The 72,089-nt window shown below is 33.4% G+C and overlaps 2 protein-coding genes and 1 long non-coding RNA gene across 4 annotated transcripts; 2 read left to right on the top strand and 1 right to left on the bottom strand.

Annotated features, from left to right (window-relative positions):
- The first annotated feature begins 39,819 nt into the window (after positions 1–39,819).
- On the top strand, positions 39,820–45,703 carry LOC107923325 (probable L-gulonolactone oxidase 6). Of its 2 annotated transcripts, none has more exons than XM_016853532.2 (4): positions 39,820–40,702; positions 42,438–42,693; positions 42,836–42,937; positions 44,787–45,703. In XM_016853532.2, the coding sequence occupies exons 1-4, from the start codon at positions 40,010–40,012 to the stop codon at positions 45,503–45,505; spliced, it is 1,770 nt and encodes a 589-aa protein (XP_016709021.1). In that variant the 5' UTR covers positions 39,820–40,009; the 3' UTR covers positions 45,506–45,703. The 2 variants fall into 2 exon arrangements, with proteins under 2 accessions (XP_016709021.1, XP_016709029.1); XM_016853540.2 differs by having other exon boundaries at positions 39,854–40,702; positions 44,802–45,703.
- A 2,235-nt stretch (positions 45,704–47,938) lies between these two features.
- LOC107923319 (uncharacterized) lies at positions 47,939–53,034 on the top strand. The gene is made up of 2 exons (XR_001691568.2): positions 47,939–48,670; positions 52,742–53,034. It is a non-coding gene; the product is annotated as an uncharacterized lncRNA (long non-coding RNA).
- LOC107923308 (50S ribosomal protein L9) lies at positions 49,471–52,397 on the bottom strand. The gene is made up of 5 exons (XM_016853516.2): positions 52,113–52,397; positions 51,879–52,013; positions 50,803–50,907; positions 50,164–50,268; positions 49,471–49,839 (listed from the first exon to the last, which is right to left on the bottom strand). The coding sequence occupies exons 1-5, from the start codon at positions 52,257–52,259 to the stop codon at positions 49,675–49,677; spliced, it is 657 nt and encodes a 218-aa protein (XP_016709005.2). The 5' UTR covers positions 52,260–52,397; the 3' UTR covers positions 49,471–49,674.
- Positions 53,035–72,089: the final 19,055 nt, after the last annotated feature.

Raw genomic sequence — 72,089 nt, 5'->3', positions numbered from 1 at the left:
AACAGGGGAACCCAAATTCATTCTGACCTTTCCTCACAAAATTTATTATATCTCATGATTTACAATTCAATTGCTTACACCATTTCTTCTATGAGAAAGTAGACTCAATAAGCTTTAATTCCATATTTTTCTTATCTTCTAATTTGATTCAAAATTTATGGTGATTTTTCAAAGTTAGCCTACTGTTGCTGTCCAAAACTGCTTTAATGTAAGATGTTTATTACCATTTTTCCCCTAAGCTTTTAATAAATGATAATTTCGTCCCTACTCAATTAGCCTCTCAATTGAGCTGATTTTTCTCAATTAACACTTAATTATATCACTTTAAACTACTTTATAGCCTTTGCGAATCAGAATTTCAGCACTAGATTTTGATTCCAAACATTTTCACAATTAGGTTCTAAAAATCAATTCCTATTGAAATTACCTAATAAAATCATCTCATAAACAAATTAAAGCTTCAATTTCATGCTATTTCATCATGAACTTACAGAAATCAACCATGGTGACTTTCAATTTCATCCATGAAATCAAAAACTAATGAATTTAATAGTAGGACCTAGTTGTAAAAGTCTTAAAAACACAAAAATTATAAGAGAAAGGCAAGGATTAACTCATTTGGTGCAAAAATTATGGAATATCAGCTTAAAGAACCCCTTCTATGGCATTTTGGCTGATGAGAATGAAGAAAAATGAAGAGAAATCTAGATATTTCCTATTTAGTCCGATCTTTATTTAGTTAATTATGCAATATTCCAATTTTACCCTTAAATCATCAATTTTCCTGAAGATTTCATGCTCTTGCTGTCCAATCCAAATAAATTTTGGGTCTAATTTCCTTTTAAATCCTTTCTCATTAGACACTTAAGCTATTTAATCATTCTAGCAACTTTTACACATTTTTTAATTTAGTCATTTTCATTTAATTGATTACCCAAACATTAAAATTTTCTAACGAAATTTTAATACCACATCACTAACATTTCATAAATATTTATTAAAATATTTCCTACTTGATTTTATGAGATCGAGATCTTGATACATTGTTTTTACCCAATTTCTTTAATAATTTCTTTTTCTAACTAACCATTATATCGGTAAAATTTTTCTATTGATATTTTCATACGATTTTTCTATCATATCAATATTCAAGAAAAAATATTAAAATAAATTTCTCTTTAAATAGGATTTGTGGTTACGAAACCACTGTTTCGATAACCTTGAATTTAGGCCATTATAGATACGACATTTCCTATTAATAGGGATAACATGCAACCAAACTTCTTTTGCTATCAAGCAATCTTGAAGTACATGAAGAGTATCCTCTATTTCGTAACTGCAAACAGGACAAGACTATTGTGACCAATTCCTCACCTAGTACGCTTCAGATTAGTCAGAAGCCTTTGCTTAAAAGCTAGCCAAAAGAAAATTTTAACTTTCTATGGTCCCTGATTTTTCCAGCTATTCTTCTAGAATACATCCCTAAAACTCCAAGAATTCTCCTCGAGAGACCAAAAGGTGCTGTAAACCAAAAAGGACCCTGAAGCTCTGCGTGTCCAAATAATTTTGTTCGAACCTGAACAGGGGGAATACAAACTATTTGCTTAATCACTCCCTCAAACAATCAAACGCGAAACAAATCAAGGTTCCAACTTCCATTTGGCATAACCATTTCACTAATAGTTCAATCCAAATCAAGGTTGACATGAGTAGGAATTTTTGATATCAAACTGCCTATAGTTAGGATCCAAGAATCTTTCCAACAATGAATGCTAGTGTCATTACCTACTGACCATGCTAAATTATAGTGAAATAAGGGCTATACCTTAGACAGAGACTTCCAAAGACACCTACCAATGGATTCAAGAAGCTATACTCTCATGCTATACTTCCCTCGAAAAACTCAAACCTATAAGACACTATCTTTAATCATCAAATTAAACCTAATCTTCATAAGAAATAAGGTGTTTTGGTCTTGCAAATGACGAAACCCAAGGCCATCATGAGGTCGTGGTTGACTAATAGAGTCCCACCCGATAAGAGTAATCTTCTTCTGACCTCCAAAACAACCCCAAATAAACTGACAGACCATCTGTTCAATCTCTACATAGACTTCCTTAGGAATTGACATCGACTACATGAAATAATTTGGAATTGAAAGAAGAACGAATTGAGCTAACGTGACTCTACCAGCGATGGATAACTTTCTTGCTTCCCAACTTTGAAGTTTATGTCCCACCTTTTCCACCATAAAATTTAAGGTACTATTAGTGGCCCTGTCATGAAGAAAAAACACCCCCAAATAAAATCCAAGATTTTGGACTTATTGAAAACCAAGCAACTCACTAATCTGGGAACATAATTTCCTTCTAACCCCTTTAGAAAATAAGATATTACTTTTCTGATCATTAATTTTATGTCCAGGATACTTATAGAAACCTTGCAAGACATTTTTTAATAGCCAGGCTTGCCCCAAATCTGCTTTACAAAAAATAACCAGATTGTCCGCAAAGAAAAGATAATATAGATTGGATCCTGATCGAGATAGGCAAATAGGATGCCATTTACCACAATCTATATTCGAACGAATATTATAACCCAACCATTCCATGCATAAAACAAAGAGGTAATGTGATAAGAGACACCTCTATCTGATTCCTTTAACAGGTTTGAACTTCTAAGTAGGAATTCCATTCCAAAGAACTTACATGGTAGAAGAAGATATAGCAGACATTATTACCTTTCGAAGGAAGTCCAGAATGCTAACAACATACAGTGAAATGTCGATAAACTCCTACCCCACACTGTCATAAGCTTTCTCCAAATCAATTTTGGTGGCCATCCAATTTCGACCAATTCGCTTCCTTTTCATATAATGGATTACTTCCTGTGAAATGATTATATTATTTGAAATACTATGCCCAACAATAAAATCAGCCTGTTCTTGATAAATGAAGCTAGGGAAAACCAATTTGAAATGATTCGTAATTACTTCTATTACTAAATTGTACATAACAAAACATAAGTTAATGGGGTAAAATTACATGAAGCTCACATGATTATTAGTCTTAGGAATGAGAACAATCATAGTATTATTCAATTCCAAATTAATGTCATTGCCTGCAAACACCCTTTGTACCCATTCAAAAATAGCTTTGCCTAGGATATCCCACTTACTCTGAAAAAAGAGGGCATGAAAACCATCACTTCCCGAAGCATTCAATGGAGCCATATCAAATAAGGCCTTCTTGATCTCATCCTCCAAAACCTATCTGCCTAAGAAATTAATATCTAAAGAACTAAGGCGTGGGAAAACACTAGAAGGAAGGCCATTCATTGTCTTTAAAAATTCCCCATAAAGTTTTTAGAAAAAACCAACCGCCTCTGCACGAAGAACATTCTGATCAAAACTCCACTCCTTATTATCAAGTCATAGAGCAGTAATGCGATTAAAGTTCCTTCTTTGGATTTCACAGTTATGAAAGTATTTTGTATTACGATCCCTCAAATTAAGCCAATCACACTTGGCCTTTTGTTTCCAAAATAGCTCCTTATGGTTAAGAACACTTTCCAACTCCCTTTGAATATCAATCTCAAGCTGAGCTAGACGAATAGAACTAGAGTGTTCTAGAGCTCATTGAATATTTGAAAGCGACTTAATTAGTTGTTTTTTTCTAAGTGCCTATAAAACCATAGATGAACCTGTTCCCTTCATTAACGCATGAGGTAAAATAAGATAAAGAATCAACCATATTACTTGAAAAGTTACACTTTTCTTTGACAAGATTGTGGAAGTCAAAGTGCTTCGTCCATCCAGCTAAGAAGTTAAAGGGTCTACCTCTATGAGAACTAATCTCCGATTTCATAGAAAGAAGAATAGGCCTATGATCAGATTTAATCCACGGTAGATAGAAAACTAGGCAATTCAAAAAAATTGGTTTTCCCCCGATTTCATAGCTAGCTGAAGGGTCTACCTCTATGACAATTTTGGTTTCCCTCCAATTATCTCTGGTTTGATTCAATCATTGATCTAAACAATTATTTTAGAAAATTAATCAATAGTAAACATTTTTATATCATTATAGGATATGCATGAACCTATTTAATTTCATTTTTTGAATATCCCTTAATTTGTGTATTTTATTCAATTTAGTCCCTGAAATAACAATATCTTTCAAATTTGAGCTTTGGTTTCAAAATCAATCTCAATCACATCTATTATAGATCCTCTACTATCTATTATTACCAAATTTTCACATCAATTTCACATTTTATTCATTTTAATTCTTTTTGTACAAAAGTAACAATTTAAACATTATAACCTAGTCTTTTTTCACGTCTAAACTTAAAATCTATCAATTTAACACCAATTTATTTAAGAAATCAATAATGGAAAATTTCAAAAACTCTAAAATTTTTACAAGTTGGTACATAGGCTACCTAAATCAAGCTCCCATGAACTTAGAAACATAAAAATTATAAGAAAATGACTTAATTGAACTCACCAATTGATTGCCAGAAGCTTGAAATCCTTAGGGACAATTTCTTAGTTTCTTTTCTTGAACACTTGGGTGTGAAAAGATGGAGAAGATGAACCTTCTCATTCTTTCCACTTAAATCATATTTCTATACATTTTATATTTATAATTAATTTAATTAAAATTAAAATAATAATCATGCTTAAAACATTTCACGTATCGTCCACTAATCTCTTCAAGTTAGTTTATTTTTCAAATTACACCTTGGGTTAATTTCCATTTAAGTCCTTAATCTTTTAAGCAATTAAAAATCAATAGCGACAAGACTTTTAGAATTTAGTCCCTGTACTTTAATTAAGCAATTAATAGACAAAATTGAAGGACTAAACTTTAATATTCTAGTATACTAACTCCATAAATATTTTAATTTAATATTTATGGACCTGATTTACGGAAATGATATTCTGAAACTGTTTTTTTTTACACCACTAAAAATCAAGCTGTTACAGAATAAAAAAAAAGTTACTTTTTAAGTAACAACTAAAGTAGCGGTAAAATTTGTAAACCATAACTTCTTTTGGCAATTGAAAATCAACCCAAATCCCATTAGATTGTAGTATTTTTGTTTTAAAAAACTCGGAACAAATACAATCATCGTAATATTGATAAAAGGATCGATTTTGGAATAGACAAAAAATCATGTTAGTGGTCAGGATTTGTTTTACATATTGTTCAGTAATATATTTGTTTTCTTATCTTCATTTTTTTTTGTTTTTTAGTTCAAAATAATATTTGGGTTATTTAATTGGAGTTCTATTCTATTATTTGAAATAAAAAAAAATTCTAACAAAAAGTAACATATTGACACCCTACAGTTGAGCCACATTTCCTGATAAAGTACCATATTGATAAAAGATTTTCAAAATAGATATACCGTATTACAAGATATGATAAAATACAGGAAGTAAATATGGAATTATCATTTTTTAGGTTTTCCTTTCTTCCCTCTTAATTTCACATGCCAAATTATAAAAGAAGAAAAAAGAAGACTAGCCGTCAAACATATCTGTATCCAAATTATTAGTACAGTGGCACATTCAACTTTATATAAACAATGGCACTTTCAATACAAACCCATTATCAATATTATTTCGTTTCCAATTTATTAGTACAATGTTCAATGTAATGACACTAATAACGAAACAACCACTTCCCTTAATTATTCTCAAGTCGAACGTAATTTTATTAAATTTTTTGGTAGTAGCCATAATACTGATTATTAAACAAAAGCCTGCCCATGTCTTCGGCTTAATGGGCTATTTAATTTTAAAATTGTTGGGCTATGTTTCGTTGAAGTAAAGTCCAATAAGATGGGTCTCATTTTTCCAGCTCATAGCCTAGGCCCTAGAGTAAATCATAAATCAAGAGTTCATTTAAAATTCATATTTAATTTGATAAAAAATATTTTATTAATTATTTTTTATTTTTACTTGCAAATTAATTCAATATTTTCCCTGGATATGTCTAGAAAAAATTATTTTATTAATTATTTACTTTTAATGCTTTTAAATGATAATCCAACAAGGGAAACAAAGTTAGCAAAATGTTTTATTAATTATTTTTATTTTTATTTTAAATGATATATTTAAAGTGTAGATTCACACATCTATTGATGATGTCAGTATATTTTTTTATTTAAATGATGCAAAAAAATTACTTAAATATGTATATCAAAAAGTCATTTTACGAAATAATTAACACTTTTAAGTGTCGAGGTCTTTTTAAAAACCTTAATAGAATTTTTTTTAAAATAGTCCCTTAAAACAAAAAGAAACGAAAAAAAAATTAATTTAAACTAATATCAACACCTATGAGTGTTGAGGTCTATTTAAAAGCCTTTTATCATATCTAATCTTAAAGTAATTAATTTTTTTTAAAAAAAAGGAGAATTTTAAAAATTCAAAGGGATCTCGCTACTATGAATATTGAGGTTCAGCCTTAAACTCTAATATAATTTTAACCCTAAAACCTATAAATGTCTTGCATTTACCCTTGCTAGTGTTTTAGTTGCCATCGAATTTCTTGCTCTTCCTAGTTAGCTTCTTAAATGCCATGTCTTCAATTGCAATTGGGGATGCAATTTGTAGTGCTATATTCTTCTTTGCTTTACTTTTGTTTTTCCTTGTCTTATCAATACTAATCTCGAAGGTTTGTAACAAATCAATGAGTTCATCAATCCTTATTGTATCAATGTCTTTTGTCTTCTTTATATCCATCACCTTGATCGCGAATTGTTCTAGCAAAGACCTAAACACTTTTTTAACCATCTTAACATTGAAACACTCTTCTCTAAGAGCAAATGTCTAATTTTTTAAATTACATAATGTTACATAGAACTCAAAAAAAGAAAAAAAAAAGAAAGATTCATCTTCTAACATTCTCAAGGTCTCAAACTTCATTGTTATCATCTATAGTTGGGACTGCTTGATAGTATTGGTTTGATGGCTGTCGATTCCACAAATATAAACCTACACCTAGTTTGCAAATTAAAGCAGTATAGGGAGTAGGGTCGATCCCATAGAGACTGGAATTACTTAAAATTGTTGTTTCTTGACCAGATTAGTGTCTGGGCAGTTGTCGTGCCCGCAACGTTTTAAGGGGGAAATAAAATATGAAACCTGAAATAAACACAAGAAAAAGTAAAAAGTAAAAAGTAAAAGATGAAATAAAAATAAAAAGATGAAATAAAAATAAATAACAAAATAATTTAAAGGAAAATCAATAAAACTTAGCTGAGCCTTAAGCACGGGTTTTCCCATCTTTGACCCGTTCCTCGAAATTAAGTGAACTTCTCTTTTTCGATAAGCTAGTTATAGCTGCCAAGGACGCCTCGGACACCAACTCTTCCTTGTGTAAATTAGTTATGGAACGTCTTATAACTAACCCTTACCTATCGAACAACCTACGAAACGTTCGTGATTTAGAACTCCGGCAGCTTTGTGTTCTAGAAGAGCCTAGCTCGAACCAATGCCCTCAAACGTTGAGACATTTAAATCCGATTACTACTTCCCTTGACGGAACCAAACAGCAATCCCCACTTGGCACGCCAATGTGTTCACAGAAGACCAATTAGACAATCGATCCTTTCGGAATTCCAACTGTACGTCTAGCCACACTAACTCAAACGACGTCTTTTTTGACTTAGTATTGACTTGACTTTGTGAGTTGATGAAGTCATACTCTTAATCCGGAGAAATAATAAATATCGAAGTTGGGAGTTAAATAGCTCGGGTTCGTAACTCACGGGTATTTTGACGGGATTAACACCGGCTTAAAGCTGAAAGGGGTTTAGTGTGGCATGAATTTAATCATGCTTGAAGGTTATGGAAATGATAGAAATTATATGAAAAAGGTAGTGGAAATGGATAGGAAAAATATTTGCAAAGAGAATTAGACAAATTTTGTAAAAAGAAGACAAAATAATCTAATGCTCAATTGAATTAAGAAAAAGAAAACAAAGTGGATAATGGAATTCCAAAATGAAATAGGAATGTAAAGACAATTGATTAATGGATGATTTCCTAAGAACTAAAACCTCCTATTTATATAGATAGGGTTTACTAAAAATAGCTTAAGAAAATTAATATAAAATCTAAAATAATAATAATTAAAAATAAATAAAATTAAAATAAACTTAAAATAGAATTTCCTATTTTTGGCTTTTTACAAAGTCAAATTTATGACTAGTCCTTAGCTTGCTCCATCTTTTCGCTTTGGCCCATTCCAATGATTTTCTTCTAATTTGGCCCCTTTTCAGCTTGCTTTTGATCAATTGCATCCCTGACAAGAATTAAATCATAAAAATACTTAATTAGCAGGATTCAGTTCATCAATAAACCAAATTAAGCATAAAAAGTATGCAATTTGACATGTTTATCAAATCCCCCTACTTAGCTCATGCTTGCCCTCAAGCATGTTGTTCTTTCAAACATTAGAATCAATTCCACAATTTATTAAAAATCGAGCCCCTTTTCCATATCCTCAATCAATGTAAACAACATAGGCAAAAAGAAATAAATGTTCAAAATATACATTTTAATCAACAAGTGTCATAAAATTGAAATATGTCAACTAAACAATTTCGCTAAATTGAGATTGAATCCCATAATTTGCACGACATTATTAATTAACTATGCATCAGAAAATTAATAGACAAGATCAAAACTTTTTACGCGAACTAGGATGACAACCCAAGCACCCTATCCCGGTTACTCAGTTCAAACAGTCTTTATTTATTATGTATTATTTTTTTTCTCTTTTTATTTTATTTTATGGGGTGTCTAGCTAGCGGAATGTTTGTAAGTTATCGACTTGTCACTCGAACCTTTTTACGCGAGACAAGATGACAACCCAAGCACCCTACCCCGGTTACTCAATTCGGTCACGTTTTCGAAACTTCATTCATAGCCTGAACCTTTATTAATTTATTTATGCACAAGCAAACATATTTTATTCAATCAATCAATTCATGCGAAAAAAATTCTAGCTACATATACCAATTTTAAAACCTAAATGTCGACCAATCTATAGACTTAAACATTTAATTCGAAATTTTCCCAATTGCTTAAATCGACTAAGTATGAGGTTTTAAGGCTCAAATGTTGAATAAATTATCGAAAGAATTCATCGTAAGATTGAACACATGCAGAAGAGAAAGACATGCAGCAAAAATTAACATATCAATCCAACCCCCCACTTAAACTATGCTTTTCCTCAAGCATGTAAAATAAAGTCAGCAGCTCAAAATAAATTAAAAATGAAAAAGTTTAGAACACTCCCCGTGTATTTTAATGAAATCATTGGTGTTGAGCGTCGCGACTTTGCAGGATATTGAGGATGGTGGTGACTTGTGTTTCCATTGTTTCAAGTCTAGCTTCGATTCGACTTAAACGGGCCTCCACAGTCAAAGAGTGTTCCTCTTGCTCTCTTGTATTAGTGTGTGGATGTTTGCGAAAAACTCTATTTTCCCGAGCAGCCCGTGTACCTGGAGGAACAAAATAACACGAAGTAGGGGTGCCGGCAAGCAATCCCATAGAATCCAAACAATGTTTATCTAGGTGGTCTATACAATATGCACATGTGAAGGTTACGAAATCAATTTCAGACTCAAAAAGTCGAGAGGCTAAATTTGAAATGAATGATCCAAGTATAAGTGGAAGGTTGTAACTCAAAACGGCATGAAAATTTCGTGCAAACCAATATCCTAAATTAACTTTAATACCCGAATGCATGCACCACAAAAAGAACAGTTCAGTCTTAGTCAAAGCAGCTGATGCGTCATTTCTACCTGAAAAACAAAATGCTAAAAATCGGTGTATGTATTTTAAAGCAGGCTCATGCACCCATAAATCTTTTGTGGTCTTTGGATTATAAAGTTGGTCAGAATTAGTTAAAAAACGATAAACATGCTGAGCATCGAAGTCATTGGGAACATCTAAAAGAGTAGAATGATAGGCATCGGATTGAATGTCATTAGGGTCGATGAAACCCATGGCAATGTTAAATTTTGAAACAGACATCCGAAAGTCTTTACCAAGCAAACGAAAGCACACTATATTTTGTGTTTCAACAGTATGCAATGCATTTATATTGAAGCTAAATGTGGTATAAAACTCATATACTAATTCATAATATGCATCACAAGTAATATTAGCAAATAGAGTCCAACCAATAGCATCAAAATAATGGAGCACTGCATCATGAATATCTAGAAGTTCAAGAGTAGGGAAATCGATTTGCTTACAGACCGGAAGCGAGCGTTGTCGGATGGCGTTGTATCGTGTTTGCTGTTCGGATGTCGAAAACTCTAAAAATCCTTGCAAACAACTATCGGCAGGAATAACATTTGCTCGACTGCGTCTGTTGCCTTGATTTGCTCGGGGTGGTCTAACGTGCTTGTTAGGCGAGTGGGGGATTTCGTTCAGCAGCTTCGGTACTGCTGTGTGGGGGCGTCGATGGCTCACGTGTCGACCGTCGATGACTTCGGGTTTGGGTTGAGAGACTTGTTCAACAACGGTTAGTGTAGGCTCGACATGGACGTTAGAAGTTTCGACTTTCTCTGGACTGCCTGAAGTGCTTGTGTCGACCGGGGTTAGACTTCGTCGTCGGCAGGCTCTTGGTTCCGCGGCTGTTCGTCTTGGAGGAGGTGGAGGAGGGTCGTCGTCGGCTAACTCAACGACAGGAGGTGCGGAGAAACGGTGTCGATGTCGATTAAGTGAAATCGGGATATTGTCTGCCGCTTGGTTCTGAGTTCGAACCATGGTCCCGGGGTTATTTCCAAAATTAGATGTTTCAGATGGCCTCGACAGTGACGAGATACGGCGGCGCACGGCGGCAGTAACGGCAGCGACGGTGGCGGTGAGGATGAGTGATGCGTTTTCGGTCAACTCTTGAATGGTGATGGTGGGGGTGTTAATGTTGGCCTCGGTTAATATGGTGTTTGGGGTTTGGGTGTTTGTTAAGTTTGGTTTTAAGTGTTTTTGGTGATGGAGAAAAGGAGGCAAAATAAATAAAATGGAGAAGTGATAGCGTGGTGAAGGTTAAGGTCGTTTAAGGTGCGACGGTGGAGCAGAGGTTTTCCGGCAGTGCTTCGGTGGTAAATAGGGTCGTCGAACGGTGGTGTTGGGTTGGGGTGTTGGCTACGAAAAAGAAAAAGGAAGTGGGGGTGGTGTGTTGGTGCTTTCGACGGCGGTGGGTGGTGGAATCGGTGAAGGTGTGGCGTGCGACGGCTAAGGGGGACGACGGTGGTGATAGACGATGGGCGGTGTGACGGCGGTGGCGGTGTAGCTTGCTTGGGTTAGGGTTTCTTTTGGTATTTGGAAAGGATGAAGATGAAGAAGATGAGAAGATTTGGGAATTTAGGGATTTTGGGTGTTTGAATTTATTTTTGTTTAATTTTTATTTTGGGATACTAGTTATGGTAATTGGGTTAGGTGTAGGTTGGGCCAACTTTGGGTATTGGGTTTAGATTTATGTGGGTTTAAAGGAAATGGGTAGTTTGGTATTTGGGTTTGGGTTTGGGTTATTTTAGCTTTTGGGTAAATGGGTTAGGATTTGGGTATTGGGTTTGATTTTGGGTTTTGGTATATGTGGGTAAATGGGTTTGGGTAGGAATTTTAGTGGATGATGGGTTTTTTTCACATTAGCAAGTCGTGCCCACGCCACCTTCATTACTCGTCTTTTGAAAATTAGTTACTTCCACAGTATTCCTGAAAATATCAAATTAAATAAGAATTTATTTATTTACATCCTAATTTACTTAAACTAAAAATTTAAATAAATGAAATTAAATTTGGGTTGCCTCCCAAAAAGCGCTTTTGTTTAACGTCGTTAGCTCGACGACCTGTTATTCAGACTTTTGGCTCATCGAGAACAATCTCCTCAACTGTGTGTGTTTGAAAATTCTCGAAAAAGGGTTTTAGTCATTGACCATTCACTTTAAATCGCTTTCGTGTCTCTCCACTTTGAACTTCCACTGCACCATTCACAAATAAATTAGTAACAATAAACGGTCCAATCCATTTGGATCGAAGCTTACCAGCCAAAATCTTTAAGGTAGAGTCGTATAGGAGCACTTTTTGTCCTATTGAGAACTGCTTCCTGGTGATAAACTTGTCATGAAATGCCTTCATCTTTTCTTTATAAACTCGAGCATTTTCATATGCATCGTTTCTAATTTCCTTGAGTTCCTAGATGTCTAACTTCCGAGACTTCCCTGCAGACTCCATTTCTATATTACACTGCTTAACTGCCCAAAAAGCCTTATGCTCTAACTCGACCGGGAGGTGGCACGGTTTACCGAAAACGAGTCCGTAAGGTGACATGCCTATTGGTCCCTTGTAAGCTGTCCTATAGGCCCAAAGTGTGTCATTCAGTCTCAAACTCCAATCCTTCCTGTTAGGTTTAACCGTCTTTTCCAGAATAGACTTGAACTCTCGATTTGACACTTCGGCTTGCCCGTTTGTTTGTGGATGGTAAGTAGTGGCAATTCGTTGAGTCACTCCATATTTCTCCATTAATGCACTTACGAGTTTATTACAAAAATGTGTTTCTCTGTCACTGATTAATGCTCGGGGAGTGCCATACCTGGAAAAAATAGAACTTTTAAGAAAGTCAACTATGGTCTTAGCATTATCATTGTGAGTGGCCTTTGCTTCTATCCATTTAGAGACATAATCAACAGCTAAGAGTATATAAAAATTACCGAAAGAAGAAACGAAGGGACCCATAAAGTCGATGCCCCATACATCAAAAATTTCACAAATATGAATAGGAGTAAGAGGCATCTCATTTCGACGACTAAGGTTGCCAACTCTTTGGCATTTTTCACAAGCTTTGCAGAAATAAAAGGCATCACGAAATATGTTGGGCCAAAATAATCCACATTCTAGAATTTTGTGTGCAGTGCGTTTAGGTCCAAAATGCCCTCCGCATGCATAAGAATGACAAAAAGTTAAGATAGATTGTACCTCTGTTTCTGCTACACAACGTCGTATTACCTGATCCGAGCAATGCTTCCAAAGGTAAGGATCGTCCCAAATGTAATATCGTGCATCCTTTCTTATCTTATCTTTTTTAGACCTTGGCAAATCTGAAGGAATAGTACCTATGACGAGGTAATTTACTATGTCTGCATACCAAGGATGCACTACCTTCGCTGAAAACAGGTTTTCATCTGGGAAGTTGTCCTTCAATGATGTGTCGTCTACTGGAATCGATAATCGACTCAGATGGTCAGCTACTAGGTTTTCGCTTCCCTTCTTATCCCAAATTTCAAAATCAAACTTTTGTAGGAGTAGAACCCACCTGATTAGTCGAGGTTTTGCCTCCTTCTTCCCTATTAAATATTTCAAAGCTGCATGATCAGAAAAGATAATTACCTTAGTTCCCAATAGGTAAGATCTAAATTTATCTAAAGCAAACACAACAACTAATAATTCTTTCTCAGTCGTTGTGTAATTGCTTTGGGCAGCATCCAAAATCTTCGAAGCATAGTAGATAACATGAGGCTTTTTCCCTATTCTTTGGCCAAGAACAGCTCCCACACTTTGGTCGCTCGCATCACACATGATTTCGAACGGGAAGTTCCAATTTGGTGGCTGCACTATGGGAGCGGAGACCAATTTCTGCTTCAGCACATCAAACGCGTCTTTACAAGTCTGGTCAAATTGTTTGTAGAATCCTGCATGGCTGAGAAACGAACGAACTTCCCTCACTGATGAGGGGTAAGGTAACGAGTTAATAATGTCCATTTTTTCCTTATCGACCTCGATTCCTTTCGAGGAAACTATATGACCCAAAATTAATCCTTTGTCAACCATGAAATGGCATTTCTCATAATTTAAAACAAGATTAAATTCTAGGCATCTTTTTAATATCTTAGCAAGATTATTGAGACATTCGTTAAAAGAGTTACCGTATACCGTGAAGTCATCCATAAAGACTTCGATGATTTTCTCGACGTAATCAGAGAATATGCTCACCATGCATCTTTGGAAGGTGGCCGGAGCATTGCAGAGTCCAAATGGCATTCGTCTATATGCAAATGTTCTGAAGGGACACGTGAAAGTCATTTTGTCTTGATCCTCCGGAGCCACTGGAATCTGGAAAAATCCTGAGTACCCATCGAGACAACAATAATGGGACTTACTGGCTAATCACTCGAGCATTTGATCGATGAAGGGGAGTGGAAAATGGTCTTTTCGGGTAGCTGCATTCAACTTCCTGTAATCGATGCAAACCCTCTATCCATTCTGTACTCGTGCAGGGACCAGCTCACCTAATTGGTTTTTCACTACTGTCACGCCAGTTTTCTTGGGTACGACATGAACTGGGTTAACCCAATTACTGTCGGAAATCGGATATATCATTCCAGCATCTAACAGTTTTTGGATCTCCTTCTTTACTACCTCCATCATGGGTGGATTAAGGCGTCGTTGAGCATCCCTCTTTGGTTTCGTGTTGTCTTCAATGGAAATTTTGTGCATACAGGTGGATGGACTTAGCCCTTTTTATGTCGGCTATCGTCTAACCAATAGCTTCCTTATAATCTCTCAAAACTCGAACTAGACTTTCCTCCTCGTCTTTGGTTCACTTGTTTGACACTATTACCGGTAATGTGTTTTTCTCTCCCAAAAAGACATACTTAAGATGGTCCGGTAATGCTTTAAGCTCCAAGATCGGTGGCTATAAAACCGAGGGTAACATTTTAGTTTGGGAAGGTAATAGTTCAAATTGGTTACCTCGGTTTGTCAACAAAGGTTGCATATCCAAGTGATTGACGATTTTTTGCAACGGATCTTCAATGACTGCGAATTCCTCGAGATGATGTAAAACTTCCATGTCAATGTTTCTGAAAAGGACAGTTTCCAACTCATCAAAGTCATGATATTCAGAATAAGACTGAGTTAAACAATCTAAAATATCAATGCTAGAAATATTCAATAGTGAGTTAGGATGACCCATAGCCTCGTAGACATTGAATTTCACAATTTCGCCATCAAACTCCATGGTCAGCGTCCCACTTCGAACATCTATTTTTGCACTTGCGGTACTTAGAAACGGCCTTCCAAGCAAAATGTCAGACGAATTAGTTGAATTATCATCTTCCATACTAATAATGTAGAAATCTGCAGGGAAAACTAATTCGTTAACTTTAACAAGGACGTATTCAAGCAGCCCTTCGGGATAGACGACTAACCTGTCCGCCAACTGGATTATTACTCCTGTCTCTTTTAAAGGACCCGCGTTAATCAACTTATAAATAGAATAAGGCATAACATTAATAGAAGCCCCTAAATCACACATGACTTTCTTAATGCCTACATTACCTATCTCACAGGAAATAGCAAACATACCTTGGTCCTTGTATTTGGGCGGAACTTTTTTTTGCAGTACTGCGGAGACATTTTCTCCTACATTTACTCTTTCGTTACCTATTAACCTCCTTTTGCTAGTACACAATTCCTTGAGGAATTTTGCATAACATGGGATCTGTTTGATAGCGTCGAGTAAAGGAATATTTACCTCTACCTTCCTGAATGTCTCGAGGATTTCTTTTTCCTCATTCTCTTTCTTATCCCTTGCAAGCCTCCCTAGAAAAGGAGGTGGCATTACAACTGGTCTTTGAATTTCTGACTCTGGCCTAGTTGTTGGATTGGAGATCTGCTTTTCCTGTTCCTTTTCTTGCCTATGACTTTTAGTTGGTACTGTTTCTAGAACCTTTCCACTACGAAGAGTGATTGTACTGGCATTCTGCCGAGGGTTCGGCTCTGTCTGGGAAGGTAATTTACCTTGAGACTCTAAGTGATTAACTACCATCGAGAGTTTACTAACTTGATTAGTTAACTCTTGTATTGATGCATCTGTCCTCTGTTGATATTTTGCAGCATCGGCGGTAAGTCTTTCCACAACAGCTTCTAGAGATGTGCTCGACTTGTGTTGTTGTTGTGGTTGCAGAGGTCTCGGTTGGTATGGTGGATTATATCGGGGATTAGCTTCATAATTCAGGTTGGGATGATCCTTCCATCCAGGATTGTAGGTGTTGGAGAAAGGATCATAACGTTTTTGCGGAGGTCCTGGAAAACCTCCGACAGCATCTACATGTGCTGTTGAATTATCGTTAAGGATTGGGCACAAATCCGTCGAGTGTTCAGACGTAGTACAAATTCCACATAATGGGGTCAAACTCTTCTTTTCTGTAAGCAAAGATTGAACAACATTCGTAAGTTTATCCAATTTATCTTTTAAAGTTGAAACATTTACCCCATTAACCCGCCTTGTCGGTTCCGAATTTGGCCGATATTGTTGAGAATTTGCCGCCATGGTGGATATTAGCTCTCTTGCCCTTTGAGGGGTCATATTGACAATCGCTCCTCCGCTAGCAGCGTCGATCATCTTGATTTCCATAGGGAGAAAACCCTCGTAGAAATATTGAAGAAGTGATTGTTCGGTCAATCCATGTTGAGGATAACTCGTACACAGTTTTTTGTACCGCTCTCAGTAGTCATAGAGCGATTCACTCCCCAATTGGCGAACTCCCACTATGTCCCTCCTAAGCTCAGCTTCTCGTGACGCTGGGAAGAACCTGTCAAGAAATACATGAGATAAGTCATCCCATGTTGTGATAGAACCGGGAGGTAAGTAAAATAACCATTCTTTTGCTGTATCAACTAAAGAAAAAGGAAAGGCCCGAAGTTTGATATCATCTTCGGGTACTCCCTGGGGTTTCATGCTTGAGCAGACCATGTGGAATTCTCTCAAGTGAGTGTGTGGATTTTCGTTCTTCAGGCCTCGAAAAGTGGGCAAAAGGTGAATCAAGCCTGACTTCAATTCGAAAGGGGTTCCTCCGGTTGGATAGTTGATGCATAACAGTGTTTGCTCGTTGGGAGCAGCGGCTAGTTGACGAATGGTTCAGTTTGCCATCCTTTCTGATTCACCGAGGTTGCCTTTTGTTTCAAAGAGTGGTTCGGTCTCAGGTTCAACCTCTTCGACTCGTTTCCCACGTTGAATTGCCTCTGTACGAATTACTTCGCTCAACTTTTCAATGTCAGATTCTAGGATTCCTTGTCCTAGCTCAACTTCTGATTTACTTGCACGTTTAAGAGCTTCTGTCTTTTTTCGTCGTGCTCGCGCTGATTTCTCGATCTCTGGGTCATATTCGAGATCTCCGGATGAAGATCTGGTCATGAAGACAATTTAAACAATTGTAAGTGTTGCCAGTCCCCGGCAACGGCGCCAAAACTGATGGCTGTCGATTCCACTAATATAAACCTACACCTAGTTTGCAAATTAAAGCAGTATAGGGAGTAGGGTCGATCCCACAGAGACTGGAATTACTTAAAATTGTTGTTTCTTGACCAGATTAGTGTCTGGGCAGTTGTCGTGCCCGCGACGTTTTAGGGGGGGAAATAAAATATAAAACATGAAATAAACACAAGAAAACGTAAAAAGTAAAAAGTAAAAGATGAAATAAAAATAAATAACAAAATAATTTAAAGGAAAATCAATAAAACTTAGCTCAGCCTTAAGCACGGGTTTTCCCGTCTTTGACCCGTTCCTCAAAATTAAGTGAACTCCTCTTTTTCGATAAGCTAGTTATAGCTACCAAGGACGCCTCGGACACCAACTCTTCCTTGTGTAAATTAGTTATGGAACGTCCTATAACTAACCCTTACCGATCGAACAACCTACGAAACATTTGTGATTTAGAACTCCGGCAGCTTTGCGTTCTAGAAGAGCCTAGCTCGAACCAATGCCCTCAAACGTTGAGACATTTAAATCCGATTACTACTTCCCTTGACGGAACCAAACAGCAATCCCCACTTGGCACGCCAATGTGTTCACTGAAGACCAATTAGACAATCGATCCTTTCGGAATTCCAACTGTACGTCTAGCCACACTAACTCAAACAACATCTTTTTTGACTTAGTATTTACTTGACTTTGTGAGTTGACGAAGTCATACTCTTAATCCGGAGAAATAATAAATATCGAAGTTGGGAGTTAAATAGCTCGAGTTCGTAACTCACGGGTATTTTGACGGGATTAACACCGACTTAAAGCTAAAATGGGTTTAGTGTGGCATGAATTTAATCATGCTTGAAGGTTATGGAAATGATAGAAATTATATGAAAAAGGTAGTGGAAATGGATAGGAAAAATATTTGCAAAGAGAATTAGACAAATTTTGTAAAAAGAAGACAAAATAATCTAATGCTCAATTGAATTAAGAAAAAGAAAACAAAGTGGATAATGGAATTCCAAAATGAAATAGGAATGTAAAGACAATTGATTAATGGATGATTTCCTAAGAACTAAAACCCCTTATTTATATAGATAGGGTTTACTAAAAATAGCTTAAGAAAATTAATATAAAATCCAAAATAATAATAATTAAAAATAAATAAAATTAAAATAAACTTAAAATAGAATTTCCTATTTTTGGCTTTTTACAAAGTCAAATTTATGACTAGTCCTTGGCTTGCTCCATCTTTTCGCTTTGGCCCATTCCAATGATTTTCTTCTAATTTGGCCCCTTTTCAGCTTGCTTTTGATCAATTGCATCCCTAACAAGAATTAAATCATAAAAACACTTAATTAGCAGGATTCAGTTCATCAATAAACCAAATTAAGCATAAAAAATATGCAATTTGACATGTTTATCATGGTTCCTTCATGAACAATCTTAGAGACAGTCCACACTTAGTGCATTTAGAGATTTGTCAAAACTCTTGAGAGTCCACTCCATTAAAAGTTGAGTTGAGGGCCTCAGAGTTTGCATTTGATAGCTTGTCCTCATCACTAGTCCTTGTGACTTCAGGTTTTGGAGTTTTCACACCATCTACATTTGCTATTGGAGGCTCCCAACCAATCAAAATAGAACGACAAGCTCTCTCATCCGTGAACTTGATGGAGACCCTCATTCTTGATTTCTGGTAGGCATAATTCGTGTTATCCAATATGAGAGGGTCTCAAGATTGATATACTTCCCATCTCTTTAGCAAATTAACAACATGATCTTTATTTAGGTTGTCAAGTAGCTAGCTCTAATATCAATTGAAAGTTTTTTTAATTTTGCCTTCTAGTTGTAATTATCCTTATTAACTAATAAAGTAAAAGTATAAGATGGATATAGAAGTTGGTTACATCATTTGAAAACTTCTTTCGTCTGTAAGACCTTGCCCAAAGAGCAATCTACAAAAATACGTAATATAAGATGTGGTTTAAGTTTAACTCACTCACCAAATTACAACCTCACTCTTATACGTTAATTAGATCACTCTCCCACTAAAGCTTTCTCCTTGAAAACTTAATTACAAACTGAATAAAAAGAACAACTTGTTAATTGTTAACAACAATTTTGCACCAAAATAAGTACATTACAATGAATAAGATAAGTTCTTGCAATCTCGTGCCAGTTACAATGACAAGTCTTCTCTTAAATAGACATGTATTAACCTATCAATTTTTCAATCAATTTGAAATTCAATCTCATTGAATTTAGCTTGATTAAATCTTTAGTATGGAATAAAATAGATGAGACCCTCTAGTATAATTTTCTAAAGAAGCTAGATCTTTTCAGCTAAAAAAACTTGATCATATTGAAAGCCTTCAATACTTATTTATTAGACTTAATTTTATTCATGTTTTATTTCAATGAATAATTATTAAAAATCCTCAAAGATATGCTTTAAAAATTCATATACAAGCTAAGTTGCAACTGAATTGCATTTAAAATGTGTAATTGACACTAACAACCTGGACACTGTAACGTGGTTTGGGCAAGTGTACATAGTTGTTCAAGTAATAAGTAAAAATGAGTTATTGTCTCCACAGGGATTGTGTATGTTAATCTATTATTTGTAAAATTATAAATTCACAATTTGGTATAAAAACATAATAATTTGAATGGTGGTGTTAAGACTAAGTGAAATTAACTACTAGATGCAGAGAGTAATCCTTAATGCAATTTTAACCTAGATGCAAATTATCTAAATGAATGAACAAATAACTTTAGCAACAAAAGCAATCAACATTAAATGTGTAACACCCCAAACTTGGCCTAGATGTTATGGCTGAATCTGGGGATGCCACATGATAGCATGTTGAAACTAGGTTGTTACAATAAAACCGTTTTCATCTGTTTATTATTGTTGATTCCAAAATCACTTACCTATTTAATCAATTGTTTAAAACAAAATTCGTTGCAGAAGCTTTAAAAATCATTTAATCCATCCATCTTAAAAAAAACTCATTTGTCTTAAAGAAAACCGCTTGTTTGTTGAGTTTGTGCAGTTATTAAATCCACGAAAACAGTCTAAAATCTAAAATAAAAGCAAACAGTCCCAAAAGTCCAATTTACATAAAAAATAACCCAGAAAATAATTAAGAAATAAATATCAAAACTGAAATTAAATCGGTTTAAAAATACGTCCAGCCACCGTCGAGTTCTTCGTTGCACCGATCCATCAAGTCTAGGGATTACCTGTGTACACTAAACAGAGAGGGGCGAGTTTACGTAAACTCAGTGTGTAATCCCATAGAAAACAAACAACAATAAACACAGTGCACAGACAAATACAATTTTGGGCCTAAGCCCCTTTCGGTGCCAGTAACCATTTGGGCCTTAGCCCATCTCAGTACAGTATCAAATATGCAGTAGGGCCTTAGCCCGTCACAATATCAGTAGCAGTCATGCAATATTCAGTAACAAAGTCCTACCCAACCAGCCTCTACACACCATCTTCGTCTAACCCTACACTCCATGTGGGGATTAAATAGACCCACCCATCCCTACACTCCAGATAGTACCGAATATGGCACAAAATAGTAATTTGCAGCCGAGTTGCCAGTATATTAGGCTTAAAATCCTTTCAGTACACTTCCTCCAAATAATATCAACCCAACCCCATACAATGCAACATACAAATCATGTCATGCTATCTCATGATATCAATTCATATAACCAGTTCAGTAGACATGCATACTATCATCATGCTCAATATATATAAATCAAACAGTCAGTCCATACAATTAAGGGTTTAAGTGATGCTTACCGACCCTACAGTAGGTTCACAGTCGACTAGGGTGACCTTGCAACCTTAACAGTCATTTCAGTAAAAATGGGCTCATATGCCCATGTGGTCCAAATTTTCCTTGTCCGTGTGGATCACACGTCTTGGCCCAAAATCTCACACGCCTGTGTGACCCACACAGCCCAAATCAGTCTAGCTCGTATATCACACACGGCTTGCCTGGCCATTACACGGCTGTGTCATACGCGCACAGCCTGGCCTCGTCGAATACACGCCCATGTCAGGGCACACGGCCTACGACACGGGCAACCACACCCCCGTGTGGCATCGACAGTGGGGTTTTTGACTTTTGCTAAAACCCCATCTTCTACGTAATCGGGTACACACTTGGTATTGATTCAAAGCTAAAGCAACCCTAATCACTCCAGAACCTATAAATCGATATTCCAATGCCCAAAATCAGTGTTAAAACAAAACTTAAACGAAAATTTATTGAGATGCCAGACCCAACGCCTTCAAAAACCTCACCTTCAATCGAGTAACAGCATTTCTACACCGTTTTATCGCTGATCGAAAGCTCAAGCCCTTTTACCTTTTCCAAAATTAAAACTAGACCCATCAATCAATGCCTTAAATCAAAATAGCTTCAATTACTACACTTACTGAAATTCACCGACTCGTAGAGTAAGAAAAATCGAAGACTAGAAAACCAGAATTGGAAGGTAAAATGGCAGCAAGATTTCAATGCAGAAGAACAAAAGAAAAACGAGAACAGAAAGAGAAAAGGAGGAAAGGGAAATTCGACGTTAGAAATTTGGAAAAGGAAGAGGAGGCTGAATTTTAAAAAAAACGTTAGAATGATCTATGATCTAACCCTAACTGATCACTCCAAAATCCCTTATTTTTCTCCCTCAACTCCTACTACACATCAAACTCAACACTACAGTATTTTACTTCCCTTCAAACTCCTACACGGCACCCATAGCAAACATAATGTTCTTGCACAGACTCGAACACAAGACCTCCTTCACACCAACACTCCACTTATCCATCAGACCAGCAAGCCCATCCTGATATAAACTTACCAACAATTACCTAAAAGCCTACTGGCCAAAGATAGGGCTTTATTCATAAAAATTACCGAAATTTGCCCAAGTCATAGCTTGAACTTGGGACCTCCCACACACACCCAGAACACTTAACCACTGAAGTAGATACACAGTTGTGCCACACATTTGCAAAAATAAAAATTTAAATTTTGGGGCATTACAAAATGGGTTAGGATAATTATATTAATCAATTCAATTTACTTTATCATGCTTAAATATGTTTAGAAATACTTCCATGGAAACTTGATCTTTCATGAGTTTTGAAACCAAATTGAGTCCTCTCAGATCTTTTACTTAGTGAAATATGCATTTTATTATTTCCACCTAAAAATTGAAAGAATTTACATAGCCATCAAGAGAGAAAGATAGCAAGGAGATGATGGGGAGCAAGAATATCAATTTGGATTCAAGAAATAGAAGCTGGAGGAGAGAGAAAAATCAAGTTAAAGATTGAAGTCAATAAGAAAAGGTAAGTACATCAAGATTTCAATATGTTTTTAAGTTTGTTATTATTAACAAAGCATGGAAATAATGTTATAGTAGAGTTTTCTTACATAAGGTCCTATGTTCTTGATATGTTAGTGAAGAAAAAATAAGAGAAAGTGATGAGAAATGGTGTAGAAAAAGAAAATAAGGGTGTTATAACATGGTAATTAATATCTTGCACTAAAACAGTTATGGACAGCAGCAGTAGTCTAACTTTGAAAAATCACCAAAAATTGTAGAAATCTAATTATAGGATGAATAAAATATGAGATTAAATCTTATTGAGTCTAGTTTCTTATAGAATAAACGGTGTAAGTAATGGATTTTTAAATCATGAAATATAATGAATTTTGTGAGACAAGGTCAGAATGAATTCGGGTTCTCCTATTCTGACTTTGGAAAATTATCAAAAATTGGATAGAAATAATTAGGGGCTTAAATTTATATGTTTAGAATATTGAATGAGTATATTTTCAATAGAAATAAACGTGAATACCATTCAAATTATGTACGAGGAGATAATTAATTTTTAGTAAAGAAGGGTCAGAACTGTTAGACAACAGAACATGTGTAACTTTAAAGAATAAACTGTACTTATTGGCTAAACCAAAAATTCTGAAAATTTTATGGCAAGAAGATATATGAGTCTAGTTTCAGGGAAAATTTTTGGATCTTAATTTGGAGCTCTATAGCTCCAGATATAAATAATTTAGTTACTATGACACAGAAAATGCAAATATCACCTCCAAATGCTACCTAAATGGTCAAACGCATACATGAGACAATGTCCTTAGAACTTAGCATGAAATTTCATTTCAATTCCAACCATTTGGTACCAAAACTCAATTTCACAACAAATGCATTCATATAACAACTATACACACAATTCACAAGACCATATATACATATATACATTTCAAAATATATGTCTAAATACAAGCCAATTCATATGGCCAAAATTCATCAAGACATAAAGGCTACATTAGCCAAAAGACCTATACATGCCATATAACCAAAATAGACAAAGTTCAAAAGTACCAAAACAACGGCTGAATAGTGTGATGGGATCTCCAACAACTTCCAATCCGAGCAAGCTTTGAAATCACTATAAAAGACAGAAAAGTAAATAGAGTAAGCTATTAAGCTTAGTAAGTTTGTATGGCTAATAAGTACAACTTACCATTCATTCACAATTTAAAGAAGCATAAGTAAACATAGGTAAGTTTCAATCAATCCAAAGGTTAGCACATAATCATAACCTTGTTAGTTATGTATAGATAATGTTACCTACAAGTGTGTTATATACATTAAGGATGTGGAATGGAGAGGAGGAGGAGGAAAACATATATGAATATTCATTTAGCATGGCTAATTTGCATATTTTAGGCTCAGGGACTAAATTGAATAAAAGTAAAACTTTATGGGCAATTTTGTAAAAATGTCAGAAATGACCAAATTGCATGAAATGGATTATTTTATTATTTAAATTAAAAAATTGAATAAAATTATTAATTAGTTCAAGATAGGGGGAAAACATGTTTTAGGGATTAAATTGAAAAGTGTTGAAATTATGAAAAATTCTGATATTTTATAGAATTCATGGACTGTTATCAATATGTATGAGAATAATAGCTGAAAATAAGGATTAAATTGCAAGAATTTTATTTTCCTGACCCTAAGGATGAAATCGTCATTAATTAAAAAATTAGGAGCAAAATGGTAATTTTGCCTAGAGCATTAATTAAATGCATTAGAATATAAAATGAATGAAAATGATGATCAAATTTATTTATAAAGATCCGGACGACTCAAATATGAGACTTGATCGTGGAAAAAAAAAGATATCGGATTAATGAAATTATAAACACAAACAAGCAATGAGGTAAGTTGGTGTAACTTGAATTGTATTTTAAATACTTGAAATATGTGGTTATGTGATGAAAATATGATTTGAATGTTCAATTAATGATATTTGATGAAATATTGATAATACTCAATATAAATTGAAAATAAATCCCGGTTGAATGAAAGGAAAATTCGATGGATCTCTGAAAAGGAATTGATGTTAAAAAGGATCTAGCCCGGACGGGTGATCCTATTCTGATATAGCCCTCCCGAAGAATACGTGTAAAATGGATTTAGCCCGAACGGGTAATCCAAATTAGGGTCTGAATTTAGCCTGGACTGGTAATTCAGATCCAAGCTCATTAGAGTAATTGTCGTTGCAGGGGATTTAGCCTGGACTGGTAATCCCGACAATACTCTATGAGTTTATATTACAGGGGATTTAGCCTGGACTGGTAATCCCACTGTAAGGATGAGGTTCGCGGGAGTGTGCTCTCTGAAATGAAATGTGTAAGACCATGGTTGAAAGATACCATGGCAGCCTGATATGAAATGTGTAACACCATGGTTGAAAGATACCATAGCAACCTGATATGAAATGTGTAAGACCATGGTTGAAAGATACCATGGCAACCTGATATGAAATGTGTAAGACCATGGTTGAAAGATACCATGACAACCTGATATGAAATGTGTAAGACCATGTAGTTGAAAGACACTATGGCATCATGTCAAAGATAAATAAGACCGTGGATGGGAGACGCTATAACATCTGTTGAACAATTGATATTCAGGTAATATGTATCAGATGACGAATGGTTATATGAAATAATTATGAAGATAGATAAACGAAATAAGTATAAGTACATGGAATATAATTTATGTTAAGTTTGATATAAGCTATTACCGAAATAAATATATATAAAATATATGGAAATGATGGAGCATGAAATACTGATATAATGAAATGAATGATATATGCTTATGAAGAAACGGTAAGAGAATGATATGTTTCATGACATGTACATATATGATTATCTTTGATATGTTGATACAAGGAAATTATGTAAGTAAAGACAATTATTAAACTCAAGTGTGACATGTCGAGAAAATAAGTATATCAATGTTGAATTTATATGAAATATGTGCAAGTATACTAACAATGATGTGGCTTGACGCTTAGACAAAGGTCAAGCTATTGATTGAATGGTAGCATGTTTAATTATAAGAAGCATTGAAATGGTAAGTACTTAGATGAAAATAAAATTTAAGATTTTGCGAAATTTTTTATGATCCCGATTTAATTCAGGTTGGTTTTTAATGTATGTTTGGGGCTTCGAGGGCCCAATAAAGAGACGTTATGATTATTTTCAAAATATGAATAATAAATGACTCAGAATTATCTAAAAATATTCAGTAAACTCCGGTAATACCTCGTACCTATTCTGGCAATGGATACGGGTAGGGGTGTTACACATAGGGTGGATGATTTCAACAACAAATTTGTTAGGTTGATTTTTGATTATTTTCCAACTGTAAGGACTTTTAATTAAATACCCTAAAGCTTGCTATTGGCCAGCCATCTACTTGTGCCAAAACTAGGCTGTAATTCCCACTTGTTGGACGGTTTCCTAGTCCAATAAATAATTAGACATGACCATCTTTTATTACATCTTTTACTGGATCAAATTATCAACCTCATGGCCTAGTTTGCATGGTATTGCCGCCCACATGAATTGATTTGTGCATCTCCATGTTCTTTTCATATTAATCACATCTTCAATTGTCCTCCTACATAGTGAAAATTCGCATATTAATAGATTAACATGAAATAATATAAAATATGTACAAAAATCATGTAATTAAGCATAATTTCACATACTTTATAAATTCATACCCGATATTACTAATTAAGTAAAATTCACTTATTTTAATAACAATTACTCAAGATAAACATATTTATTAAGTAAAAAGATGATAAAACTATATAGAAAAAACCTATATAATTTCGAGTTTACATACACTAACTTTCTAATCAATTTAAGATCCAAATTTGACTCTAAAAAGTTTATTATAAATTTAATTATTATATTTAATTTTATATAAATTTAATAATATTAATATTTTTACAATTTTAAAATAAATATCTAATTTTAAAATTTCTTAAAAATTTCAATAAATGCGTTGGCTAACTCTAAATTACACTCCACATACTGTTTCTTGACAGGTACCTTGGCTCCAACCCCAATTGTATTTTAAATTATCTTCTAATAGTAGCTTAACCATTAAAAAGGTAAAAGAAAACAAAAAACCAAGTAGGTAAATGTTACTTTCTCTTCGACATATTTCTAGGAATGCTATTAGCAGGTTAATGCTTATCAAGTTTAAATTATACTTAAGAATAGGAGTCTAACATTGGAGATGGCATCATTAAGAGAAGTTTTACAAATCTTAAATATGAATTATAAAAATAAAAAATTTATATAATCTTACTTTGTTTATAATAACCCAACGTTTGAAAGTGTCAAATGATTCCATTGCTTACGTTTTTGTTAATTTAAGCGGTAGAAATACTATAAAGGCTCCTTTACTAAAAGTTGTATTGCATTATACTCCTTATGTTACAAAAATAAGTAAATAAATCTTTATAAGCTGGATTAAGGAGTAAATTGATCGTTTTTATTAAAAATTTTATTCTATTTCCATTGTTAAAAATTAATCCTTATACCTCAGCATGAGGTACACGTGATACATCATATGTTATTTCTTGGTTATTCCGTCAACTAAGCTAGTTTTAAACAGTACATATAGATGAAATTTTCAACAAAAAGGACCAATTTACTCTTTAATCTAAGAGACTAATTCACTCATTTATTAAATAGAAATAATAAAATACAATCTGACCCTTAATGTTAAAATACTTTTTCTTGATTTAAACTCAAAATTCAACCATCATTCTTTTTTTAACCATAAAAAAAAAAGAATATTTGAATTTAGAATCCTTAGATAGATTGCTTCTTTTGACCAAGTGTTGTTACATTTAATTAATAAACCTTTAAAGGAAATTTTCAATAAGCCAAAATGCTATTGATTCCAAATAATAAAAAAAAAAGGACGTGCACACCATCCCTTAATAATGCCATGTTTAGAATTGGTCCTACATTTTGATCAATCTGCTACAAATACACATGAAAGAGAAAAAAAAAAAGAGCATGAAAAAGTTAATTAAGAGTATTAATTCAGATTAACCTTTAATAAACCTTTACGCCTGTCTTTTTTTTTTTATCATTTACTATCTTCAGACAATCATTCATGGAAACCAAACTCGACAATGATACTATTATTGCGTTAGCCACCTAATGGTATAATGTGTCTACATCTATCTGTAAACTTTCCTTCTATATGAGTACATGAGAAGCATCTCAAATATGTTTACTATATTTTAGTGACAACATAGGGATTTTTGGCCTTTTCTTAAGTTTTTAGTTACCACATAACCGCAGGTTGGTTGTTGGACTAGGATTAAAATAAGGGTAAATTACACCATTATTTAAAATCTTTAATTTAAGTCATTAAATTATTAAAATTGATGTTATATGACTTTCTCTATTCACATTGTCTATACCAATCAAAAGCTCTCTTTTCATTCTCTTCTACAGTTTAGTTTTCTTTTCATTAAATAACTTTAGACATTACGAATATGCGAACTAAAATTCAATCAACTTTTGCCTTCGATCTTCAACACTATCCTACATATTGACTTGAATCTAAAATATATTCTTCTGCTCGTTGATGTGTACTAATTCATCATACTGATCGCTGAATCGTCATCATTTGGAGCTTGTTGGTGGAACCTTTTTTTTTTAAAAAAAAGCACTTAACAACTTAATGACTTGAATAAAAACTTTTGAATAGTTCAATGACTTAAATGAAAACTTTTGAATAATTAAGCGACCAAATTTTAAATTTGTTTAGTTAAGAGACCAAAAGGAAAATTTACCCATAATATAGAGAGCAATGGTGTAGTTTATCCTAGAAAAAAGGTGACATGGCATAAATTGATAGCAAGCATAATTTTATGTTTCTTACTAAGTGTTGGGTTTAATGATAAAGCACACTATATTTTTAAGAGGAACATTTGAGTTTGAATTTTGAAAATAATGTTATTAAGAATGATAATTACAAATCTCAAAAAATTGAATCTATATTAATCATAAAATAGATACGAAGGTAGTTTGAATGGGTCGAAAAAATTTTATGTTACTCACAAAAGGAGGTATGTCCCTTTTGCAATTTTACCATGTGTTTTAAATTTCTTTGCTTTACAGGTATTCCAATCGGCTCTGGTGTGAGGTGTTTGAATTCTGCAGATAAAACCAAGGGTGTGCAGCTGAAGTGAAGATCTGTCATGGGCCATCAACAACATACGTGGCAGACTTTATTATGCTTCATATAGAAGGAAATGGTAAGTGGGTAAGTGGTGAAGTTGTTGAGATTCGATTTAAGAAATTATTTAAAACTGAAATAAGAAACAATGAATACGAGGGATTCTTTATACCGTTTGAAATTAATCCTATGTTTACGAGGCATCGTTCGGATCTTTACGGTAAAAAAAATATGATTTTAAGCTCAATTTCATTTACTCTTACAATAAAAAAAATCCTATCTACTTAAAATTTAGTATAAATTGCTAAAACAATTTGATTACAAATGTTCCTCTCAATGATTAGATTTGTGATCTTTGAATTCCGCGTACCATAATGTAAAACATGTAGGTTGTTATCCAAGTAAGTCCAGCTATTACGATTGGATTAAATCACTAAAGTTTCAATTTATATGAAATTTATATTATATATCAAGTTATTCATTAAGTTGACGTCACGAGTTAATCAGACATCAATTTAATTATATTATTAAAGTCAGTGACAGGGCATAGTGGAGACCTGGGGGGTCGTGGCCCCCTAAAATGGTAAAATTTTAATTTCGGTCTTTTATAATTTATAAAATTTTAAATTAATAATGGTAAAATTACATTTTAGCCCTCAAAATAATAAAAATTTGATTTAATTTTTTAAAATTTATAAATATATAAGTTATTAAAAAGATGAAATTTTATTTTTACTATTATAAAAATATAAAATTTAATTTTGACCCCCGCAAAAAAAAAAAAATTCAAGCTCTGCTACTGACTAGAGTTTCGAGCTATACTATATATTAAGACCCATACTTGGTGTCACATGACTAAAATACCATTATTTAACAAAGTAAGTTATAAAAAAAATAAAATAATATGTACACATAGAATTTAAACCTGAAAAATTATAATTTTTAACATATTTGTTTTTTATTTTAACTAAAATCTTATTTATTTTTATATTAACCTTTTATAAATATAATTGTTATATATTTTATTTTTCACCTACATTTGTTATAATCTAGTATATAAAATATTAGCTATGATTATTTACGTTTGTCGTTACTATTTGGTTGATAATATAAATGATTAATTTAAGTCGAAATATATATAAAAAATGAATGGATATGTTAAAATTTGATTTAAAATTTTTTAAAAAAATTCTCAAAAGATTGTTTTCCTTGTGGATTTTGTTTTAAATATATTGTTGAGGATTTTTTTTAGTTTAAAATTAAATTATCAAATATTTATTTTTTATAGGTATAATAATTTATTTGGTCCTCCAATTTTATACAAAAATCATTTTAGTTTTTTATCTAATTTTTCACATTTTTTAGCTCTTACACTTACATTTTTTTATCAAACCACCCCAAAATGAATGAAAAAGTTAATGTTTTTTTAAACTTTGTTAATATTGCATACATATGGATTGCCACACGGATGACATGTTAGCATTTAATTATTTTTTAAAATTTAAAAATTATAAAAACTATTTTTAAATTAAAAATCATTAAAATTATTAAAAAATTATAAAATATATTTTTAATATTTTTTAAATTAAAAAATAATTAAATATTGATGTGTCATCTACATGGCAATCCATTTGTATGTCACATTAGCAGAGTTAACAAACTTAACTTTGTCATTCATTTTTGAGTGATTTGACAAAAAATACAAGTTTAACAGCTAGAAGAGACGAAAAATTAAATATATGGCTAAAATGACTTCTTTTTTTTTTTAAGTTGGAGGGCCAAAAATGTCACTATGCCTCCTTTTATTCCTATAGTTTGATTAAGTTGGTAACTCAATTGTAAAACTATGAAAAATCTATTATTTTTACAAAGCAACAAATATTATTTTGAGAGTATTTTTATCTTTTCATATTTTTATATATAAAAAATTATATACATATAATAGAGTTTGAATCTAAAATATTATAGTAATTCGAAGTAATATTCAATTTTTAATAAATTTCTTAGTTAAATTTTTTGCTGCAATCTAGCAAATAATAATTGAGATAATTGTGATGGTTGTGATCCATATCCTCTTCCAATTACATGTGTTCATCTCTTTATCTTTTATTGTTAGCCAATGAGTCTATTTGCAACTAAGCATATATCCTCTTCCAATTGCAAGAATTGGGACAAGATTTAGATTCCATTGAAGCAATGTAGAAGAATATGTTAATGTGATCAAGCACGCTTCGCTTCATTGTTTCTCTCCCTCTTTGTAAGCAAAGTTCTTAAGTGGAAATAGAGGTGTTTGGTAATAAGGATCATACGCGCTATTGTTTTCATTAGTGACTGACACTTATATGATCGGTGATGATTCCTCCTCTTTTGGGTTTGGAGTTTTTCTCTGATGATGATGGTTTTCTTTATCATTTTGTTTGACATCATGTTACTTAGGGCACTTTACACCATGCTTCTGTCTCCTCATCAGTTCAAATCGCAGATATTTTCACAAAAACTCATATTCCAACCAGATTTCAAGACTTAGTTTCTAAACTCAAGCTACGGTCCACAGCAAAACCTCGAGTTTGAGGAGGGATATTAATGTGATATATTGTATATTTAATTAATTCATATCACATCATATCATATCTTTTCTTATTTTTATATCTAGTTTCTATTATAAATAGACTATGTAACCCAATGAGAATTAAGATGTAATATTTTTTTTTCACAAAGAAATTCATATTTCTTTTTCTTAAGTTTGTAATAGAATAATTGAAGTGGGTTTGTATTTTCTTGTGTTAAGAAAATCAACATTATAATATATGTCGCGTATCATTTTTCTATTGATCAAGACTATCACGTCAATAAAAAATAACAATATAGAAAAAAAGTATGATATTAATAGACAAAATGAAAGTAAAGTATATACAAGTACTATATTAAAATTAAGGGCGATATATGCGGTATCCCCAAAAAGAGTTAAAAAGAAAATGATTATATAAACATGGTTGATGAGTAGTTTGCGTCAGTCTAAAGAAAGATGGAGGTATACTTAAAATGGCAAAATTCAGCAAGCTGTTTCTCAAAGCATTCAAATAGGTGTTGTGTATGAAATAGGTGCATCCCACCTCACATTTTGTTTTGATTCTTTTCACTCTACTCACATTATAATTAAAAAGTTAACTCTTTATAATTTTTAAAAATCTGAAAAAAATATATTTATTTAGTAATCATGTAATAATAAAAATAGATAAATCTTTTAACAAAAATGACCAGCTTACTTTTTAATTTATTATACATGAATTAATTTACCCATTTTTTTAATAAAAAAACAAAATATAATCTAACTCTTTATATAAGAACATGCATGGTATTTTTATGGAAGGATAATAAGAAACTTTGAATTCATAAAAGGAATATTAAAATACTTAGATCATAAAAGAAAATAAGGTATAATGACTTATTTCGTCCTCCAACTTTACAACAAAAAAATTATTTTAGTCCTCCATTTAAAATTTCTCCTCTTTTAGCTCTTAAATTCGCGTAATTTATCAAATCACTCCAAAATGAATAGAAAAGCTAATGTTTGTTAACTATATTGACATGGCATATACGTGGATTGCAATTTGAACACTATGTTGAAAATTAATTAATTTTTTAAAATTTTAAAAATTCAAAAAAATATTTAAAGTATTAAAAAGTAGTTTTTTATGCTTTTAAATTTTTTTAAAATTAATTAATTGCTAACGTGATATACATGTGGATGCCATGTCAAAAAGTTAACATTTTCATATATTTTGAGGTGATTTAACAAACAATGTAAGTTTAAATACTAAAAGAGATAAAAATTAAAAGAAAAATTAAAATAATTTTTTTTATAAAGTTGAAACTAAATAAATTTTTATGTAAAAAAATAATAGAAAAAACCTGAAAACTAAAATATTGAAGAAGAATGTCAGTCCAACCCACCATTAATGCTCCACGAAAAGGCACAATCGAGGATTTTGTATTAAACAATTTTGGTATAACAACCCCATAATCACTGCACTTGAAATTCTTTTGATGTGGCTGTTGCAAATTACAGTTGCCCACTTAGTGAAAATCTATGGGTTTTTTGCGGAAGCATGAAACCATGTAGGCCACAGCGTCGACCACATGGTACCGCACTCATCGGCATTTGGATTTATTGGCCCTATGGTCAAATGTAAATAAATCTTAAAACCTCACCACAGTTTCATTAGCTTCTTGAAAATTGCTCCACCATTTTATCAACTCTTCATTACATGCTTCCACAAAAAGGCTGCAAAAGAGTGCATGTCTACATTGAAAAACAATATGATCCACCAATATATTTAAATTTTAAGGTCAATTGCATGTGGCATCTCAAATTTAGAATGCGATTATGTTAATCTCATTGTTAATTTAAAAGTTAATTGTCGGCTTAGGTATGAAATACGTGACTCAAATTTTAAATTTGTGTATAGTTATTATATACATAACGAGTTAAAATAGTGGGTAATTTACTAAAAAAATGCCCATTTTTAAAATTATTTATGAAAATGGGTTAATTTTTTGATTATTTATCGGAAAGGTCCGAATTCCCCGAAAGCACGTCCACGTCAGCGTTTTGCTCTGCTCCAACGGTCACTTGACCGTTTGACCTCCAGCGGTAAAAAAATATATATATAAAAGGCCCCCTTTCATTTTTTCACACGAAAGTCCTCTCATAATTCTCTCTAAATTCTCTCAAATTTCTCTCATATTTTCTCAAAGCTTTCTTTAATTTTTGCAAAAAAGCTCTGTTTAAAAATTTTTTTGAATTAGTTTTTTTTAAATTAAAAAATATTCGATCATGTTAGCAATGGCCGGAGAATTAATTCGTCTCGATAATAAACACATCTCCATCGATCAAGTGACAATAATTTTTCAATACTATTTAATGTTTTTTCATTTATGCAATTTTAATTAATTTTTATTTTATAATTTTTTATAACAATCTGTATATCGGGTGTTGCAATGCTATATCCATAATATGTCTGGTCCTCCATCGGCGTTGATAGAGAATTACCTGCAGGACGCGGGTTTTTGGCACGTGGCCACGATAGGCCGGGGGTGCAAGTTGGACCAGAAACTAATCAATGCGTTGATAGAGAGGTGGAGACCCGAGACGCACACTTTCCATCTTTCATGCGGAGAGTATACTATCACTCTAAAAGACGTGCAATTGCAATTGGGATTGCTGATAGATAGGTATGCAGTCACCGGGTCCGCTCAATCTGCTGATTGGGGAGCCGTATGCTACGAGCTTTTGGGTGCTATTTCGGATAATATTAACGGAGGTCGGATCGAGATGGGCTGGTTACGAGACACATTCCCGGAGCCGGATAATGATTTGACTGATCTAGAAAGAATACAATATGCTCGAGCATACATTCTTGAGATAATTGGAGGTTATCTAATGCCGGACTTGTCACGAAATCGCGTACATCTGAGATGACTGCTGAAACTCGTTGATTTTAGAGCAGTTGGTGAATTTAGTTGGGGATCTGCCGTGTTAGCAACATTGTATCGAGAGATGTGTGGGGCGACGCGACCGAATAAAACCAAAATTGGAGGTTGCCTATCACTACTGCAATCATGGGCACGGTTTCGCTTTCTATTTTTTATGTCCTCGGGTGAACCATCCATATACATTCCCATTGATAACGATGTAAATTTTATATTATATTTTACAATTATTACGTAGATTTATAATATAATTGTATGCTAAAAATTTATTTAATTAGGTGGAACCATTCGATGAGTTATGTTGGAATACCTACCTCTCTTGAAGATATACGGCTTCTATTAGACCAACGGTCAGAAGCACAAGTATTAAACAAAATATATATACATAATAAAATAGTCGTTTCGTATTTAGTATTTAGTATTATGTATATAACTAATATTTTTATCGTGTTCATATAGCTTCAATGGACACCATACGAGGATCCGGCAATTCGGGCAGTAATTCCTGATGAATTTTTTCAAAACTCGAACATTTGGCATGTGAAGGTCCCATTGGTCAACTATGCTATCGTGGAGATGCACCAGTCAGATAGAGTATTGCAACAATTTGGATTTTGACAATCGATTCCCGTGGAACTTGAGGTGCTCGATGATGAGCACAAAGTCGACTTACGGTTATTGAATATGGATTGGCCGAGATACTGGTCAGAATATATCAAAATGTGGAAAAATCAGTATAATTATGTACCTACTCGGGAACCGATAATCGTTTCTGAGTTAGCGTGCGTGCTGGAATACATGCCATGGTTTAAGATCTATGGCAAGCTATATTTACTGTTGGAAAAGGAGAGGCGACAGCAAATTCGTATCCAAAGGAAACAACGAGGCCTTTTGAATTCAAGAAAAAAGGATGACGATGGGGCCCATCAATAGCGCCCACACAATTACTGGGCCCATCAACAGCGCCCACACAGTCACCAGACCCAACATTTCAACAGCAACACCCATATCACAGTCTTGTCAGATTATGCTAGGTGCGTATCCTAACCATTATATGTATCCTAACTCTTATATATTTCCTTTTCCCAGTCCTATGACAGGTTGGAATGTATGGTCCGGTTCATCTCTGTTTTCGATTACTCCGAGTCAATCACCAATCAATAGGTCATCGTCACATGAGGGATCGCACGAGGCGCCGTCAAGGAACTATTCTTTTTACCAATCCCCACCGCCTTATGGGATTCAAACACCTTCGCCATAGGTGATACAAACACCTCTGCATTCATTATTCTATCAAGGTGGGTCATCTTCCCAACACTCACAACCAGATCTCCTACCGAAGGAACCACAATCCCCGCTGGAGCAACCACAATCCCCACCGAAGCTGAACCAAGGAGGAATCTAGTACGTAACCGACGACGACCCCCATGTGGCACTGATTCCGACCGGCACCAACATCGATTTTTTTAATATATTTGTACAAAGTTTTTTTATATTGTTTCATTTAATAAAATAAAAGTTGTTTTTAATATTTTAATTGTAATTTACTTTTTATAATTTTAATAAAATAAATGTTCTTTTGAGTAAGGCAATATTTTTTTATATTTTTAATAAAATATAAATAATGCAACATTATTTTATTACAACAACTATCAACTAATCCGATTTGGATATGATCGAGTTGTATGGCCTGGGTTCCTACACCATCCGCACAACTTCTATTGGTTTGTTGCTTCTTGGATATCCATATTATTACGTATTCTATTCGAGGAAGGTCGACCCTTTGGTTTGCGACGCAATTCTCTATCTAGTAATAGCTTAAACGGAGCAAGCGATACAGACGGTCACTTACGTTCATCTGGGACTGGTGGGAATACGTGTCTCCACACGTTGTACATATATTCTATTTTGTACACTTCATCGACATAGCTTATGAGATCCAGATGGAGATTCTGACAAGCTATAATTACATGAGCGCATGGATAACGTAGTTCGTCAAACGTCCCCTGGTCGCAAGTCCTATTTCTCAATTGCACACGATATTGCCCGCTAATAATACCTTGGTTTGGTCTGTCAAACTCCGTTACACGAAACCATAGGTTGTCATGATCATGACATACTGTGTGCATGGTGTTGGCCCGTGCCTTCGCTATGTTAATTTATTGCAATACCTTCGCGCACCATACATGACCTCCCTGCATTTGGCCTTTATAACTCACAACGCGCTTTGAAAATAGTGTCGTTAAATGAAAATATGTCTCTTGCATAACCGATGTTATTGGCAAATGACGCGTTCCTTTTAGAACAGAATTTATACATTTAGCCAGGTTTGAGGTCATATGACCATATCATAGGCCACCGTTGTATGCTTGTGTCCACTGTTCGAAAGGTATGTTACAGAGGTAATCTACGTATTCTTCGTTAACTGAACGTAAAACCGCTAACATCTCATGAAAACGGTCCTTACTTATCACATACCCTGCCAATATAAGTTGATAACAAAAATTACATACCACTCTTCCATTCATAATAAATTGAATATTACAAATGAAATTATATTAATAGAGATTAAATACCCATGTTGACCACTTGCCGTCGTTCAGTTGTAGATCGATATTACCTATAGTAGTTAGACGCAACGTGCATTAGGCAATACCGATGGTGTGTGCAATGCCATTAGCTTCCCTGTCGCTCAATTGCGGCTAGTATTCCAGTGCCCCGATCTGATATAACGCAGATATTAGGTTGGGGCTAGACATGCCTCCTTAACCTAAAAAGAAAGAAATCCCAATCATCAGCTGACTCCCCCGGTGTTATTGCAAATGCGATTGGAAGGATTCTCCTATTGCCATCCTGTACCATAACTAACAATAGCCGATGGGTATATCTACCATACATAAAGGTACCGTCAATTTGCACCAATGGCTTGCAATATAGAAATGCATCCCGGCATTGCTTAAAGTTTTAGAATAGACGCTTGAACACTTGGCATCCACAGAGCAATCGGTCGTTGCAGTACGCAGGTGTCGTTTCAAGGCTGTTATGCAACCTGAGACATATCTCTCCAGCACCTGACACCACTGCCACACTTCATTATATGAAGCATCCCACTTATCATACATTTTTTCCAACGCCTTTCTGCTTAGCTATCCAAACCTTGCGATAAGAGGGCGTGTACCTCAATTGGCTACGAATATTGGCAATTAAGACCGGCACTAAAGTCTTGAGATCCCCCTTCACCGTCGGTAGTATTAAGCTAGCTAACATATCTGAATCCATCTTGGGATGATCTTGTGAAACACCTGTCAACGAAGTACGTTAAATAATGCAACATTATGTAATAATAGTATTATTCAAAAACCCTAAACACCTAGTGATACTGTACTGCCGACACATGTATGTGGACATTAGTACTTTTTTATCTCCCACAAGCTTGTCCTTTTGCTCAACGAGGCCATGATTTTCCATGAACATGTACTGTCTTGCACTGTACACTTGGCCTCAAACTTATCGGATTTGGATTTAACCACATTGTAGTTAACCCCGTCCATGATGCTATGTTGTTTCAATGCACCAAGAAAACTATCCTTATTGGAAAACTCCCTACCAACTTCAAATTCAACCGAATCCAATAACGAACTTGTACTGTCATGCATTCTGTGTGGTAGATCTAGAAATTCCAACGCATTATCTTGAGATAGATCGACATTATGCATTAGGGATGGAGGAGAGTACGCCTTGAATCGCGGATCTTCTTCTTCATCTGAACCCCCTTCAACATCTTCAGGTATGGTTGGAACAGGCTCTGGTTCAGAAAATAATGCAACTTCTGCACTATCGAGGCCGGGCTTTTGAAGTGGATCCACGTGGGAGCTTTTTACGTAATTTTACTGACAGTGCATCCTGCTTGAAGCTTTTTGGACAATATTTGTTCAAAAACGTCTTCTCAAAATTACTTTTTCAGATACTACTGTAGCAAAAAAGCATCCACGTGGGAGTTTTTTTCAGTAATTTTGTTGATAGTGCATCCTGCTTGAAGTGTTTTGGATACTATTTGTTCAGAAACTTCTTCTCAAAATTATTTTTTCAGATACTATTCTAGCAAAAGAGCGTCCATGTGGGAACTTTTTTCAATAATTTTGCTTACAGTGCATCATGCTTGAAGCATTTTGGACACTATTTGTTTAGAAATGTCTTCTCAAAATTATTTTTTCAGATACTACTGTAGCAAAAGAGCGTCAACGTGGGAGTTTTTTTTAGTAATTTTGCTGATAGTGCATCCTAATTTAATTAATTAATCCTAAAAACCCTAAACCCTAATTTAATTAATTTTTTAAATTAATAGTTAATTTAATTAATTAACCCTAAACCCTAATTTAATTAACCCTAAAACCTTAAACACAATAAAACCCTAACTCTTAAAACCCTAACCCTAAAACCCTAAATCAAGCACAAAAAACTCTAACCCTAAAAAAGGGGCAAAACGTGTCCCTGGGGGAGCATTTTGCCGACACGTCCCCTGACTTTGCGCTTACATGAACGCATTTTCGGGGAATTCAGACCTTTCTGATAAATAATAAAAAATTGGCCCATTTCCATAAATAATTTTAGAAATGAGCTTTTTTAGTAAATTACCCTAAAATAGTTGTTAAATTTAGAAATTTTTTAAAGCGGCAGAAATGAATTATAAAAATTTTGAAATATCTTTGTTTTTTTGGGTCAGTACTAAAAAGGGTATTTTCTATATATATATTTTGGGTATTCACCTCTGCTAGTGTCACACGTGTTTAAAATTTGACGGGGTGATTTCAATACATTCTATATAAACTTTACTGATTCAATTTAGAATATTTTAGAGTTTGAGATGTAAGGTGAAATTAACCTTAAAAAATGTATATGACGATCAAAGAAAGAGAGGAAAGGACAGTAGTTTCTCTGTTTTGTGATGCATGTAAACAAGTGAATACAGCAAAGAAATCTCTTCAAATTAACTCCTTTTCCCTATTTGGTTGTTTTCTAAGTACGATGATAGATGGGAAAATGAGATATCATATGAACTGGTCTATTTGGTGTGTTTGATTTCGACTATTCAAATGTGATTTATGTTAATTGATTTTTTACTCCAAAATAATAATAGCCGTCCTACATACTACTTTTAGTTTCATCCCCAGCTATGAGGTTGGAGCATGTGCAGCCAATGGATTTGTTTTACAATCTAAATAATTTCACTTGTGCGTAACTTGACACAAAAGAGGGCAAAAAGTAGAAAATGAAACGCAACAAATTACAGGGACTGCAAATTCCATTGAAACACACACCTTATCATTAACTTAAAAAAAATATCAAGAAATAATAAAATAAATATTAATTTTTGTAGGGTTTATGATTATTTTTTCAAATAAGAACTGTTGCTCCATAAAATGCCATTAAGAAAAAGGCAATTAAGTAACGTTTTCAATAGTCCTTAACTTGGAAGCATTTTTGAAAACATACTTGAGTTTATTGCGAGAAGCCCCTTCTACGCTAAACAAAGTGTGAATTTGCGGGTAAATACGAAATATTTTAGAGTGGAAAAATCAATCGATTATAAAGCCTCTGTCTATTAGTTTCCATCAACCATGCCAGCTATACCAATGTTGTTTTCAAACAAGTTCAATGTGCTTCTCCTATGGAAATGCCTCTGTCTGTTAGTTGTTTTAGTGGGTTGCAATCCCCCAGGGGAGCCCGTCAAATGTTCCACCAAAGATTCCAACTGCACCGTCACAAACTCTTACGGCATGTTCCCCGACCGAGCCATTTGCAGAGCGGGGAACGTGGCTTACCCAACGTCAGAACAAGAGCTGGTTTCGATCGTATCGGCGGCAACTAAATCCAAAAGGAAAATGAAAGTGGTGACACATTTCTCTCACAGCATTCCCAAGTTGGTCTGTCCCGACGGCCAAGATGGGTTGCTTGTTAGCACCAAGAACCTTAACCGTGTATTGAAAACCAACACGGAGGCAATGACGATGACTGTGGAGAGCGGTGTGACGTTGAGGCAACTGATTACTGAAGCAGCTAAGGCTGGTTTCGCATTGCCTTACGCACCGTATTGGTGGGGATTGACCATTGGTGGCCTTTTAGGTACAGGCGCTCATGGGAGCTCCTTGTGGGGGAAAGGGAGTTCAGTTCATGATTATGTTGTGGAGATGAGAATTGTAAGCCCTGCAAAAGCTGAAGATGGATATGCTAAGGTGTGGGTGTTGAATGAGAGAGACAAAGATCTCGATGCAGCTAAGGTTTCGCTTGGAGTTCTTGGGGTAATCTCACAGGTAACTCTCACTGTCTTTCAGCTCCTCTTTCTCCATTTTTTTATGGATCCTTAAGTGTTTATGGCCATTATTCTCCTTGGGATGACATGAATTGATAGTTTGATCATATGATTAAACTATATTCTACGGATGAGAGCTGGAAATTCAGGATCCAAGAAACCATCCACCATAGCTGTCACTTATAGTTCTTGGCCAAAATGGTAGTGGGCAAATCTATGAGGGTGGGGTTGCCGGGCGAGACGGTCCCCCTTACTTTTCTATAAGGAATAATTTTACTATTATCTTATGAGTAAACTGATTACATTATATTCTTACTTTACATTGTATTCTTAAGATATATAATTAATAATTATTAAACAAAAATAATTATTTAAAAATTAAGAACAACTTGAATAATTGTAAAAGGGGATTGATTTTTTTGAGAGAAGTTTTCAAATGTCATCTTTGAAGACACCATGCCTGCTTCTATTGAGAATTGTGTACGGCTCACTGAGGTGGACTTACGGTCACCCACAAAGAAGCGACGTGTGCGTCTTGCCCTTAGTGGGATTCGATCCCCTATCCCAATCACAGCTCTTTGCGTGTAGGGGGTGGAAAAAGAGGCCAGACCCTCTCCAAGAGATAATATATTTCATATTAAGGGAGCAGGTCAATGTTCCCGAAGATGACTCTTTAAAAATTTCTCCCAAAAAAATTACCCTAATAATAATATAAAATAATTTTAGGTGAATACAATTTGGGTCCCAAATCATTGAATGATTACCTACATATATGAGATTTTTTTTTATATTCATTCAATGATACTCTCCTAACTTTTCTTTTTCAAATTTAATGGTTCATTTCTTTCTTTCTTTTTTCCCTTTTATTTTTCTTAACGAATAAGCTATTAAAAAAATAAAATCAAGTATTTTTATGGAAATATTAATGAACTGAAATAAATATGTTAATAATATATAAACAAAAAAAAAACCCTACTAGCATAGAAAGGCGTTGGGAACAAATTAAAACAATAAAAGCTAAATGTCAAAAAGAAAAAGAAAAACGACATATTTAAAAAAAGAATTATGACATGAGTGATTTTTTAAAATAAAATATTTATAATGTGTTTTATTTATAATTATATGTGATCTAATATAAGAAAAATATAAAAAGTAATTTAAATTATGATACTTAAATATTATTCAGTAAACTGAAATTTTATTTGATATATTATTTACATAATAGTTTAATTTTAAATAGAAACTTGTTGATATACATATCAATGGAGGTCAATATGGAGAAGAGAATAATGTTCTCTTCCAAAAAGCAGAGTCAATCCCTCCTTTCTTTCGATGTTTGTAAAATCTTATTATATAATAAGGGACGACCTTAGATCAGATTTTGGGTCGAATAATTTTATTTATAATTATACAACAAAAGCTTAAGTTTGGTGGAATCTAAGGTGCTAGATTGTTTAATTCAGTATAGTTGCATATAAATGCTATGTTTATGTATTGTTATTCCTATAGTCAACACGTTTCTCTGGCGGACAATCTTTGTTTGCAAAAGCATTCATGGCTTATTATTATTATTATTTAAATTATATGACATTTTTAGTATTAAAAAAATTGTGTTAAAAATGTCAGATAATCCAATTTAATTTAAGTCATTTGTGAGTGTTATCATGAACAGCAATTATCACAGGACTATCAATGATACATGCATATTTATGTATACTTATTTGATTGCTTTATAGGTGACATTCAAACTTCAACCTCTTTTCAAAAGATCCATTACTTATGTAAGAAAGGATGATACAGATTTGGGAGATGAAGCTGTGACTTTCGGCAAACTCCATGAATTTGCAGACATATTTTGGTACCCCAGTCAACGAAAGGCGATCTATAGAATCGATGATCGGGTCCCCATTAATGTATCCGGGAATGGTGTTTATAATTTCACTCCATTTCGCTCCACTCTTTCGCTTGTTTTGGCTCTTGTTCGATCTTCAGGTTAGTATCCACTATTACTGTTATTTTCATTTTCATTGCAAGTTTATTAGAGGAGATGAATTACACGTTGCATGAACATCGAAATAACATTTTAGCTTAGCTATTTATTTATTTACTAATATGAATTTGTTTAATGAATTAGAGGAAACTCAAGAATCCTCAGGAGATGCTGAAGGGAAGTGCCTCAATGCAAAGCTAATGACGTCTACACTTCAGTCGTCTGCTTATGGCTTAACAAACAACGGTATATCCCTCTAGTCCGTGAAATAATTGGTTAAATTATGATTTTGACTCCTCTACAATTTAAAATTTAGTCCTTATACATTAATTTTATTTTTACGTAATTTAATCTCTATGTTTTTATAAATTTATTACCTAATTATGAGATGAATTCTTCTTAAAAGTATCAATTCCAACCCATTACATAGATCGAAATGATTAATGGTAGAAATGAAGCCAAATTTTTTGTGTTAAAAGCGAAATTGAGATAAAACTATAAAAATTTGAAGTAAAATAAAACAATTAGCTTAATGGTATTATAAGGTCCAACTTTAAAAAAAAATAATAATTAACTTCTTCTGAACTTTTCACACTCGATTAAGCCATTGAACAAATAAAATTGGCCAAATGGGTTTTTGACTGACATTAATTGTTAGTATTTAATGGCAATGTAGACTTGAGTACCAAAAAATGCCAAGTCAACGCTGTTGACTGATGTGGCAATGCCACGTAATCTTCGATTGCTGACATATTAGTGCCATATCAGCAAAAAGTAAAAATATTTTAAATTTATTTTTTAAAATAAGTACACAATGAATCTAGACAAATGGTTGCCTAGGTTTATTTGAATTTGGATATCCATTTATCCAAATACATTCTAGAATTATGAAAAGCACAAAAAGAATTATAAAATTTATAAAAAAAATTATTAAAAATTAATTAAAAATCATAAAAATTATAATATTTATAAAAAAATAATTTATTATTTTTATATTTTAAATAAGAAAAAGAACATCAACAACTCATATGATATAATCAAAATTAACAATTGTTATATTTTTGTCTCTCATTTTTCAATTAGTACAAGTTATATTAGTAAAATAATTTAATAAAAAAAGAAAAATAAATTTTATAAAAATTTACTAAAGAGAATTTATTTTCTTATACAATTTTATGGTTTTTAATTAATTTCTAACAATTTTATAATTTTTTAAACTTTTTGTGGTTTTTAATAAAATTTTATGGCTTTTAATTAATTTCTAATAATTATTATAAAATTTAATGTTGTTTTTATCATTTTATTTTATTTTTTATAATTCTAGAATGAATTTAGACAAATGGTTATAACAACCATTTCTCTAGATTCTTTGTGTACTTACTTCAAAAATATATTTATTTTTTACTGAAGTGGCACTGCCATATCAACAATAGGTAATGATGTGGCAATGCCACATTAGCAATTGATGGTGACATGAAATTGCCACATTAGCAATCGATGGTAATGTGACGTTTGTTAGTGGCCACGTCAGCGTTGTCGTTAAATACTAACAGTCAACATAAGTCAAATGGTTTATTTGATCAGTTTTGTTAGTTTAGAGGCTCAATTAGATATCAAAAAAGTTCGAAGGGACTTAATTGAATTTTTTTTGAAAAATCCGAAGGCTTATTTTACCAAAAAGCCAAAAAAATAAATTTATTAGATAAACCTAAATCGAATTATTTATTTTTGAACAGGACCAACATGCAATTTTATCCCTTCGGGCAATGATCTTGTCTTCTTCTGCCTTTAGTCAATAGTGTAAATTATTTTGACTACCTAATGCGTTTATAAAAAAAAAAGATATCACCAAAATATGTTAAATTGAAATACAATTGTATAAGAAGTAAATCATAATAAAGAGATAAAAACTAAAATTTAACTGAAATAATATGTAGTTCTTTTAGTTTGGTACATTACAAATTGAAGGAGGGAGATGTGATTGTGACTTCAACCTTAGATTTCAAATGCTAACACAGAGCACTTAACTAGCTCCTTTGGGTTGTTGGATCTATAGCTAAGTATATGATTTTTGTTTCTTTCATTGGTGATATAGGTGCAATTTTTACAGGCTATCCAGTGATCGGATTCCACGACCGTCTCCAATCATCGGGAACTTGTCTAGACAGCCTCGAAGACTCATTGATCACCGCATGCCCTTGGGACCCAAGAATTAAAGGAGAGTTCTTTCACCAAACCACATTTTCCATCGGTTTATCAGTCGTGAAAAGCTTCATCCAAGACGTGCAGAAGCTAGTATCAATGGATCCCAAATCACTATGTGGGCTAGAACTTTACAATGGGATCCTCATGCGCTACGTTAAAGCTTCCACCGCCTACTTGGGCAAGCAAGAAGACGCCATAGATTTTGACATCACCTATTATAGGAGCAAAGACCCCATGGCTCCTAGGCTTTACCAAGACGTGTTGGAAGAGATCGAGCAAATGGCCTTGTTCAAATACAATGCTTTGCCGCACTGGGGGAAGAATCGGAACCTGCTGTTCGATGGGGTGATGAAGAGATATAAGAATGGTGGAGAGTTCTTGAAGGTTAAAAATAAGTATGATCCATGGGGATTGTTTTCGAGTGAGTGGACTGACCAGGTTCTTGGGCTGAGAAATGGGGTCACCATATTGAAAGAAGGGTGCGCTTTGGAAGGATTGTGTGTTTGTTCCCAAGATGTTCATTGTGCTCCAAGCAAAGGCTATTTGTGTAAGTTTGGGAAAATTTTTTCAGATGCAAGAGTATGTGCTCGTGTAAATACTAAGACTTAGGGCTTTTGATAGATTATTTTTATCCATTTATAGAAGAATATGAAAAATATATATACAGTACTCCTTTGAACCACATGATTGAAAAGATATGTAATAACTACCAACATAAAAAGAATGTTTGGTTATTTGTAAGGTGGTAGTGAATAGTGTAAGTTTAGATATTTAGATATTTATGAATATTTGATTCGTATTTTATAAGTTAGTGAGTACATGTTTTTTTTGAAATAAAAAATTTTAAAATGTAAAACATAAAATAGTGTTCCAAATTGAAAGAATGATTAGAACCAAGGATTCAAATTAGGAAGGAGTATGGAGATTCTGATTTTTATTTTATTCACTATTAGCTTAAATAATTTTTTTTTCTTTGCTAGCTTAAATAAAACTTTCCTAGTATGCTAGGATATTAGGGTTGCTCTTATTGTAAACCTCTGTTTAGAATATCAATTATTATAAAAAAATTATTAGTATGATAAATAATTATTGTTAAATAAGTAACAAAAATTAAAATAAAATAATTATGTATATTATGTCATAAATATTATTGCTTAACAAGCTTTTACAAAGCGTTGGGGTCAAAGTGAAAAATTTAAAGTAGAAAAGGAATAAATTAAATTAGTTGCGAAATGTGTGGAGACATGTAAAATAATTTTACCAAGATCTAGTGGATAATGATGATGAAAAGATTGTCGAAACCATTTTTTCGAATTAGGAAAAAACGGAGATCGACTTTTAAAACCAAGTGTGGAGTCGCTACCAATCTTTTGTTTTGGTGTGATTGGATCACCTAATAAAATATTTTAAAACAATTTTGGTCCACGTAAATTTAAAAATGGGTTCGGGAGCCGGTTACGTATGAGGAAGGGTTAGCACCCTCACTGAGGAAGGGTTAGCACCCTCACTACGTCCAAAGATTGGTACCAGATTGATTACACACTATCCTTATGTTTAAGGTTTTAGAAAAGAAATTTTGAATTATGATTGTTATTAAAACACGTGTGTGGTTCAAATTGATTGTCAAAATTCTCTCGTTTCAAAGGTATGTAGCATCACATCCAGCACGATTGGACACGATTCTTCATACCTTTGAAAATATTATTGATTTTTGACTTCCAAAAACTTTTAGGTTAAAAATTATAAAAGGATATCCAGATATTTAGTCCAACGAAAAATCGAAACCCAGCACAATAGAGCACGATTTCCCGAATTTCCAAATATTGCATATTGCCTTGCTTTTAACAAAGAATTTAAATAAATGGTTGTAAATTATCTCAAAAAACAATGATATACAAAAATAACATGGAATTAAAATATAAATTATAAGATTAAATTAACTCTATCATAAGTTATATACGTAATATATTTTAACAACATAATTATATATACAAATAGATTTCTTTTTAAAAAACTATATATTTAAAATAACATGATCAAATATATACACCAAGTATGTGAATAATAATTGTTTAAATGATACATAAAATACGTGGATTTTCCTTCAAATAACAAATATATATATATATATAACAAAATATAGGAATAGGTTTAAAAGAAATTGTATGTATAAAATAATATAAAATTAATAATATACATGGAGTAAAAACCCTAGTACAAACAATGCATATATAAGAGGATAATAAGATAAGAAAATATTTGAAACGAAATATATAATACCCAAAATTGGATGTAAAAGAAACAAATAATATATATAAGTAAAATTTTAAAGAAAAATTATATGAACATGTTCAAAAGAAGATTCAAATAAGTAATTTGACATAAAATATGTATATGTATATATAAATATCAATGTATGAGGCTGAATATTATATAAATCTTTTAAATATAAATTTACATAGAGAAAATTTTAAAATAATAATTTATATAATAAAAAATTCAACAATATATAAAAGAAAATTTTAAAAAATAAAACAAAATGTATTTAAAAAAATAAAACAAAATAATATATTAAAATAATAAGTTAAAAAAATACATAAATAAATAAATCTTAAAGAATATAAAACGTAAACTAAACCTAATGGAAACAAAAACAAAATTGAAAGGATGATTTATAAATAAAAAAAGTCATTAAAACTGAGCTGAGGATCGAAATAGAATGTGCACAAATGATTGAGGATCAAAACTGAAAATATACCAAATCTCACAACGCTGTGTTTAAACAAGGATTAAATTGTAACAATGCGCGAATTTCAGGGAAAATATACAAACAAATAAACAAAATCAAGGCCTAATTAGAGATCGGTGCAGGAGAGGAGGGACTAACTGCGAAAATAACCCCTTCAGCAAGAAAACGCGCGGATCCAGTCTGCGGGTTGGATCCAGGCGCGGGTCAAAGGACGTGAAACGACGTCGTTTAGACGTTCAGACCTCAGGCACAAAAACGGTGCCATTTTAAACCTATATAAACTAAAATCTTTTGCCCTAATGCATTCATTTAGCCGATTATTTCCTTAAAACAAAAGGAGTTTTTTTAAGAAAAATTTTCCCTCAATCCTCTTACTGCCCTCTTTCCCTTCGATCGATCTACGTGCGACGGTGGCACCAAACACACCTACTCCGTCATGGTTTAAGTCGAATCCTCAAGATCCATCTACCTTTGGACCGGTGAAACAACCACCGACTAGATCTGCGCAGATCGATAGGTAAGAGATCTTTCTTTTTCCTCTGTATTTGCTATGTCGATTTCTTCTAAAAAAATGATCTAGGATCCTTTCTCTTTTTTTAATATCCGTGTATACGGATTGAGGAAATAAAAACAAAAATCAAAGAAGAAAACGATCTAAAATCCCCTTAAAAATTGATTTCGAATTGATTTTTCTCTTTCAATATGCGTGTGTATTTCTGTGAAAAAAGATCCCATTTACATCGTTTCATTCGGTCTTTATAGCTGAAAAATAAAATAAAATAAATACAAATTTCCTTGTTGTAATTTGCTGTTATTTGCTGCCCATGGCTTGTTTGCTGTTTTCGTTTGTTAATCTGTTGCAGGAGGAAGGTCATGGTGTTGCTGACGCAGTGGGGCTGTTCGTGGGAACTGTAGTAGAGGCTTCCAGAAGCTTCAACCTGCTTGGGCCCTGTGAGCTTATCCCGGAGTCAAGCTGCCGGAGCTTGGAGGCTATTGCGGAGCGAGGAAACTTCAGAAACCCTTAGGTGCGTTTGGTTCGCTGTATTGGATTAGAGGTGTATTGGATTAGAGGTGTAATAGCTAATCCACTGTTTGGTTGAATGTAATGGAATAGAGGCGTAATAGTAATCTTGTGTTTGGTTGAATGGAATAGAGGTGTAATAGCATAATGGAAAAAACTAAAATGACTAGAATACCCTTAGCATAAAATTATTTTGGTAAATGATTATTGTTATTGTTATTTAAATTTTAATAAGATTATTATTATCAGTAATAAATAATTTAATCATATTTTAATATAATTATTATTAAATATATTTTAATTAAAATATATAATTTATAATTTATAATAAATTTTCACATTATATAATTATACAAGTTTAGATACAGATGTAACATAAAGTTTTATGCATGACTGTTTATTTGGTGTGTTAATAATGAAGTTTTTTAATTTCATATTGGGGTTAATAAATCATTAAGTTTTCTTAATTCATATGTTTTTTTTAAAATAAAAAAAAATCGATATAGCTTTGTTTGTGAAATTGGACTGTAAGTGTACTAAATAATAATAAGATGCAAGTGGTGCAGAGTGAACGTAGAAGTTTTATACGCGTAAATTTGTTGAATCGAATAAATCTCGATAACAATAGCCGTGATTCAAATAAACTCAGCTTGAATTCAAAATGATTTTATCCAAAAATTGATTCTAACAATTAATCTTTTTAAGGATGTCTACTTAAAAAGTGCAGATATAAAAGTTGTTATTTTGATGAATTTGGAGACGTTAAATATTCGTCTCGCGCGCACGTTTAGTTCGGTATTGTGATTTAGTTAAAAATTTGAAATTATTACTCTTTTTTGGTAAAACAAAGAGTTGGAACAGATGGTAAATAGCATAATCAGACAACAAAGGTCAATAATCATCCAACATTTGATTCCTATCATTCCATTCTCAAGCTAATTCGAAAAGAAGACGGTTCCTCAAGCTTGAAAGCTCTTTTCAATCAACCTCCTATTTCCTTTTGTCCGTTTATTTACCTTGGATTTTAACTTTAAGCGTCCAATTATACCTTCCTTCTGGGAGTGGTATGGATTTTGGCATCCGCAATTGCACATCAAACAGTCCAAATGTTTCCAAAGGTGTTGGAAGGTGCAGATTTTCAGGATCAATTTGAACGCAAAGCTGCCTTCCAACCTGAAATGGAATAAAAGGAGGAGATTAATCGAGTGCGTAAATGGAAATAACAAAATCATAACATTTCAAGTCCACATCTTAAACGTTTTATGATTAAGCTATGTCACTTGGACTTGAAACGAGTGTTTGACATGGGTTTATTCAATTTGCTCCAAGTTTACTCACATATTTGGAGGATATAACCATGTACATATCTAAATACGCGTCGAACATAAATACTTCAGAAAAATAAGAGTCCGAATAACATAGCATATAACACAAGGAGATTGTCTATTGTAGTGACGTGAGAGAAACTATTACTATCAATAAATATCATGGCCATACCTCAGCAACAATTTCATCTTTTGTCACAGGTGAGTTCAATTCAATTGGGTCATCTTTGGTCGATTGGGCACGAAACTTTTCAACATTGATAGATCTCCTCAATACCTATAAAATGCAATACAAGTTACACACTCGTACCACAAAGAGCCTGACATAAATACAATTACTGTTTTCAAGCTTCAACAAACTTTTGAAAAAGGTTCACCACTAACAAGTTGAATCAATTATGACTAGTCTAGTGGCAACTTGTTGTATGTGGGTTCAAGTGTTGGCATGCTATCTAGGGTTTGAACCTTGTGAAACCCCATCCTCCTCCCACTTAGAATGTAATGTAAGCTTTGCTTGTACCAAAAAAGAATTTAAACAAGTCTTAATTTAAAATTTGACACCATTGTTATCCCACATATGCCTAGTTCCACTATTGTTAGCCTAACCATAGAAGAGGCAGGTCCAATGTTTCAGTCCCACACACCTTGACCTTGTTTCCCCAAACCCTTTAAAAACACACACATACAAACATTGTTGAGAGGCTGTTTTTCGTGTATTTCCATGTGTTGGGAGGAAGGCAGATAAAGTATCAGACATTTAAACCAGAAAAAAACATTTACGAAATTAAGGGCTTCATAGATGGGAACTAACCAGCCGGCCATTAAGTAGACGATATGCAGCCTTTTCATATACTTTGCTCTTATCTTCCACATTCTTTGTAACTACTTGAACCTCTTCTTCCTTCGGTTGATAAATCTGATGAGGAAGTATACCACTGGTAAGTTATCATTTAACTGAAAATGAAAAGCACAATATCCCACATATCAGAAGTGACTCCACCAAATAAATACTTTCAAAACAGTAACTTAATTTGACAAAACTACATAAGCAGAATGTGCATCTGAAATAAGGAATGGATTTTTACTTCATCAATATCTAATATCCATACGCAACATATGAATCCTCAATAAGAGTGAGAGAGTGAGAGAGAACGCAAGATTTAATATACTTGCAGTTGGAGACATGTTTCCTCCTTAAGGCTGAAATAGCAGATAATACATGTCTAAGAAAAGGCATTACTTATATCATAACAAGCAAAATCTAACCAAAAACCAACAGCAATATGAAAACACTGTTACTCAGACTCTTCATTTTCCTAAAAAACCTGTGTCAGACACATTCGGATATAAATATGTGTATGATCTTCTAAATATACAGAAAAACTTAGAAAAAACAAGTATACTTGTGTCGAACACTTAATTGTATCTAGCACTCACCCCCTATGTTAGATGGACTATTCATTTCCGTAATATATTTTTGTCTGATACATATACAGACATAGTATAGAGATATACTCCTCCAAATACAAGAAAAAAACCTTAAAAGCAACATATACTCATATCGGTCACATTCACATATCCAAATCCACTCCCAAGTCCAGCCAACATAGCTTACCCCATAATCCGAGCAACAAACTGAAAACGTTCTACCTTTATGTCAAGCTTGTTTTTCCTTGAACGTGTCATGACAAAAGGTTTATGAGACACTTAGGTAATGCATACAGATGTGTGTGTTTAAGGGAAAACAAATTGATGCATATTTGGTTGTAAATTAACAATACGATTATGATTAATATCAACTGAAAAACTTCTTTTTATAAACAAACAGCATTGCAAGAACACATGTTTCAAGCATCAAACACAAACTAAAAGAGAGAAGAAAGCGACCTTACGCTGCTCCTTAATGAGATAAGCGAACTTATCAATATTAGGAACAGCAAGCAATTTCGGCATCAGATGATTGCGAAAATAACCAGGAGCGACTTTGACAGTCTCACCAGCTTTGCCAAGTTTCTCAATGCTCTAAAAAATGGAAGCAAAAGCAAACGTGAATGATATTTTGCAATCTGAAACAACAAAAAATTGAGAAAAGAAAAAGATTATTGGATCGAAATGACTCACCGTCGTAAGAATCACATCCAACTTTCTGTATCTAATTCCTTGACAAGCATAGAACAGAGGTTGCATCAAACGATCATGGCTTTGCTGGACATTCGTTTCTTTGATAATTTGCCGAAGGGCATGTCTTCCATACTGGATATAAGCCATTAATTTCCTAACTTCAAGTACCTGATTTGGCGGAGGGGCGGGAAAATGGATCGCCGGCTAACGGCGAGTGAGAAACTCGGCGAGCGGGAAAATGGATCGCACGGCGAGGTGGGAAACTCAGATGGGTTTAGGGTTTTTCGAGTGGACTGAAAAAGCTAAAAGCCTCTTCTTGCCTTTCTCTATGGCATGCTCGACAAGAAATTGGGGCTACTGGCAGAAGGCGAAGCAAGCAATGAAGGAGATAAAGAGAGACAGACCCAGGAAACAGAGGGCAAATTAGGGCGTGAAAAATAAAACGGATGTAAACTGAGGAGAAGCCAGGGATTAGAAAACAGAGAATTTCGGGGATTAGGGGCGTAACGTATTAGGGGTGTATTAGGCAATACATTGAACCAAACACCTGCTTAAGAGGGACTTAAGTGGGGCCCACGGATTAGGGGTGTATTGGCTAATCCAATACACCCAACCAAACATAGTGTTAGGGTTTCTGAAAGAGTTTAGACATCGGGCCTTTTTGGGTTAATTTTACTTGGGCCAAAGGTTTAAATTTGGGCTGTTATTTTTGGGCTTTTGTACTTAGGCTAATTGATATGGACTTATTTAGGTTTTAAATTAACTCAGGCTCTTTGGGGTTTATTGGGCTATAAATGTAAATGGACTGGGACTATTAAAACATTTGATTTTATTTATTTTGTTTTTTTGGTTTTTGTGTGGGCCCGGGCGAAATGGGCCTATTACAAAGATTTTTATGAATAAGTTATAATATTTTATTTTATATTTTATTATTACTGATATTATTATTATTATATTTTATAGTAATAATAATGATGATATTTTAAAGGAAAAATAGAGAAGATTCTTCATCATCATCTTTTTCTCTTTCATGTCACAAGAATTTAGGGAGAAAAGAATTTTTTTTCTTTCTTTTACAATCTAGTCCCCTATCATCATTAAAGGCCATTCTGTTGGAAAAATTCTGATTCGAGAATGAACTTTTAGCATAGCGGAAAATTAAAATTTTGAAAATTGAGTTGATTTGTGATATTTATTGCAATAAAACTTTTATCGTAATCGCACATATGTCTTCAGCTAAATGGATCCTTGTCGTTCCAGGTTTCAACCGAACGACATTCTCTGCTATTCTTGTACCACGAACAGCTTCGAGTGTGAGCTCAAACGAATTCAAATAAATAGAAACCAATAGAATTATTATTCCAGAAAATAGAATTTATACTTAGAAAATAAATTCTAACTATTTTTGGGTAGAATAACAATATCTCAAACTTGAGTATATAACCCTACCGATGTCATCTATTTATAGGGAGAAGAGGTGAAACCCTGGTTGAATTGTAGAAGTTTATTTCAACAGAAAAATGAACTCCTAGTCTAAATTGGATTAGGTGGGTCAGCAACCTTAGTTAAATAATAAACTAGGATTTGTTGTCCCTAACATTAAATATAAGGGGCTTTTGGGCCTCTCATATATTGAGTCTAATTATAAGTACTTCTTATAGTTTTAACTTATTCATTTATAATTCAATCTAACTCGATATTTATTTTTCTATTTCTCAAAATAAATATATTAAATTAATTTTAATTAATTAATTTCCTAATTAAATAATTTTTTTAACATAATTCTAATTCCGTTAAAATCATGACGATTTTACTGTAAAAGAATATATAAGAAAATATATTTAATATTTCTACATACAATGAATTCATTTGACCAATTAACTTATTTCCATTTTTAAACTTCATTTTTTAACTAACCAATTAAATAATAAATTCAAAAAATCATAAATTAATTATTCAAGTCATTTCCATTTAGAGAAAAGTACATTTATTTTCAAATGTTTTCCACGTAACAGCTCATTTTTCACAGGTGTCGGAAATAGTGCCTCCAGGGCTACAAATCCAACGAGTAAGTTCGTAAATGCTAATATTTAATATTTATGAGTCAATAATAGTATTAAAATAAAATTTGAATTGGCAATTTATGTTTTTTGAATGAATAATTAGGTTTAAGTGTTATGACCTTAAAGTCAAGTGGTTTTAGAAAATGAGGTATTGGGACATCGTTTCTATAAATCGAGCCGTAAATATTTACAGAGTGTTATTAAGGTTGTATTAAAGTTTTGTTAATAAATTTGGATGTTTAAATGGTTAATTAAATGAAAAGGACTAAATCGTAAAAAGTGTAAAAATTGAGTTCTATTAGTTAAAGGGGTCAAATGGCTATGAAAATGAAAGTAAATGGACTTGCATGGTAAATATACCATTTTTAAAAGTGTTGTACAGGGTTATTTAGTTAAAAAGTAATGTTTATTAAAATATAAATCATTATATTATATGTTATAATAGTTAAATAAATAAGAAAAGAAATGAAGAAAACAAAAGAAAAAAGATAATTCATTCATCTTCTTCATCTTATAATCGAAACAAAAAGGGGGAGAAGGAGACTTAGCTCATGTCTAGCTTCAAGCTCCAATTGGTAAGTCGTTTTTGATGGTTTTTTTTTATAATTTTTATAATTTTGAGATTGTTGCAACTAGGTCTAGCTAACCCCTACCCCTGTTTTCAAAACTGTTAAAAATTTCTGAAGTTTCCATTGATGTGCTATTCGAATTTAGCCCTTCTGTAGGGCCCGTATTGTGTAAATAAGACTGTAAAACATGGTATCTGATATTCTATTTCTGTAAAATGCAATTTCTGAAAGCATGATATGTATAGCTTGTATGTCATATGTAATAGTATGATGTGATTTCTCCAAAGTGATTTAAAATCCGATGTGTATAGCATGTATGTCATACATGCAATTAATATATGATTACAATTGCATGTGCATTGGGGGTGAGAATATGATTGATGAAGGAAGTGATGACAATTTAATAATTTGTCTTATCTGGTGACTTGACCATAGATATCTGATTCTAATGGTTTACCGCGTATTATTATCTGGCAACTTGGCTGCACTATTTCTTAAAAGTGACATACACTCACTAATTGGTGTGTGAGGTTAGATGGGTATTTAATACCCTATTTGGTGTGCAGGGATGGATGGAGATGGTGTTTAGCGGATAAGGGTAGGATCTATTTATGCATCTGAATATGTATCTGATTCTGCATCTGTATCTGATTATAAAAATACATCTTATTTTGAATCTGTTCATGCATCTGAAATGTATTTGTTAATTTATGTGCATTTGATTGTTATTTGGGATGTGTTACACACGGAACTTGTAAGCTCACTTTCTATATGTTTTCCTCCCAAGTAACCAACAAACTTAGGACAGATTGATGTAGCAAGAGTTTGATTTAAATTATTGTTTTTGAATTCTATTGAGTTTAAATATTATTTTCAATTGGACAGTTTTTGGACTATTTGGGGATTGTTATTTATTTTGGATTTTATTCTTCGCTTTGAACTACTTTATCATTTTTTTGATTATTTTATTTCAAACTACAATGCGATGAATTTCAAAATCAAATTACGGTTTTCAAAACTCTGGTTAATTTAAGATTTCCGTTATAAAATTAAGTAATCTTATAAGTTTTTTTCTGTAATTAAAATGAATTATTCGAATAAGGTGTTTTTCCCTAAAAACTGGAAATATCATTACCAAGTTTTGTTTTATGTTACCCTTTCAAATTTCAAATTTTTTATTTTGAAACGAATATATGTAATTCCTCAAGATTCAACCATAACGCCTGGACTGGGTATGAGATGTTACAATACATCACTCACTTAATATTTCTTATTTAAATGATATATTTATATATTAATTTGTAAATCAATTTAAGTGTAACACCCCAAACCCGGCCTAGACATTGTGGCCGAATCTGGTGATGTCACATGATAGCGTTTGAAACTAGGTTGTTACGATAAAATAATTTTCCATTTGTTTACACTTGTTAACCCCAAAATCGTTACTTATCTAGTCATTCGTTTTTACACGTTTTATTGCGCAAGCTTTTAAAATTCGTTTTGAGTAAATCATGTGTTTAGAGAAAACTTTGCCTTTTTGAAAACTGAGTTTTTAAACATCTTAGTAGTTATAAACCATAAAAATTAAATAATGTCCCAAATTAAGTAAAAGTCTCAGAAAGTCTGCAATTTACATCAAAAATTACCCCAGAATATAATTAAAAATTAAATACCCAAAGTTGCAGAAAAAGTTTAGATTCGTGTGGCCACCGCCAAGTCCTCCGCTGTATCGATTCGTCAAGACTGGGGACTACCTGCACAGATTAAGCGAAGGGGTGAGTTTATGTAAACTCAGTGTGTAATTCTCTATGCAAACAAACAAACAGTATACAAAATAAACTCAGTCTGGGCCTAAGCCCTTTTCAGTATCAGTGACAGTATCAGTTAGGGATTTAGCCCATCTCAGTACAAAAACAGTCATGCATTTGGGCATTGGCCCATTACAGTATCAGTAATCAGTACAGTAACAGATTATGCAGTAAAAAAGTCCTACCCAGCCAGCCTCTACAAACCATCTTCGTCCAACCCTACACTCCATGTGGGGATATAATCAACCCACCCATCCCTACACTCCAAAATAGTACCAGAAGTGACACTAGACAGTTATTTGCAGCTGAGCTGCCAGTATATTAGGCTTAAAGCCTTTCAATACACTTCCTCCACATATATCATCCCATTCCCATACAATGCAACATATAGTCATGGCATGCTATCACAAAGTGCCATGCATATAATCAGTACAGTATTCTAACCATGCTCAGTAAACAGTCATACATATATCATTCAGTCAAGTGGGGATCAAAACATTGCTTACCGACCCCACAGTAGATTCACATCCGACTCGGGCGACCCATGCAACATTAGCAAACAAATCAGTAAATTGGGCCCACATGTCGATGTGATCTACTCGTGTGGGCCCACACGCCCGTATGGCCTACACGACTCAGATTAGCCTTAGCCGTATGGATCACACGGCCTGGCCCAACATCCCACACACCCGTGTGGTTCACCCTTATGGGCCTACACGCCCATTTGGCCTACACGGCTCAAATTGGTCGAGCCCATGTGTCACACATGGCCTACCTGACCATCACACGGTCGTGTCATGCGCGCACGGCCTGGCTCGTCGACCAACCGCCCATGTTAGGGCACATGGTCGGCCGTGTGGCATCGATAAAATACTTTTTTGGCTTTTCGTCGATCCCTGTTTTCAGCATTTTGGGTACACACCTGGTTTGTTCTCGATGTAAAAGTCACTCCAAGCAATTCCAACATATAATTGTATAGTATACACTCGATTAATCACTTAAACAACCGAACTAACCAAAACCCAAAACGGAAATTTTCACCATTTGAGCGACAACTCTTACCTTCGAAATAAAAACAGTACTTTCACACCTTTAAAATAGTGATTGAGACTGATGCACAGCCCCTTGATTGATTCCTGCCACCAAAACTCATCTTCAATCACTTAATCAGGAAAAGCATTAAGGTTACCCAAAAGAAAGACTTACCACGCACGCGCAATCCAACATTGCACAATAAAAAACAAAACTGCAAAAGAGAGAGTAAGAAGATGATTGAATTTCGGTAGAAAAAATGGGGAAGAAGGAGGAGAAACGACAGAGACTTTTTGGGGAGAGAGAAAAGAAATGATTTTCCCAACAACTGAAAGTCTGACAGTAACCACCATTGATTCACTCCATTACCCCACTACTCAGAATTTTACTAAAACTCAAATTCCTACACGGTACTAGCACCAAATTAAGTCCCGTGCTCTTGCAAAGATTTGAACTCAAGACCACTAGCAAATTAACACTCCACTTAACCACTAGACCAACAAGCCCATTTTGATATAATTTAACAAACCTTTAATTAGAGCCTACTGACTAGAGATAGGGCTTCATTCATAAAAATATCAAAAAAATTCACCAAAGTCAAAGCTCGAACCCAAGACTTCTCAAACACTTCCCAGAACACTTAACCACTAAAGTAATACACTGTTTTGTCATATACTAACAGAACCAAAAATATAAATTTTGGGGCGTTACATTAAGATCCAAAATGCATCCTAAACTAATATCATAATTTTAATGTTATAATTAACAGAATATAATTTTAAGTGTATTAAAATTTGAAGATAAGATTTTTGCACAGAGACATGGATGACCAATTGTTCCTAATTATTAGAGTGACGTTATATATATATAGAGAGAGAAAGAGAGAGAGAGAGAAAGAGATAGACATATAAGTATGATCATCCTTTTTGGACTATGGTCATGAACACATGAGAGATGTTAGTTAGCAGAAAGAATATACTGTTTTCCTTTGTCAACGGTGACACGAACCCTTTCTTCTTCTTGAACTGGTCTTCACAATTCATTGGTGCTTCAATAGAAGCAACTATGTCTACACAAGCAGTTGCATAATTTTTAGCCTTAAAAACCTCCTCAGCACCTTATAAACAAGTCCCTACAAGAGAGTAAAGCCAATAGGAATTTTTCAAGCCGTTCCTTTCAAAAGATTCAAGGCTTTTTCTTTCCAAAAGCTTGGATCCAATGCTCGTCGCGTTAGTTATGGAAGCCTCAATAGAGACTTCAACTAAATCTGAAATAGTAGTAGCTAATTTGGCTTTGGGATTCCCTTCAAATTTTGATACACAAAAGTCCACCTTTATAGTTTGGGGATCAAGCTTTGCAGCTTTGTTGCAAGATTCTTGAATAAGATTGGAGCTCACTGAGACAAGCAAAAGGTAGAAGAAAACAAGAGAAGAAATGTGAGAATTCTTCATATTTGGGTTTTTTTAGAGAATCGTCAGAAAAGAGAGCTTCAAATGAAAATTAATATGGTTGTGTTGTTGTTGAGAATTATATAAATGGAAATTCTTTTATGAGGGAAATTTGAAACATTTTGATGCTTGGCAATTCATCTTTGAAGGCTATCTTGATGAGAAATTTATTTGTATTTAAGAGTGGGTCACAGTTTTCAGTAACGTCTGTATAATTATAAACTTACCATAATTTGATTTCTTTTGACCTTAATTGTTGGCTGGTTTTAGTGTTAATGAAACTTTTAGATGACTGTAATATTAGTCAAATCTAATCGTGTATATACACTAAAAATATGGTAAATAATAGTCAATAGCGGAGCCTAGTAGAGGACCAGGGGGTCATGGTACTCCAAGATTTAAAATTTTTGCAATTTAGTCTTTTGTAGATATATTATGGTCCTCCCAAAAATATAAGTAAGCCTCCCAAGGTTTAAGATTTTTACAATTTCTCCCTTTGTATATATACTATAGCCCTTTAAAAAATCATTTGTTTATATGTTTAAGTCGATTGTTATGTTAGAATATTGTTTCTTCTTCTTTTGAATCGATTGTTTATATGTATAATTTGATTGTTATGTTGGAATACTACTTCTTTTGAATTGATTGTTTATATATTTAAATCGACTGTTATGTAGCATGTCTAATTTTAACTTGGCCCTCCCAAAATTAACATCTTAATTGCATGACTGAAAATAGTTCTAGCATAATTAAATGTATAACATGTAACATCCCTAACCCGTATTTGTCGCCGGAATATGGTTATGGAGCATTACTGAAGTTTACAGATCAAACACATTCAAAGCATGCCAAAACAATCATCCTAGGTGCCTAACTAATGTACCCTTATTGGTACCACATTTATATCATCAATTCATATCATCAAAGCATCATTCAAATCCAAATTATAAACAAACCAAATTCAATCCATTTTGCCTAGTTCATAAGCACTTAAACAACAACTTAAATTCACACGCACATGTTTAGATTTGGTTCAATTTACCATGCCATAATATGGCTTCAAAAACAAACACATGTTTATATATATACCAAACCAGCATTAAAGATATAACCTCATTTACAATCAATCTATGAATTAACTATTATTTAGATACCCTAGGTACTTGCCGACACAAAAGATAAACATCACCATATTTGAGTTCGGGATCGTTGTTGGATCCTGAATCAACGTTCAAAAGTTAAGTACCTAACCTGTGCATGGAAAGCAAAATCGTATGCTGAGTAAAACTCATTGGTATTTCTATAATTCGAGTATTTAAAGACAAGAGATTGCAAATGTATAATTGAAATATAGACATATTTAATATTTAAAAAATCACGACTACCATATGTCAACTCTTTGAATTCATACCTAATAGCATATCATATTTCATTTGTTTCACAAATATCCCAATTCTCATACCTGCTATATAAATAGCTTTTCACATTTCATTCACATTTCATTTAAACAATGGCATTATCAATTTCATATTCAATTCATGAGTATATAACTCATATATTTCATGTATTTACAACATATTTCACATTTTATTTTCAATTCATTTTCCATTTCTCATACCATGTCATTTTAATATCAATTATAGAAATTTATTATTTATTTACCCCTATTAACACGACTCGGACTCGGACGGATACACGGATCCAACCAACACACCAGTTTGACACACAGTGCCTCTTCGAATAAATCCGAAGTAATATCTGCACCCAGCGCTATATAAATTTGACACCCAGTGTCTCATCGATTAAACATAAGTAAATTTGCACCCAGTGCCTCATCGACTCAAAGTCGAAGAAATCCCTGAACTCTTCCTATCCTATGACATGCCATTTATATCCGACTCAACCCGATACAGTTAATAGGGTTCCAATTCATTTTCCAAATACAACTAATATCCAATTATCATATTTGTATATATATTCATAATATATATATATAGATCAATTCAATCCAATTCAATTAAATTTAAATCAATTCAATAGTCAAAGTGCCAAATACTCACCTCAACTACTTACCATATACATTAAATCAAAATACAATAATTAACAACTAGGTTTGGATTATAGAAATACAAACTAGGAATTCTGAGCTATTCGACGTCGACTTTATCTTTCCCCTTTTTAGTCGAGGATTTCCGTACGATGTTAGCTACGAAATTAAAACAATTAAAATTCATCAATATAACGCAATTTAATTTCATATCGAATATTTCAATTTTGACTCAATATTTGCCTAAATTTCAATTTAGTCCTTAAACTGAGACTAATTTTTATTCTTCACAATTAATTTTATATTTTTACACAAATTTCACTTTAAACTAAATTTAACTCCCTATATTCACTTAAACCCATAAATTTCAAATTTTTCACAATTTAGTCCACATTACTCAAAATTTACAATTTATTCTACAATTTAAGCCTTTTTTACTTCTAGCTTAAAAATCTATCAATTTAATCCCTATTACTAAAATTATTCAATATTAGCAACATTTAAAAACTCAATCAATACTAAGATTTCAACATGGATCGGGTAATACTTAATACTGGGATTTCAAAAGCATACTATTTACAAGAAAAAAAGAGACTAAATTGATTAACCAATTGAACTTGGAAACTTTTGAAACCCTAAACCATGCATCTGTTTCTTTCTACTTTTCTTTCTTTTTCTTTCTCAATTTTGATTTTGCTTTTATCTTTCTTTATTTCATTTACTTATTTGTTTTATTATATTTACTTTATTATTATTATTATTATTATTATTATTATAATATTATATATTTACTTAAGTATTAAGTAAAATATATTATAATATATATTTTAACTTTAATTTATTAATAATATATAATAACTTTACATCTTATGCCGCCTCACTAAAGAAACAATGACATAATTGCTTCTTTAGTCCCTTTAATTTTTCTTTAATCTATAATTCAACTTTCACCCTATATGCAATTTAATTCTTATACCTAATTACTCTTAATTTATGCAAATTTATTTAACCGAAATCTAATTAACTACACAACTAACTTAGTAAATATTTATTAAAAATATTTACGAGTCCGATTACAGGAACGGAGTCCCGGGAATGCACTTTTTTTTTCAATTTGGTTCTTTTTAATTAATTAACTATCGAAAAGTTAAAAGTTTTCAACAAAACTTTAATACCACCTTAATGACACTCTATAAATATTTATAAAAGTATTTATGGCTTGGTTTATAAAAATAAGGACCCAATATCTCATTTTCTAAAACCACTTGAACTTAATAAATAACTTATATAACATAAATTATCAAATCAAAAACCCTTTTAAAAATCACATTTGACTCGTAAATATTAAATTATAATATTTACGAATTTACTCGTCGAATTTGGTAGCCCTGAAACTCCTGTTTCTAACACCACTGAAAAGTGGGCCATTACATAACAATTCTCACATTATTATTAAATATGTATTTACATTATTATATTGAAACAATCATTAAATTGCCAAAATTGAAATGGTAAATAATCTAGATAAAATAATACAGTTAGATGTAATTAATCCTCTTTCACTTTGCAGATAATTAATAGGATACATAAATTTTGTACAGCTTGAAAAAATAAAAAATAAGGAAATGAGTCGATTGAATCTTAATTTAATTGATATGAATATCATTATCAATATAGAAGGATATGGGTTTGAGTGCGTTAAAACACATTATTTTCTAATTTATGGGTTTAGGAGAGATTATGGGTAATTCTAGACATTATATCAAAAAGAGCAAATATTATCAGAATTTATAAAAAAATTATTTTAAAAAATATATAGACATACGTTATAATTAAATATGCATTAATTATACATACAATTTTTAAATATTTTCATTTTTGTATTTTTATTTTCTTGATGAAAACAATGGCTTTCATCGCTTTACTAATATGAAATGAACATACAGTTTCATATTTTAAATATGTATTTAATGTTCTCAAAAAATTATATATTTAATGTTTCATATTTCAAATGATATATATATTTGTAAATTATTAGTATCATTTGATATAATTAACTAATTGTTTCTATTTTAATAGCGTAAATTTCTCTAATGTTTTTTTATAAAATCAATTTATGGCTACATTCCTATATAAATGGTACGATAGACTAAACAAATTGAATTACCATTATCACATTCCATATTTAACTTCTAAAAGCATAAATTTCTTTAATTTTTGAATTCCTTCTTATCTACCCTACAAAAAATTGCATATAATACTTTTGAATTGATATTTATTTGCTTCTCTTCCTCTATGATCCAATATATTTAAGGCTTAGTAACTCTTCTATTGTCACTTTCCATTTTCGGTGCCTCCTATCCGGTTAACATAACATGCCGTGCTTCCTCATCAATTGACTTTATATAGATCTTCATATGTGTTTTTTAGTAGGTATAATTTCCAACTTTGAGCACAGGGGGTCTTGATGTTGATAAACCTTCTATATTTAGATCTTAGTGACACTTACTTTGGATCTCCGAGTTTACTTTTCATCTATTATGTAATGCCGATGAGAGGATATCATTCACCTATTAGTTGAGTTACAAATTTCACTATTGTGAATGATGGTACATACTACAAAAGTCGTATACCCAATGCATCAGCTTTTGGTTCTTTATCTATTTGAACTTAGGCTTTTACTTACATCAAAGTATACGAGTCATACATACATAGTCCATCATCCACTCAAGATTAAGGAAGACCACGCTATAAATGTCACAAGTGAATAAAATCATAAACAAATTTAGGATCTATTCTATTTGGGTCATGTCCAATGTAACATCCCAGAATTTGAGGTAAGAAATTTTGAGGTTTGTGGTTAAGGTCAGTGAGTGGGTTGAGCATTTGGGTTCAATTTCACATTTTAATGTCAGAATGGGCTTGTTGGTCTGCTGGTTAGTTGTGTGTTAGTGTATTTATGGGTTTCGTGTTCGAATCTTTGTGAGTGTTTTGATATTTATTTTTTTACGTTATTTTATTTTATTTTAAAAAAAAGAATTTTTTTTTTAGAATAGAAAATAAGTTTACGTTCTTCATCTGTTACTTTTTATTTTTCCTTTCCCATCGTTTTTTTTACCCTTTCCAATTTTAATTGTGTTTGTTTTTGCTTCTTCTGTTTTACGCAATTTATTTATCGTTCTGTCAAAGGAGATCGTCCTTGTGCGTTTCGTTTTATCAGAGGTGCTGCTTGATATCGCGTTCTAAGGTGTGTGTTCTGAAACGGTTTAACTTCGGTATAAAATTGCAGTGAAATTCGATAACATCTTGTGTGTTTATGACATTGGTTATTTGAAGTATTATGTTGTTTCTGAATTGCATGAAATTCCATATGTTTTGGCATAATTCTGGGTTGCCAAGGGTTGAGGATTGTTTCGACATCAAAAGCATGAATTTGTGGCTGTTTTGGTGTGGAATTGTGACCACATGGGTGGCCACACGGGCGTGTGCCCCACATGGGTGGCTCACATGACTGTGTGAAATTGAGAATAAGGGTTTTTGGGCAAATTTTAGTGCCACACGACCTGGCCCCACCGGCATGTGCACCCACACGGGCGTGTGAGATCTCTATACGGTCGTGTCTCCTCTGCTCTTTATTTTTGGCATTTTTGGACAGTGAGTTACACGGGCTGCTTACATGTGCATGTGTCCCCTCCACACAGGTGTGTGTGGCCTCCACATAGGCATGTAGACCCCCACACGGCTTGGGCACTTCCACACGGCCATGTGGCCCTATTTTGCAGAATTTTTGTTTTGAGTTATAAACTGTCTATTTTATGTTTCTGTGTAATTCGACCCTCAGTCAAGCCTCGGTAAGTGTGTTTAAGACTCAGTTTAGTTTGGTTCGTGTATATATATGCGTTTATGGGCTTTAATTTTATTGAGTTTATTATTGTTGTCATAACTAAATATTAGAATACAAGTGTGATCAAATCTGAATTTGTTCAACTGGAAAATGTTAATGTCCGTTTTTTGTAAATTGTCTGCATAATATGTGCATTGTTACATAGCATGAAAATTTTGGGATCTGGCTATAAAGAGAAGAAAGATAGACTTAGCAGATTTAATTGCGATACTTTTGTACAGCGATTTACCTCACTATCCTATATGTATATCAGCTCAGCTGTATACAGTTACTTTGTGGTGTGTTGGGTGGATGAACCTATTATGGTTCTATATGGTGTGCATGGTGGACGGGCCTACCATAGCCCTTATGTGGTGTGCTGGATGGACAAAGTGGTGTGTGGTTGGTGGGGTGGGATTTTGACTTGTGCATCTATTCGCATCTAAATATACGTCTGTTTGTTAGAATATTTTGTCTGTTTGTGTGAACTTCTGGTTATTGACAATATAGTTAATGTCATGTAATATGATCTGATTATTACGTATGACTGGAAAATCATTTCTATGGTTTGATATTGTATTTTGACATACTGATTGAGACTTTCATAAGTGATATTTTTATGCATATGCATGTTTGAAGTATTTATTGTGTCACTTCATCTTTTGCCATCTGTTTATGTTTCAGACTCACACTGAGCTCGCGTAGCTTATCTCTGCAGTGTCTTTCCTTTTAGGTACTTTTGGTGCTTTAGAGTTGGACTCGGTATACTGGAGGTCTCAGAAAGATACGGTTTGATTCGGTTTAAGTAAAATCTCATAAGTTTTATACTGTTAATTTTAAGTTGGTTTGGAAAATGATTATATAAATTGTGGTACAAGTTTTTATGTTGGACTTTCGTAAGGTTTAGTTGGACTGAACTTTAGAAACTGAGGATTTTATTTCTGAATATTTGACACCAGTTTAATATTGTCAAACATAACGAACAAAATTTTTTTCTTGATTTGAATTAAAGTTTTTGTTTCTGCAAAGTGGCCAATGTAACCTCCAAGATTTGGTCCAAACTTTTAGGCTGGTGTAACAGTCCAGTTTTAGCTAAATCAGAACAGTGGTTTTGGAACCACAAATTTGATGTTAGAAAATTATTTTAATTTTAATTTTTGTCTTTATACAATATGAATATGTTTGTGTGAAAATTTCGTAAAATAATTTTAGCGTTTGAGTGCTTAATTTGACGAAAAGACTAAATCGCGTCAAATGCAAAAGTAGCATACTATAAGTTAAGAGTGTCATTTGTTGTTGTTTATTAAACCAAAGGTACGTATGTTGTGAATAGACCATTGATAGTGGGAATGGTCATAAATGGGCATATATTATGATGATTTTAAATGGTTTAGTTAAGGTTAAATATGTAATTTGTTAAATAAACTTAACATAAATAAAACCAAAACCAAAATTATGTGTTATCATCATCTTTTAACCGAAATTAAAGAAGAAAAAGAAGCTTTTACACTCATATAGGGTTCGACCAACTCTTTTCTTGATTAAGGTACGATTTTAGCTTGGTTTTTTATGATTTCTCCGTTTTTGTGATCGTTGCTTTGAGTACTAGCTAGCCCGTACCCTAATTTCTTTATTGGTTGATGAATTTGCGAGTTTCCATTGATGATAGCTTGATATTTTTGAATGTTAATGATGGAAAATGAATAATTATTGATAGATTAATATGTTTTGTTAACTGATTTTTTTAAGAAAATACAAATTAGGGATTAAATTGTGAAAAGATAAAAATGTGGGGTTAAAAGTGTGAATAAATAAAATTTATGGGCTGCTGGGGATCTATAGTAAATTCGGCCAAGCATGGGTTTTGTCAAATTTGGTGTAATTTATGTTTTTGTGAAATAAAGACTAAATTGAATAATGTGAAACTTTAGGGGCTAAAGTGTAAAAATGCCCAAATAGGTGTTTTTGGATGAAATTGAATGATTTGATGAATAAATGAGTTAATTTTAAAAGTATATAGATCAAGAGCGAATGAAATCAAATTTAGATCGGGGGAAATCGAATGTTGTCGAGTAGTCGATCCGATCCGTTCAATGTATATACGAGGTAAGTTCATATGCAAATAAATGTCTTTAAATTGAATTATATTTGTTTATTTGTCCTTGAACTATTATGAATGTTGAATGAGTAAATACGAGCAAGAATCGACAAAGTTACGATATTCGAAAGTTTCGTATGAACCTTAGGAATAGTATAGGATACAAATGTCATGACATTAGGTTATCGAGATATGATTACATGTAAGACCATGTCTGGGACATTAGCATTGTATTGTGATTTCGTGTAAGACCATGTCTGGGATTGTGGCATCGATATGTAATAACATGTAAGATCATATTCGGAACATGGCGTTGTACGAGCTATATGTGATTGCCGAGTATCCTTAATGATTTCGAATGGTTCAATGGGAAAAGTCAAATCGAGAAAGAATACGTGAACGAGTTAAGTGACTCAGGACGTATGAGATTCATTAGAGTATTGAAAAGGAAAGTATTTGATGAATTCAATTATGATATTGAATATGTGTACAATGAGAAAGGTTTGTGAACTTGTATGTGTTTAGATATGCTTAAAATATTTGAATTGATATGCTACTATTCATGTGATGACTTTATTTGTATATGTACTAAGCTTTTAAAGCTTACTTTGTGTGTTCTTTCCCTATTTTATAGATTATCGAAGCTAGCTTGGACTCGGGGATCATTAGGAAACGTCATCACACTATCGATCATCTTGTTGGTACTTTTGAAGCTTTGTAAATATGGTATATGACATGTATAGGCTAGTAGTTTGATGATAAGTTTTGAGATATGATATTAGCCATTCGTAATGACTTGTGAAATGATGTAAATGTTGGTGTGTATGGCCATTCGAGTTGGCTTGAATTAGGTGTTTGGTAAGTAATTCATGATGTATAAGTTGTTATATGTTTTGTTTTGTCTGGTATGGTTATATGGTTGTTCAAGTAACTAGTTGTCACTTGGTGAGTTAATGCTTGAATGATGATATGTTGTGGTTTGGTTTTGAGATGATGAAATGGTATGGTTTGAAGCATGATATAGATGATAAGATGATGAGGAAATACATTTAGAAATTATGTAAGTTTGATGATTTTGGCATATTGATTTGGTATGTTTTCGTTATGGATTTGAGTAGTTAAGAGAATAGTTTGTAAATGGCATGAAATGTGTATGAATTATCATGTTTTGGCTGCCTATAAATGTATGGAAATGGTACCATATTGGTTGCTAGGTGTGCTTGAGAAAAGGGTGGCAAATTGGCTTTGCAAATAGCCTATTTTTGTTCATACTGGTAGAGACACGGGCATGTGTCTTAGCTGTGTGCGACACACGGTCATGCTACACGGCCGTGTGTCCCTGGGGGTACCCTTTTGATTTAAGTCAGTATATGCTACAGGTTTGACATGGCCTAGACACACGGGCGTGTCTACTGACCTTGTGTGACATACGAACTGGCACATGGGCGTGTGGCCGACCGTGTGACCCAAGTCAGTAAGACCTCTAATTTTCACACGGTCTGGCATACGGGCATGTCCTTGGCCGTGTGGTGCAAATTAGAATGTATGCTCTGTTTTCACACGGTCTGTTACACGAGCGTGTTTGGTAGGCATGTGAGGCACACGACCCGTTCATACGGGTGTGTGACCCTTAAATGATTGAAAATTTTATAAGTTTCCTAAAGTTTGCAAATGTTATCCGTTTAGTCCTGAACCACTTTTAAGCATGTTTTAAGGTCTTGTGGGATCTTATAAGGGATAATGTGGATGAGTTGAATAGATATTAATTATGAATGCATAAATGTATGTGAATGTTGTGCATTATCCGATAATGCCTCGTAACCCTATTCCGGCGATGGATACGGGTTAGGGGTGTTATATTTTATTAGTATTAGAGCTATGGTTTAGTCGATTCTAGGACTAATGTAGCGTGTGAGAGTCTAGCTATACATGCCATATATATAAATAACGATAGTGTGATGATTCCTAACTGTTAAAATGTGTTTTTTGTATAGTAATATATCCTGATTGAGTTTTAGCTGACAATGTGGAAAGTAATGCGCCCGCTCCCGTTCAAGGAGCAGCGCCGGCTGATTCTCGGCCCATTTCAAGTAGTCAAGGGGGAGAGGCTAAGCAAGCCTTCTTCCTATTGATGAGTAAGTGGTTCACGGAGTTCGTTCGAACGAACCCGGCTGCTTAACAACCTCCACTCTCGCCTATTCCTCAACAAATCCTAACTGTGCCACAAGTGATAGATCCGATTCGGTTGAGTAAGCTGCCAGTAGATAAGATACGTAAACATGGCGTTGAGGAGTTCAGGTCTACCGTTGATGATGATGCTGAGAGAGTTTTGGCTCGAGAGTACTATCTGAGTATTTGATGAATTTTCCTGTACTACTGAAGAATGTATCAAATGTGTGGTATCTTTACTTAGAGATAATGCATACCACTAGTGGAAAACGTTGACATCTGTGGTTCCTAGAGAACGGGTTACTTGGGAATTCTTCCAATCCGAGTTCTGAAAAAAGTATATAAGTCAGCAATTCCTCAATCAGAAGCATAAAGAGTTTCTAGAATTGAAACAAGGTCGGATGACTGTCACTGAGTATGAAAGAGAATTCGTACATGTAAAAGGTTCATTGATGGACTGAACGAGGATATAAAATTGTTAGTCGGGATTTTTAAATTGAAAGAATTCATTGTTTTGGTTGAAAGGGCTTGTTAAACAAAGGATCTCAATAAAGAAAAGAGAAAAGTTGATTTTGAAGCAAGAGATTCATGAATGAGATCAACTAGTAAATCTTATCAGTCTGCATTGAAGAAATTTCGAGACTCGTTTAATCGTTCTAATGCATCTGTGGGACATTCAAATAGGGATTGTGAAAAGTAACCTGTGAGTTCTAAAGCTCAAGCTACTTCTATTGCTAGTGTTGTTAGTGTGAGACAAAACCGACCTGAGTGTAAACATTGTGGAAAACGTTATATCGGTGATTGTAGATTGAATGATCGGGCCAGTTTTAAATGCGGATCATTAGATCATTTTATTCGTAACTGTCCTGAGTTAGATGAGCAAGATACAGTACAAAACACGAGGCTTAGTAACACTGTAGCTAGAGGTAGAGCAACTAGAAATGTTGTTAATGTGAGTGGTAGTCAGAGAAAGACCAAAGACTCTGCTGTAAAGTCTGAAGCCAGAGCACCTGCACGAGCTTACGCTGTTCGTGCTCGCGAAGAAGTGTCATCTCCAGATGTTATTACTGGTACTTTTACTCTCTATGATACTAAAGTTATTGCATTGATAGATCGAGGATCAACTCATTCGTATATATGTGTGAATTTAGTATCCAGTAAGACTTTGCCTGTAGAGTCTACTGAATTTGTAATTAGAGTATCGAAACCTTTAGGCAAGTGTGTTGGTTGATAAAGTGTGCAAGAACTGTCCATTAATGATTCAAGTTTTCTGTTTTTCGGCTGATCTGATGTTGTTAGCATTTGATGAATTTGATATAATTTTGGGTATGGATTGGCTAACGTTGCATGATGCTATTGTGAATTGTAAACGAAAGACGATTGATCTGAGATGTCAGAATAATGAGATTATCCGGATTGAGTTAGATGATTTGAACGGTTTACCAGCAGTGATTTCATCAATGTTAGCTCAGATATATGTGAGAAAGGGTTACGAAGCTTATTTTGCTTATGTGCTTGATACGAAAGTGACTGAAAAGAAGATTGAATCAGTACCAGTTGTGCATGAATATCTGGATGTGTTTCCTGAAGAACTGCCGGGATTACCACCTATTCGAAAAGTTAAATTTGGTATTGAATTAGTGCCGAGAATGACTCCTATATCGATAGCTCTATACATAATGGCTCTGACAGAGTTAAAAGAATTGAAATCTCAGTTGCAAGAGTTAATAGATAGAGGATTTGCACAACCGAGTTTCTCGCCCTGGAGAGTTCCCTTATTATTTGTGAAAAAGAAAGATGGCACGATGAGAATATGTATAGACTACCGACAACTTAACAAAGTGACGATAAAGAATAAATATCCTTTACCCAAAATAGATGATTTGTTTGATCAGTTAAAAGGGGAAACAATGTTTTCAAAAATAGATTTGAGATCGGGCTATTATCAGTTGCGAGTTAAAGATTTTGATGTGCTAAAGACCGCATTTAGAACGAGGTATGGTCATTATGAATTCTTTGTTATGGCTTTTGGACTAAAAAATGCACCTGCTGTCTTTATGGACTTAATGAACTGGATTTTCAGACTTTACCTAGATCAATTTGTAGTTGTATTCATTGATGACATTTTACTCACGAGATGAAACTGAACATGCCGAGCATTTGAGAATTGTATTGCAGACTCTGCGTGATATGCAGTTATATTCAAAGTTCAGTAAATGTGAATTCTGGTTATGTGAGGTTGGTTTTCTGGGTCATATAGTGTCAGTCGCGGGTATCCAAGTCGATCCGAGTAAGATTTCTGCAATAATAGATTGGAAGCCTCCAAGAAATGTTTCTGAGGTCCGTAGTTTTCTGGGACTAGCAGGATATTATAGACGATTTGTGAAATGCTTTTCAATGATTGTTACTCTGTTGACGAGATTGCTTTAAAAAGATGTAAAGTTTGAATGGTTTGAGAAATGTTAGAAAAGTTTTGATGAACTGAAAGCTCTTTTGATTAAAGCTCTAGTGTTAGTATAGCCAGAATCGGGTAGAGAGTTTGTGATCTATAGTGATGCATTGTTAATGGTTTGGGCTGGGTTTTGATATAGGAAGACAAAGTCATAGCTTATGCCTCGAGACAGTTGAAACTGCATAAAAAGAATTACCCGATGCACGATTTGGAGTTAGCAGCTATTGTGTTTGCGTTGAAGATTTGACACCATTATCTGTTTGGTGAGAAATGTTATGTTTATTTAGATCATAAGAGTTTGAAATATCTGAAGACTTAGAAAGATTTGAATTTACGATAGAGAAGATGGTTAGAATTACTAAAAGATTATGAGCTAGTGATTGACTACCATCTGGGAAAAACAAATGT

The sequence above is a fragment of the Gossypium hirsutum genome, chromosome A12, assembly GCF_007990345.1.
Source record: "Gossypium hirsutum isolate 1008001.06 chromosome A12, Gossypium_hirsutum_v2.1, whole genome shotgun sequence".
NCBI classification, from domain to species: domain Eukaryota; kingdom Viridiplantae; phylum Streptophyta; class Magnoliopsida; order Malvales; family Malvaceae; genus Gossypium; species Gossypium hirsutum.
The sequence above is the reverse complement of the archived record's forward strand: the minus strand, read 5'-3'. Positions and strand labels throughout refer to the sequence as shown.

Bases quoted from the DNA above. Each gene is read 5' to 3' on its own strand.
- LOC107923325 (XM_016853532.2), top strand. From the start codon at position 40,010: ATGCCAGCTATACCAATGTTGTTTTCAAACAAGTTCAATGTGCTTCTC. The intron at 42,694-42,835 runs GTTAGTATCCAC...TTAATGAATTAG, and splicing joins GGCTCTTGTTCGATCTTCAG to AGGAAACTCAAGAATCCTCA. The intron at 42,938-44,786 runs GTATATCCCTCT...TTGGTGATATAG, and splicing joins TTATGGCTTAACAAACAACG to GTGCAATTTTTACAGGCTAT.
- LOC107923308 (XM_016853516.2), bottom strand. From the start codon at position 52,259: ATGGCTTATATCCAGTATGGAAGACATGCCCTTCGGCAAATTATCAAA. The intron at 50,269-50,802 runs GTTAGTTCCCAT...TGCATTTTATAG, and splicing joins GTCTACTTAATGGCCGGCTG to GTATTGAGGAGATCTATCAA. The intron at 49,840-50,163 runs GTATGGCCATGA...ATTCCATTTCAG, and splicing joins AAGATGAAATTGTTGCTGAG to GTTGGAAGGCAGCTTTGCGT.